The sequence below is a fragment of the Sciurus vulgaris genome (genome assembly GCF_902686455.1).
Source record: "Sciurus vulgaris genome assembly, chromosome: 18".
Taxonomy (NCBI): domain Eukaryota; kingdom Metazoa; phylum Chordata; class Mammalia; order Rodentia; family Sciuridae; genus Sciurus; species Sciurus vulgaris.
Window position 1 is genome coordinate 24,139,673 of NC_136479.1, and position 72,089 is coordinate 24,211,761.

Sequence of the window (72,089 nt, forward strand, 5' to 3'; positions counted from 1 at the left end):
AGAGAATTTGCAGCAAACAGAACAACAAACAGTCTGAAAATTGGGTGAGAATTTCTTTTTCTGACAGCATATTTTGCCTCTTTTCACATATCTGTGAACCATTAACTCTTCTCTTTGTATACTTATAGTTAGAGACACTGCCTAAGTTGCTTAGACCTTTCCTAATTTAGGGAGGTTGGCCTTGCCCTGCAGATGCACCTATATCAGACTGCCCCATTCCTGAAATGATAGGGAAGATCCAACACACTTCCTCCATTTATTTGGCCCATATATCTGCTGGTAAGAATTTTTTAAAGGAAATGGCCAGGAGGAGGAGGCAGAGTGGTACAAAAATTAATTGATTGTGGTCATATAGGCTTGGGGTTCAGGTTTGAATTAACTCCAAAATTTACTTATATAATATTACCTGAGCATAGACTCTTTCCCATATGTCCCTGTCTTTTCTCTTGCCACAGGACCCCATGAATCAATGAAAAATTTGTCTGTTCAGAGTTCAGCTACAAACCTCTTCATGCTTAAAAAGACAGAGGTAAATCTAGCTCTTATGACATTTCCCAAGATGGTGGGAGGTGACATGCAACTAATTTTTCTGGTTTTATTGTTTACAAATGTGAAATTTAAATTCTCTAGAAAGTGTTTGGTTTTGTGTTGGTATGGTTTACCTGCAAAACATTTCACAGAGTGAGACCAAAAAAGGATCCAGTTATGTGACCTACTGAGTCCTTTCAGATTTCCATGTCCCTCAATCAACATTTTCTCCTCTGATAAATCAAGTGAAGAGATCATAGTTGGAAAAGTAGTAATTTTAAGTGGAAGTTGATTACAATAAGTGTTTTCAGAACAAGGCTGGGGTAAGAGTCCAAAATACTTCCCCAATGACCTTGAAATTTTAAGATTAGTTCTTCCTGGAGATGAGGCAACTATCAGGAGCTGACACATTTTTCATTCTCATGAAAATGTTGATTTGGGGTTTAAACAGCAAGTCCTTGAAGAATGGAGGATGCTCACCAGGAGTTAATGACATGAAACTCAAAAGGTCAATTGCAGTAATATTTGGGAATTTGTAACCTTCAGGGGCACACTCCAAGTCTCTCAGCAAATGAAGTAAACTGTGACCCTGGGTGTCTTCCAAGTCAACCACAATATCAGTTGGGAAACAGAGTTGAGGACAAAAGAGAACTGCTCTTCTCAGTGCCTTTTCTCACTCTGTTTTGCTTTCCATTAGGAAGATTTCTTTTTTAAGGAATTGAGTGAATTAGTGCTGAGTATTATCTTAATTTCTACTTAATGTCACTCAGGATCCACAGTGGGAATTTAGAAACCTGCTTCCCTGTGTCCTTGCACATCCAGTCTCAATTCTAATGAAGCGTCCTTGTAGACTTGCTGTTTTTGATGGACTTTCTTAATTATGCCCTGTAGAAAATATCTTGCCTTGCAATCTAGATCTCTCTTGGCCTTCATCACACATTCTTAGTGAATCAGTCCTTCCTATCCTCAATAAGGACTCCAGCAGCAACACACCAGAACTTAAATGTCAAATATCACATGTTGCACATGTCACCTGTTTTGGCATTATCAGAAAAGAGGGCACCCAGCCAGGTTGGAGTGATTTTTCTCAGCTCAATCATCACCTAATCCACTGAACTTCCCTGGATGTTCCTCTTCCCTCAGCTACATGAGCCATCATTCCATGAGACTGTTTGCTCCCTCTTTCAGTTTCCTGAGTGAACAAAAATTTCAGGTGAGACCAGGCCTAAAGGAGCAGAACAGGAGCACAATGTCAATGGGGAAGGGGCTTTGCTGGGTGATCCTCATACCCTGGCACACACTTTTGTCCTGCCATGGGCCCCCAGTCCAGAGGAGGGCAATTGTCTGCAACAGGATATTGGTGTTCAAGATGCCAACTTGCCTGTTGCAGCCCAATGAGAGCAGTAGAATCTATTGGACCTGAAGTGTAGTACAGGCGGTCAGGCTTCAGTGGAGTCCCTTGCCCTGCAAAAAGATGGATCATCATTAGGCCCTAAGGGCTGATCTCCCAACATACCCTGGCTCATCTGGGAGAAAATCTTAGGATCACATTAAAACAGGCTTCTGGGTCTCACTCCCTTGGTCTTCCTCATATCTTCATAGCAGAGCCAGTGTTGTCTTGAATCATTTTTCTGTGAATCACAAGTAACTGTAGAGTGACCAGGATGTCACAGAATTTACTTATTGGTGCTCATGCTGCCCAAGGTTTGGACAACTACTGCGGGGAGTAAAACCAAGTTCACTCTCTAACTGGAGCCCCCATGCCCTTTAATCCCAAGAAGCAGGGTGCCAAATAGTTCCACTTTGAATATCATACCTGTCTTTTGTTTTGCTCTCATATTATAGGAGCCCACTTGACCCAGATAGGCATTTCTTTGAGAATGATCAAAATATGCATAGCATGATTTTGAATGGAAGTAAATGATTGAAAGTTTAATGGAAGTGATATTCCATAAGCTAGTCTCAGGGAAATGACTCCTGAGGGTTTTGCAGCAAAGAGAACAGTAGGAAGTTTGAAAATTGGGTGAGGTTTTATTTATTTTTTCTGCCAGCACATATGGTACCTCTGTTTATTGGTGACAAGTTCTGCTTCCTCAAATGTTGAAGTATGATGCCAGAGAAGAACACCAAGGCTAGGCTAGTAAGCATGTTTTATTTAAAAGGAGCAGAACCAACTTGTCCTGGTAGGGAGCAAGGGGGACATGGTTAATGATTACAATTCAAGAAGTGAGAGTACCCTGCATCTGTTATAGAATAATGTCTTTTGTTTTCCTGTTCTCTTCCTCCCTATCTCTCTCTTTCTTCCCTAATTGAGTAGGCCCTGGAGATTCCATGAGACAGCAAAAAGGTCAGAAGCAGGTGGGCAAAGGGACTGGGCCAAATGGAGTCCAGGGACATTAATCAGCAACATTTGCATGCAATCTTTTGAAAAAGAATGGTAAGGGCAAGTAAATTTGGTAATTTTGCCTGGGTTTATCTATCCCATGAGCAATCACATCTTTCCTTGTATATTTGTATTATCAGGCAATGTCTGGTTAAGTTACTTAGGCTTTCCTTAATTTAATGAGCCTGGTTTTTGCAATGGAGATCATCCTCCCTCAGCTTCCCCTGTCCATTGAGATGATAGGCAAGATCCAGAAACTCCAATGGTGGTTAATTTTGCCCATGTATCTACTGGTTTAGAATATTTTAGAGGAAAAGTCCAGGAGGAGGATGCAGAGTGGGACACAAATGAATTGATTGTGGTAATATAGAGTTGGGGTTCAGGATGGAATTCACCCAAATATCTTTTTATATTACAAAGAACCTGAGCATATAATTTTTCCAAGAGACTGCCTCTCTTCCTGCCTCAGGGCACCATGGATAACTGAGAAATTGTTTGCTCAGAGTTAGCTAATACACCACGTTCATGCTTAAAAAGACAGGGAAATTCTTTCTCTGATGGCTCCCCTGGGACTATGGGTCATGAAATACTCTTGGGGAAAAAGAAAGGTCAAGAAGAAGCAAGCAGCACATAGAGGAAGAGAACTTTATTTTTAAGCTTGTGTGCCCCAGACAAAACAAAAGCTCCAATTTGTGAGCTATGATCACATTTTCTCACAATGTTTATAGGTTTATTGGACCTCATCTTAGATCCATCTATCATTGGAAATTTTTTCTATTAGAAAATAATTCCTAATCTATGTGACTGAAGGCCTGTGCAGGGTCTCTATCATAATGCATGCTCAAACAAAAGATAAGAAGAAATAGCTCTTTTCACACACATCTATACATATGAGGTTGGAGTAGTCAGACACTGAGGGCACTTATTGACATGCAAAAGGTAGGGAACCATACTTAATTTGGCTTCTGGAGAAAGGCTGAGAGAGGTGAGAGGAAATTACCCCTTCCCCAGGCATTAGACTCTTAGCATAATGTCTTGTAATTTTCTTTTCACAACCAGGTTCTGGTTTCTCCAGAACATTTTCCCCACTTTGGGGTCATGTTTGAACTCTCTTAAGGGCATCTCCTCTGCTCATGTCCACCAAGTTAATACACCGGCAACTCCAGAGGACTATTTGTAATTTCATGGCTTCTAAGCAGCAGAAGACAAATCAGGTCAGTATATTAAGGATGCAGGGACCAAACAGAAGTGCCAGGAGATTTCATGCCAATAAAGACAGTTCAGAAAATAAGAGTAATCCATTTATCCCAGGCAGTTGTCTGTTCCTCAAGTTTCTGTCCTGTGTAGATAAGTCATCATCTGGAGTGACTGAAGCATGGCTGTTGTCCTTGAGGGCTCTCGGGTGCTGCTTATTTATTTTGGATGGTGGACTTGCCAGGTGCCATTGGATCAAGAATGCACTTCCAACCATCAGAGGCTACTTTTAACCTGCTGTGATGAATCTAAGGGGCCACCTTTCTATCTTTACTGTAGTAGGGCTGGATAAAAAGGCAATGAAAGGATGCCTCAAAGACGCCTTAGGAGTGAACTCGGACAACTGGGAGCATCGTAAGGAGGCCGCTCAGCACAGCGCTGGGACTCGGAGCAACCACTGGGGCTCCGGCGGCTGCCCAGGGGAGGAGCGGCGAGGAGAGCTGTGCGGACTCAGGACACCGGGCCTGCCCTGAGGAGGAGGAGGAGGAAGCGCAGCCGCTTGGATTCGGAGTGACTGCACCAGAGCTACAGGCGGTTGCCAGAGGAGAAGTGGCGCCGGCAAGCTGTTTGGACTAGACCACTTCTGAACACTGGGCCTGCCCAGAGGAGGAGGAGGAGGAGGGGAGGAGGAGGAGGAGGAGGAGCGCGGCGGGTCGTTTGGACTCGCAGTGACTGCATTAGAGCTCCAGGCGGCTGCTCAGAGGAGAAGGCGAGTGGTGAGTTGTTTGGACTTAAAACGACTGCTCCTGAACACAGGGAGGCTGCCTGGAGGAGGAGTGTGGTGGGTCGCTTGGTCTCGAGTGGCCGCACCAGAGGTCCAGGCGGCTGCCCAGAGGAGGCGTGCAGAGGGTCACGTGGATTCAGAGCCACTCAGAGCAACGGCTCCTGAACACCCGGGGGGTTACCTGGGAGGAGGAGGAGGAAACAGGGAGGGTCACTTCGACTCGGAGTGATTGCCCAGGGCTACAGGTGGTTGGTGGGAGGAGGAGGCACACAGTGAGTTTCTTGGACTCCTAGTGACTGCACCGGAATACTGGGCGGGCTGTCTGGAGGAAGAGGCGTGTGGTGGGTCTCTGGGACTCAGAGCGATTGTATGGGGCCCCAGGTGGCTGCTCAGAGGAGGGGCCGCATAGCCAGGCAATTAGGTGCAGAGCAGGGTCCCAGGATCTAGGAGGCTTCTTGGTGGACGAGCCGCACAGAGACACGCTTAGGGCGGAGCAAAGTTTCCAGGCCTGCGGGCAGATTCTCTGAGGAGGGGCAGCCTAAGGAGATTCATCTGCGAAGGGTGAGGCTCCCAGGCCCAGGAGGTAGGGCCGGGCCCCTGGGAACTTTGCAGAGGAAGGCAGCCCAGCCCAGGCGGTAGATGTAAATTGAGGGAACCTCTAGGAGGGAACTGACCAGCGAGACCTCCCCACTGGGTGAGTCTTCCCTGCCGGGTGAGGTTTCCCCACAAGGACGGTAAAACCAGAGACACAGGCCCCAAACAGGCCTTGCCTCAGCCCACAGCCTAGTTCCCCTTTAGATGACCATTGGTCAACAAGTGGAGGCACCTCTGCCCACTAGCAGGGAATATACCCAACCTGAAGGCCACCACTCCTAGAGAGGCAGCTTCTCTGTGGCGCACCACATTATCAACTTCCTCCAAGACTTCAGCCTACTGAAGGCTAAGAGGGGATTATATATATAGAAATCTTCAAGGACATTGTAAGTCAATAGAGGAATCTGCAATATCTCAGCGGTCCACTGATACCTGAATAATATGAGAAAACAAGGAAAGAAATGCCGCAAAAGACGCCTTAGGAATTGGACTCGACTTTATTATTATTTAAAAAAAATAATTAGCATCTCCTAGTTTAGAGTGGTGGCATGATGCCATTTTAGTTTTAGATGTCTTTATATACCTCTTTTAGTGAGAGGAGGATGCCCACAGACAATCTTATAAGGGAAGAATCTTGTCTGCTTAATAGTGCTTGACCTGTTAAGCAACACCTGATCCAGTGTAGTTGGGATTCCTGATACAGTTAGTTGTAAATTCCTGGTGATCTCTAACCCCTTTGTTATCAATTGTGCCACCTTAGCTATGGGTGTTAGCCCTTGAGCAACTGTGCTTTATAACTCTGCTGCCATGTGTTTAAGACCAACTTGGTCAAAATCGACCTTGTCCTTATCCACTGCTAAGAATCAGCTGAAATTTGTCAGGAGATAACTCTTGGGAACTTGTGACAAGCCTCTTAGCTTCTCTAGTGCCATCTGCTAGGATAGGTCTAGGTATTGCTGATCACATATGTCTTCCTGTGGAAGCACTGGAAATCATTTCCCTTTCCAGTGACCCTCCCCTTGCAGAATGTGCACTGGTTGACTTCCATAGAGTCTCATTGATCTCTCTCATTGAGGGGTCATGTGGCCCAGAGTTGTACAACCTTAGAGAAGTCCCTGTGGTTCCCTGAGTTCAAGCTGACAACAGATCAAGAGCCATATATTGTCTATTTTCCTTGGTTCTTTTTATCTTTAGTATCTGTTTTTGCTTTAATCATCCATCAGATCAATTTTACCAGTCTTAAAGTAGGGGTACTAGAATTTACCTTTAAAGTTTAAATTTATAGTTAGTTACATCTTCCATTTCATTGGGGTCAGTATTATGCTGAAGTAAGTCTTACAGTTATAAATATTAAAAGGATATATAAAATGAAATTTACAAGAGTAAAATACGTTAGTTTATATTATGAATATCAACCCAAAACACATAATTTTGTATTCCTAAACTGTTAATATCTATATATAATTTTTTATTTAAGATTAAATTAAGTCTTATAAGAGAAAGCGACCCAGAATCCAAGCATGGCAAACCCATTCTGCATTAAATGGAGCATGGCTAATGTCCAGGACAAAATGAAATGTGCAGAAGAGTCCACACAGTTCAATACTGGTGGTAGAAACACACCCAAATCTCCCCTTCTGACTTCAATTCAGATGCTGATGGTACAGGAGAGATGTGTCTGACCAGGAATTCAAAAGGGTGGGGGAGGGAGAGATTGAGTTTGAGACAGAACCCAAGGCCAGGAACATAGGTTCTATTGGTGATAAAGTGGACTAAGAATTGTATCCTCCACTGCAGGAATGAGATCAAGGGGGAGAGCCTTAAAGTGCAGTCTTCCAGTGTGGCCTGGAAATTCTGCACCTTGGGGGTCACTGGTTTAAACTGCCAGAACAATTGGTATCCAACCGAGAATATGGCAATATACCTGAGCCTAAACCCTACCTCCATGAGTTACTCCTGATAGATTACCTCTCTCACTTCAGCAACTACACTCTGAGGATTGAGGAAATATCTTACTCAAGATAAAACCACCTAACTCTGCTGAGGAGGTAAATTGAGAATCTTTTGAACTTCAGTGAAAACAAGTGGTTGACTTGTCATCAAGATTATTTTTCTTGGTTTAATAGTGACTTTAATGGTTCATATATGTATATATACATATATATGTATATATATATATATATATTCATATTTGTTTTTCTCACTTCTAGAACCTTAAAGTCAGTTATTTTTCATGGATCCACATTTAGAGGTTTAGACATGCCTTTATGTAGAATTAGGGTTAGTTAAAGGGGTAATATGATAAGTATTAATTTTACATTGGGTGAGGGTTAGAGTTGATGATTCCATATGTACATTGGGAAACATGAATCTTCCTAAGAATGTACATTAAAAATGTATATGGAAACACATATAAGTATATATGTACCAAAACATACAATGGTATATTTGCATTCATGAATACACATTTTTAAATTTTTAATGTTAAATCATGGATATATCATATAACTGAATTTTTATGAACATTCAGGCAATTAAATATATAAGTGAAATCATATGAATACTCATATTATTATGCATCCTATTATGTAAAAGTAACTTTCAGAATAGGGTACTATAGGGTTAGTGTTAAATTTTAAGTTGGGTTAGGATTAGTGTTAGGGATATGTATATCAGGAATCATAATTATTCACAAGAAGGGACATGTTCTGTAAAAACACAGAACAAATGTTTCCAGGAATATGCAATTTTTTAATGTGACTCCTTGAATACACATTTTTTAAAAATTTGGATATGCCTGGATTTATCATATAAATGAATATATTGTTATATACCTGCAAAAATATGATTGGTTATTGAGTATTTGATTCAAAAGATTTATAAATGACTTATAAACTTTTTAGTTAGCATACAGACTGTTATGAGAAATGAGGTTCAGATGGGGGTAATTTATTTTAGTATGAAATTTAGTATTAAAGTTTGAGTTGTTTGGAATATATGTGTATATCAGTAAACATAAATATTCACAAGACTATATGTATAAAAATACACATGAAAAGATATATAAAACTATATGTTCTAAAAAGAGTAAGTTATAATGTGAGTCAAATGAATATACTTTTGGAAATTAAGGGCAAATGGGATATATCATATAAAGTTATAAACAATTGTACATGCAAATATAGCATCACAATTGCATAAAATTTCAAAATACACAAAATTCTCATTAGTATGCTTTTATGTGAGATAATGTTTAGGTATAAGAATGAGGACAATGTTAGTATTAAATTTGGGTTTGTTTTAGGGTTAGTGTTATAGAATGAATGAGTACATCAAGAAACATGAATATAAGAACATACATGTGAAAATATGAATGAAAATGTATATAAAATACATGTTCTGAAGTAGGAGAGAGTAGAATGTGAATCATGTGTACACCATTTTTAAAATTGAAATGCATGTATATCAAATAAATGAATATATAATAATATGTATGCAAATATTCCATTGATAATTTAAAATACAAATCAAAGTACACATAAATACCCATACTACTCTGAAAGAATGGACATTTTTTAAGCTGTCTGTTTTATCTCAACTCCCTAAGGTTTCCCTCCCAGTAATGGGAACAAAGCTCTTAAAGCTGTTCCAGGAAACAGCCCCAAACAGAGAGTAAAAGAGTAATTGGAGCAAGATAGTATTCAGGCAGTTAAGACACCAGAATCTACACCCTGTTGTAAAACATTGTGAAACATGTTGTATGTTATCAGCAAACCCAGACCCCCTTTGAAATTTCCCGGCAGCTTTGTTCCCCTTTTCCCTTTCATGTGCGACCCCTCCCGATGTGTGGTCCTCTGCCTTTATAAACCTACAAGATTTTCTGCTAGGGACTCGACTCCTCGAGTTGGGTCCCAGTGGGCTGGAAATAAACACCTCTTGCGGTTTGCATCAAGTGACGCCTCCTGCGGTTGATTGGGGTTGCCGTGGATCCATGGGACAGAGTTGGGTTTCCTTTTTGGGGGCCTTACAACTCTACATGATTTTATGTAAATTATTACCAGTTATTGGGTTAGTTTAGAAATACTTTTAGTTAAGGTTAGAGTTAAGGTTAGGGTTAGTGTGTGAATATGTGTATTGGGAAAAATGAATATTCATAGCATTGTATGCATGAAAATATATGAACATATATGTATTCTAAAAAATGAAGAGTATAAAGTGACTAATATAAGCACATAGTTTTTAACTTGGGATGTATGGATATAGCATGAGTTAGTATCTAATAATGTATATGTAAATACATCATTGATAATGTAATATACAGATCAAAATACAGATAAATACACGTATCACTATATAGGGTTGTAAGTAAAATTAGGATTAGGTGTCAGGGTAAGATTAGGGATAGTATTAAATTCTGGGTTGTTTTAATGTTAGGGTAAGGGACTGAAAATCTATATCAGGAAACACAGCTATTCAAAAGATGTACATGGCAAAACAGGTATGAAAACATATATAAACATATAGGTTCTGGAACAGAGAAGGGTATATTGTGAGTCATACTGTTGAGAACAGGGTGACATCTGTGCAGCTAACTGTCTTAGTCACCAGGATGCAGGCAGTTGCGACTGCAGCCAATACAGCGCAAACAGGACTGCTGGGCCCCTGTGCTTATCGAGGTTGTTAAGAAATATTTGTCTGAGAAATGTGCAGCTGCCTAGAAACCTTATCTATCAAGGACAGGGGGGCCTAACTCCGACTCATCCCCTGCATAGTTCACCCCTTCCCTCCCTCCCTTCTTCCTCTTGGATCGTTCAGTTCTGGTGGGACCCAATGAGAATCAAATAGATTGGCAGGACCAACCAGAGGAGGACTAATGTTTAGCTGTTCAAATGTTAACCAATTAAAAAGAACACTGTACAACTGTTTGCCTTTCAGTATAAAAGCCTGCTGAACAAAGGCTCAGGGCCTCTTAGCATCACTGGTTACCAAGTGCATGGAGGACCAGGCTCGAGCTTGCTAATAAATGACTCTGTTGCTTGCATTGATCGTGGTCTCTGGTGGTCTTTGCGGGGTCTCGAGCCGCTGGGCACAACAATATAAACACACTTTTATTTTTATTTGTGGAAGCATGGATATATCATATGAATGAATATATAATAATTTATATGCAAATGTACCATAGAAATTGAATATGTGTCAAAATGCAGATAAATAACATATGACTATATATGTTTTTTGTAAAAATTAGGTTTTGGTATAGGAATAATGTTTGGGTTAGCATTAAAGTTTCAGTTGGGTTAAAATTAGGATTAGGGAATGAGCATGTTTATGTATCAAGGAACTTGAAATATCACATGAAAGTATGAGTGAAAATATAAATATGAATGTAAACATATATGTTATCAAAAAGGAATGAGCATAAGATGAGCGATGCATTTACACATTTTTCTTTAGGGAATGGATGCTTGAATATATCAATATGTATGAATATAAAATCATACGTGGGCAAATATACTATTTATAATTGAATATATGTCCAAAGACTAAATATTTATATTACTATACAAACTCTTATGTATAATCAGGTTCAATTATAGGCATAACAGGCATAACTCATACTAATGTTGAGTTGGGGTAGGATTAGATTTAAGGAATGAATATTTATATTGGGAAACATGAATATTCATAAGAATCAATATTAATACACATCTTTTCAACTTGAGGCTGCATGGATATAACTGAATATGTAATAATATATGCTAATATACCTTTGATATTTTAATATATATGTTAAAATGCACATAAATATGCATATTAGTATAAGCACTTTTATGTAAAATTAGATTTCAATATTGGGGAAGGTTAGGGTTAGAATTCAAATTCAATTCTGTGTTGGATTAGGATTAGCATTAGGAAATAATATGTCTATCAGTAAATGTAAATTTTCATAACATGTATGTGCAAAAATATGTTTGAAAACATATATAAATGTATGTTTTCTTTTTTTTATTAATTAATTATTTATTTTCCTTTCTGTCTTTTTTTAATTTATTTTTATTGTAAACAAATGGGATACATGTTGTTTCTGTTGATACATGGAGTAACAGCATACCATTTGCATATTCATAAATTTACATAGAGTAATGATGTTGATTCATTCCATTATTTTTTTCCTTCCCCTCCACCCCTCCCACCTCTCTTTTCCCTCTATACAGTCCCTCCTTCCTCCATAAATGTATGTTTTCTGACATAGGAAATTGTTACAATGTTAGTTATATGAACATATGTGGGGGTTAATCAGCCTTGTCCTGCATGGATGAGAAAAGGGTTAACTGTCAGAGAATGATGTTGGCTGTTTATCAATTAATTACCCATAATGTTGTCTACTTAATAAACACACAAGAGCCAATACCTTTTTAAATGAGAGGGGGTGTGATGGGTCTGACCATACCAGCCCTGGCCTCTAACAACAACTTTGCTGATCTAAAGGGCTCTGGAAACACTGACATTCCAATATCCCAGGTGCAGCTTTTAACTTCCCAGACTCTGATGGCCTCCGTTACTCAAACTGACCAGATTCCCTATTCTATGTTAACTGCCTATTCTCAGTCCTGGCTTCAACTAGAGCAGAACATTTCAAATGCAAATTACAGAGGTCCAGTGCTAACTTATCCTCCTTTGACTTTGAATGCTTTCCAGTCTCTGAATAGAGATTTTGCCCCTAGCCTTCAGTATCTTTTTGTCCATGGGGAACTGCTTAACTATCAAAAACTTTTTTAATATGTTCCCCAGAAGACAGGAGGTACTGGAGGATATTTCTGACTCTTAGATTTAAAGGTCTTAATAGAATTTCTAAGTCCCATGATTAAATCTCCCAAAGTCCATAAATCAACCTCTTGATCCAAATAAAAACAAGTTTTCTATTACAGTTCAAATTCTCTTTACATTTCCAACCATGCTTCTAGGCATATTTTGAAATTCCCATAACCTGCCATGGTGCTTCTAATCCTTGTTGCTATTTCTCTTCTCATCTTGGTGACTCTGCCTGAGCAGGGAGCAGTGCAGCTTCTATTTCCTGTCACTCCAACATTTGACATGGCTCTGTTGGAGTAGAGGATCTGACACTTAACATGGTCTGTTGGAATAGAGGATTCAATACTTGACATGGGTTCTGTTGATGTCCTCCCTCTTGGTGGCCATAGGCGTGGCATGTTTCCAAGTGTAGTTGCTTTTTAATTTTAATAATCAATATATCATCAGAAACTTACTGGAAAACATTGGGAAGGTTTTACTGTATTGGGACACAAATAGTGCACAATGAAAATTTAGCAGTAATACATAGATAAAATATATGAAAATAAACAATTGTGGCTGTGCTTGAGTTTAAAGGAGCCTGTGATTGCTTTAGTATGATAATAGATGGATAAAGAGACATTCCTCTGAGCTTGGGTGGGTGTTTAGCTTTTGTTGCTTTTCTACTTTCAATAGTTGATTCTAGAGATACTTTACATAATAAAAACATTTAGGTTAGTCATAAATATAATTGTGCTTTTCCTATGTTTAGTCTAATTCTTTGAGAATCAGAGAGATACTTTACATAATGAAACACTTATGTTAGTCATAACTATAATTTGTGCTTTTCCTATGTTTAGTCTAACTCTTTGAGAATCAGAATAAGATTGTAGTCTGCTATTATATGAAATTAGAATAGACTAAATTTAACTATAAGTTGATTTCTTTGCCCTTTAATAATAGTAAAACTTTTCACTGTTAAACACTGGAGTTCATGGTGGGGGTGGTTTCTCAGAAAATCTAGTGATGTGTTTGTTCTGAAGGTTAAAGGCTGGCAGATCATGGTGCCCTTAGTTTATCTGGGAGACAAGTTTGTTTTAGTTTAGCTGGGAGTTGAGGTTGTTTTAATCTAGCTGGGAAATAAGGTTGTTTGGGTCTGGACTGTCATAGAGAATGTGTGCTTTGAGAAGAAGTATTGATTGTACTTTTGAAGGGTTTTCTTGTTTTAAACTAACAAAAATGATATAATCATAACTAAAGAAAAAATCTATAAAATACTGGCAAAAAAATAAAGACAGATTCAGCCTCAGAACACTTGGTGTCTCTGTGGGCTGTTTCTCCACTGCACCAATGCCTCCCATCCACCTACAACTCCGACCACTGTTAGGGCTGGACCCTAGCAGAGTAGCTATGTTCTTTAGTAGACTTTCCCATCCTCCAGTCCAGGGCAGAAACCATGCTATTTCTGGAGGGCTGGAAACTGTGGGGGGAACACACATACTTAAACCAGGAAAATTGCTAAGTAATTTCTCCTTCTTAAGTGACAGATTTTCTCTGAATTCCTGATTAGGATCTTTTTTCCCCAGGATTCTAAAACTTTTGCACCTTTATCAGTCAAGTTAGTTCTCAGTTTCATACAGTTCACACAGAGGCAGGTAGAAATGACTGATTGAGTCTGTAGTCTTTAAAGTGATTAGGTCTCCATTTACATTTCAAGAACAGTAGGAGTTGTGTTCTTTCCACTGAATTTTCACTCTGGCTAAGTATTGATTATACCTGAATAAATTTTACTTCCCTCTCTGTGGAGAGCAATTCCTCAGGACTAATGTTATGTAATTAAATTAAATTCTCTTTTCTTTCCTACTACTAAACTTATTCACATGTGCACACTTCCTGTTAGGGGAAAAATGCAGCTCAGCTTGGGATCCGCGGTGGCGATTCTAGCCGCCGCTGCACGCTCCCAAGATGTAAGGCAGCCTCCGCTGCATGATCCCACTGAACTGCCGCTCACTCAGTTGGCTCAGCTGTGGCTTGCCAACAGCTCCCAGAAAAATGCACCGCAGACATGAGGTCTCACGCAAGAGACTTTATTATGCAGATGACTAACATGTCTGCTCAGGGTGAAAAGAAAGGATAAAAGAGAGAGATGGTGTGTGGCTTCTCCCAGATATTGGAATCTTGCAGGCTGGAAGGAACCAGTAGCGGAGGAGAATACTTGCAAGCTGACTGATGAACCAATAGCTATCTAGCATGTAAGACGTACCGTGGGAAGCAGGAAAATAGCAGTAGCATAAGCCGGAAATTCCTGTAATGTAAGAGGTGGGCAGAGTGCAGATTGACAGGTGTTGGGAGGCAGGCAAAATGGCTGTACCTGATGGGAGGGGGGCAGCTTTATACATTACACTTCCCACTGGAAAGGGGGGTAACAACTTAACTATGATTTTTCTTCTAAAATTCTCTCAAACATTCCCTGTTCAGGTGCCAAATGTGGGGGTCACTCAGCCATTTCCCCCGTGGATGAGAGGGAAACTGCAGGAGGATGATGTTGGTTGTGTAGTGATCAATTACCCATAACCTTATCTACTCAATAAACACACAAGAACCAATACTCTTTTTAAATAAGAGGGGGTGTGAAGGATCTAGCTGTACCAGCTTTGGCCTCTAATATCATGGAATAGCCCTACTCTCTTTTATATTTAGACACACAGGTCAAGGGGGCCAAGACCAGGAGGAGCTTCTTCTGTGATGGACAGGATAGGGTAGAATTAAAGAAGACAATCCCTTAGGAGAAATAGGAAACCGTCTGATTCTGCTAGGTAAGGATGTCTTCCCACAAACATACTTTTTCAAAATTTTAGATGCATAGAGATATAATATAAATTAATCTATAAGTGTATATGCAAATATACAATTTAATAATTGAATATGTAAATCAAAGTAACAAATACATAACTATACAAATTTTTACATCAAATTAGATTGAGGTATAGAGGTAAGGTTGTAGTTATAAATTTTGAGTTGTTTAAGAAACAAACATGTCTATGCTTACATATGAATATTAATAAGAATGTACAGCAAAAATATATATGAAAACATATAAACAAAATTTTGAAATAGAGAAGGGCCTAGTGTGAATTTTGTAAATGCACTTTTTAAATTTAGGGATAGACTCTTAAAATATATACATGAATTATAATATGTATACAAGTATTTTTAACTGAATATATCAATCAAAATACACATCAATATTCACATTATCACATGTGCTTTTATGTTAAATTAGGTTGTTACCCACACAATATTAGAATTAGTATTAATTTTTTTATTCATTTCCATATATGGATAAGGATTGGATATATATGTATATGATGAAACATGAATATTCATAAGCATCTACATGTGAAAATATATATGAAAAAATATATATGATTTGAAATAGGGAATGGTTTAATATGAGATATATAAATACCTATTTTTAAAAATTTGTATATACATGGATAAATATGTATGTGCATATACAATTATATGTATGTAAATATACCATTGATATTTGAAGATACAAGTCAAAATACATAGAACTATTCTTATTACTATATGTGCATTGTTCTACCAGTTTGTGTATTGTTCATGAATTGAGGTTAATGTGTAAGTTAAAGAGCTGAGAGGTTTGCAGAAGAGCAGGGTCACCAAACAGTTTGAACTTGGATTTACTCACTCTATTCTCAATGAGAATGTGTTAGTTTGCATTTGGATGAATAAGTACGAAATGTAAGTGCTTTACAGCAACAGCTGAAACAGTTTCAGTTCAAACTGAATCATTGAAATTGGGAGAATGTTCCCAGCAGAAAAATGCAGGGGAAGAGTTTTCTTAAAATGTTTTGAAAGAATGGACATTTTTTTAAGCTGTCTGTTTTATCTCAACTCCCTAAGGTTTCCCTCCCAGTAATGGGAACAAAGCCCTTAAAGCTGTTCTCTGTTCCCAAACAGAGAGTAAAAGAGTAAATTGAGCCTGATAGCCAGATAGTGCTCAAACAGTAGGATTACCAGAAACTATTGACCAGAATCTACAGCCTGTTGTAAAACATTGTGAAACATTTTGTCAGCAAACCCAGACCTCCTTTGAAATTTCCTGGCAGCTTTGTTCCCCCTTTTCCCCCTTTCATGTGTGACCCCTCCCGATGTGTGGTTTCTGCCTTTATAAACCTACAAGATTTTCTGCTAGGGACTCGACTCCTCGAGTTGGGTCCCAGCGCGCTGGAATAAACACCTCTTGCGGTTTGCATCAAGTGACGCCTCCTGCGGTTGATTGGGGTTGCCGTGGATCCATGGGACAGAGTTGGGGTTTCCTTTTTGGGGGCCTTACAGTTTCACAAATGGATTTCAAAGAGACTTTGTGAATTTGATCATCCTTACAGTCCCACCTGCCTTCCAGATATTAGTGCTCAAATCTACAAGAGCTCTCTCATTACACAATTTTGTGTAATAGGACTGAAATAATGTTTGAATGTGCTGAATGAAAAGAGCTTACAAGTGCTGAGTAGGGGCAGATCCAACAAGCAGTTTCAATATAGAGGAACTCACTATACTCAATGAGCAGCTTGTGTTTTGCATTTGGATCAATTAGTACAAGATTTATTGCTTATAAACAATTTAAGAAATGGTTTCAAGACAAAAGTCATTGTCCCATTGTTAATTGGCAGTGCATTCCAAAGGGCAATTGCAGTTGAAGAGTGCTTGCTGAACTAAGGGATTTCAATGATTCCTTGGGATAACAGTTCCCTGAATGGCCCCATGTTGATCCCAGTGGCTTGTGCTTATAGTTGTAAGAGTTCTCTTGTTCTACCATTTTGTGTATTGGTCATTAGCAGTGGCTTAAATGTGTAGTCTAAAAAGAGCTTCAAATGCATGCAGAGGACAGGGTCAACAAACAGCTTCAACATGAAGACACTTACTCTATTTCAATGAGAATATGTTGATTTGCATTTGGTTGAATAAGCAGGAAGCATAAAGGCTTTCCAGCAGCAGAAGAAACAGTTTCAACTCATACTGTATATTTCAAAACCAGGAGCACATTCCCAGCAGACAACTGCACTTGAAGAGTTTTCTGAAAATGTTTTACAAAAGGGATTCAATGAGACTTTGTGAATTTGATCATCCTCACAATCCCACTTGACTCCCAGACTTCAGTGCTACTATCTGCAAGATCTCTCTTGATAGACCAGTTTGTGTAATAGGACTGAATTGATGTTTGAAAGTGCTGGTTGAAAACAGCTGACAAGTTCTGAGGACGAGAAGATCCAGCAAGTACCTTCAATGTAGATGCACTCAATCTGTTCTCAATGAGTACCTTGTGTTTTACATTTGGATCATTTAGATCATACCTTAATTGCTTACCAACAAGTAAAGAAATGGTTTCCTTTCAAAGTTGTTGTAATATTGTTAAAGGCAGTATATTCCAAAATGGATTACATTTTATTAAAACAACAGGCCACTGGGACTCACTCCCTTGGCCTTCACTTCCACCTTCAATGAGCCTATGGACTGTCTTGAATCTTTGACAGAAGCCTCTTTTGTTGCCATGGAAAGCATGACACCATCATGCTGTCATTCTACCTCTCTGTGACATCAGGAGGTATCTGCAGGGTTGCCAGGATGCCACAGCAAGCACTCATCAATGGCCATGTTACCTAATGTCCAGAAACAACCCCAGGGGACAGACACCACATGTCCACTGCTATGAGATCCTGAAACTCCCTGCCTTTCAATCCTTGGTTGCCAGACACCAGGTGGTTCCACTTTGTTTATTGTATCTGTAAGGTTTTTGCGATCATTTTACAAGAGTACTGATAACCATGTTAGGCATTTATTTGAGGAAGATCAAAACCAGGATAGTTGGATTTTAAATGGAAGTGAAGGATTTAAAGTTGAATGGAAGTCACTTTCTGAAAGCTATTCCCAGTGCAATGATTTCTGAGAGAATTTGCAGCAAACAGAACAACAAAGAGTTTTAAAATTTGGTGAGTACTTTTCCTTCTGCCTGCATATATTGTGCCTGTTTTCACATATCCCATGAGCCTTTAACTCTTTGCTCTGTATATTTATACTTAGAGACACCATCTGCCTAAGTTGCTTAGACCTTTCCTAATTTAGGGAGGCTGGATTTGCACTGCAGATAGACCTGCCTCAGACAGACCCCTGTCCCTGAAATGATAGGGAAGATCCAGCACTTCTACTTCTCCAGTTGTTTGGCCCAAGTAACTCCTGGTAAAATTTTTTTTAAGGAAATGTTCAGGAGGAAGAGGCAGAGTGGTGAAAAAAATTAGTTGATTTTGGTCATAAAAGCTGAGGGTTCGGGTTTGAATTAACCACAAAATTTCTTATATAATAATGACTTGAGCATAGAATATTTCCCAAATGTCCCTGTCTCTTCTCTTGCCCCAGGACCCCTGAATCCCCCCAAAATTTGTCTGCTCAGTGTTCCACTACCAACCTTTTCATGCTTAAAACCAGGGGTAAATTTTTCTCTTATAACATCCACCATGACAGTGGGAGTTGACATGTAAATAGTTTTTCTGACTTGATTGTTTACAAATGTGAAATTAAAATTTGCTAGAAAGTGTTTGGATTTATTTTGGCATGGTTTTCCTGTAAACACTTAATCAAGGGAGACTGGAAAGAATCCAGTAACTGACATACAGAGTCTCTTCAGATTATCCATGTCCCTCAATTTCAACATTTTCTCCTCTGGTAAATCAATTGAATATATCATGGTTGGAAAAGCAGTAATATTAAGTGGAAGTTCATTCCAAAGAGTTTTCAGAACAAGCCTGGGGTATGAGTCCACTGGGGTAAGAGTCCTCTGGACTAAGACTAGGTCTTCCTTGAGATGAGGCAACACTCAGGAACTGATAGGTTTTTCATTCTCATGAAAAAGTTGATGTGAGGATTAAATCATCAAGTTTTTGAAGAAGAAAGATGATCACCAGGAGTTAATGACATGAAATTCAAAAGGTCAACTACAGTAGTATTTGGGAATTTGCAGCCTTTAGGGGCACACTGCCAGTCTCTGGTCAAATGAAGTGGACTGAGACACTTGGGCATGTTCCAAGTAAACCTAAATGTCAGCTGAGAAACACGAAGTTGATGACAAAAGAGCTTCTCTTCTCACTGTCTTTTCTCACTCTGTTCTGCATTGCATTGGGAAGATATAATTTTCTTAAAGGAATTTAGTGAATTGGTGCTGAGGACTTATCTTACTTTCTACTGATGTCAACAGGATCCACAGCAGGAATTTACAATGCAGTTTCTCTAAATCATAGCAGATCCAGTCTCAACTCTAATGAAGCATTTTTATAGACATTTGCTTATTTTGATGCACATTCTTAAGCCATGCTGTGTAGAATTTGGTGTAGGAGTGGTTTTCTCACATTGACCATGGTTCTGTGGAAAATTTTTACTGTGCTTTTTAGATAAGGCATCACACAAGAACACCTATTTGAAAGAATGCACATTTAAGGACATTAGGTATGCCACGACTTTGTAGTAGATATAACCAATTAAAAGAAAAAAAAATTCATTTTATAAATGCTTTAGGACCTGTATTTCAGGACCAATTACTCTAATCACATGGTTAGTTATTTAAAATTTTCTGTTTTTGAAATCCAGTATTCGACCATATTGGTTCTTCAATTTTGTTTTTTAGCAGCAATTATTTTGTTTAAAACTCTGATGATGTGGTGCATTATTTCAGCAGCCATCATTCATTCCTGCATTTCCAAATCAATACTTGTGTAAATTTAGGTTTTGGGTGAACAAGCCATGATGACAGGAAAGCTTTTCCTCAAAGGTCATGTGCCAGATATGCAAAATAAGCACATGTGTTATCTGATGTCCATTGTGAGCAACAGGAAAGAGCCATAAATTTTCAAGTCCCTTCAAGATAAGTTATTGTCAGTAGGTATCTTTGTTTACAAATGATCTGTCAATTCCTTCTTGCTGTTTTATATAGTATTTTGAAACTGAAGGATGCCCTGGTATATTTGAGGAGGTAATTAACAATGACAATTTTTTATTATTTTCTCACTGAAGTTAGCTTTTCATTTCCACCACCCTTCTGATTTGAGTTCCCACAGAAAGTCCTTATCTCTTGATTTTTTAATATTCAAATGTGAAACTTTGTACTATTCCTGTCTTTCAGCATGATGTACCTGGCAATATGATACTATGGTCTGCAATACTGCTCATCACCTATTTATCATGCACTTTTTTGATACATTGCATTCACGTTTTTTGAAATATCTTAGTGCCAGGTTCTGTGATGATTGAATGTAGTCTGCTGATGCTGTCCAGTGGAGTCAATTTGGTGCGGGAGACAAACGAGCAGCAAGACTCTTGAATTTGAAGCAGTTTATTGATGATTCAGGAACCCGGAACACCAGGGCCCGAGGAGAGCTGGCTTATATTCCCTCCAGGAGGCCAAGGGTAGGGCCAAAGCTAGTTATGCCAAGATCAGGTGAGGAGCTAGCTGTCCAATCATGGTAAAGATCAAACAGGCATGAGCAAGAGCACTTGGGAATACATGTGCACACATTGTGTGCATGGACTTATTTGAATACGGTCAATGATAAAACACCTGGGTGTGTCTATGGTAACCAAATTCCTCACCACCGATGTGATCAAAACAACTTCTGGCTAGTTGCCAGGTGTCATCTTGGCAGAGTCTGCATGGCATAGCCCCCAACATCTCCCCCTTCTTTATATGAAATGAAAATGAAGCTGGCAGGGATTGTGTCTGTCTTAGGTCCCGGGAATCAACATCCTGTCCTTACCCATCATCAAAGGATACCAAAGCAGAGTTGGCCCTTCTGTCTTAGGTTGGTACAGTGTTTTCCTATGGTTACCCATCTTTGATCCAGCATACTAAGCCATATGTTGGGAGATTCCTTCTTCAAGGGTGGCCATTGCCTGTTTTATGATCACATTATGAGCCTGTTGACTGGTTTTGAGGTGTTTGTAAATGTAGAATAGAATTAACACAAGCACACCCAAGCTTATTAGTGTGAGACTTAAGAGTCCCCCCCAAAAGGTGGCAAATTGTGTTAGTTTATTTAATGTTCCTTTGATAAGTTCTCCCGGTTTGACTTCCACCTTAGTGGTGTTTAGGGTGAAGATTTGTTGTCGAAGACTTGTTACTAGCTCGTTGAATCTATCTGTCCATTGTTGTGTGATCTGTGAAGATAACTGTCTAGAGAGGTTCTCATTAGAAGTCACAAAAAGGAAAGGGAGAGCTAGGCACACAGGAGTATATGAAAAAAACAATTGTTTCACTCTCTCTACCTATTTCAGTATTAACTCCATTAACCTTTTGATCAGTGCACTTTCCTTTACTTATAGACCCTCCTTTTACAAAAGCCAGGTGGCTTATATCCATACGTACCTTAGGCCCGCATAAGGACCAGATGAATAAGGGGTTGAAATTACCTTTATATTCCAAATTTTCTATAAAATCTTCTGTGCTTTGAGATGTGATATATATTTGATTAGGTAAATACCAAGGTCCAAAAGCCAGATTACTGGAGACCTTTTTTATCAGGTCCTAGGTGCTGACAAGCTTCCCATAAAGGAGGCCAAGTAATAGGCTTTTTGAAGGACTGGCGATGGCCATACCAATGGATATGAAAATCAGTCTTATTACCAATAGCTTTGGGCATGTAACCTGTGACATTTGTATTGGAGTTGTTTTCTTTATTTAAGGTAATACCTGCCAAAGTATGATTAATCAATTGTACACAAGGTGTGCCACTGCCAAAGGTGAGGCATAATGTATTCTTTAGTAATAAATTTAGGGTAAATTTGGAGTCCAATGGTGGTGTGTACCTAAGGGTAGCTTGCCCAGTGGATTCAGTAGTGGAAAAGAACTGAGGAAAGACTGTACCATTTTGAGAGACTGGAACTAGTTAAGGCAGTACCTTGACTATTGTCCAGAACTGTTCACCTTGGATGAAATTCATTATCATCATTAGTAGCAGCAGGATCTTCAGAGGGCTTGGCTGCATCTTGATGAACCATTTTAACTGCTTGGACTAGCCTTTCTGGAATCCAAATTGGCGTTTTTTTCTTCCTGTGGAAATACACACACATGCCTTCTTCCCCAAATCAAAATTGGGGAAGGTCCTTTCCGTTCTTCTGTTACAACATCTTTCCATAAAACTTGTGGCTTTATGTCAGTGTCAACTGCAGCATGTTGATCCACTGCTGATTTCCTGATTTATCCAAATTTAAAAAATTTAAGGTAAAAAGGGCTACGGATAATCTGTTCTTAGGTGTATATGACTCCCCTATTCCCCCTTTTTGATTTATTAATAAGGTCTTAATGGTTAGATGAGCTCTTTCTATAATTCCTTGTCCCTGGGGGTTATAAGGAAAACCTGTGACATGATATATACTAAATATAGAACAAAACTGTTTAAAGGCTAAGGATGTATAGCCTGGACCATTGTCTGTTTTTATTGTTTTTGGAACACCCAGAATAGAAAGGGTATGTAGGGAGTGATTTATAATATCTTTTTTTTTTCATCTGACTGTAAGGAGGCCATAATAAATCCTGAATAAGTATCTGTGGACACATGCATGTATCTAATCTTTCCAAATTCTGGGATATGAGTAACATCCATTTGCCATATATGGTTGGCTTGTAACCCTCTAGGGTTAACACCATTTTGAGGTACTGGGAGATAAGTGACACAATGTTGACAATTTTTGACAATACTTCTAGCTTGTTCTTTAGTCAATTTAAAATGTTTTTGAAGAGTGTTAGCATTAACATGGAAGTTTTATGAAAATTTTCTGCTTCTAAGAATGTGGAAAAAATATGTTCGTCTCTAGTAGCTAAGTCTACTAAAGCGTTACTGACACTGAGAGGTCCTGGTAACCTGGTATGAGCCCTAATATGTCCAACAAAAAATGGTTCCTTGTGGTCCCAAATTAACTTTTGAATTGTAGATAATGAGGAATAAATGGTAGATGCTGAGGATATTTTTGGTACAATTTCTATGATATTAAGAGCATTGATAATATATTTGCTGTCAGAAAACAGATTAAATGGCTGATTTGGGAACATTTGGAAAATTTGACAAATGGCTAGAAGCTCTATCTTTTGGGCAGATTGTGGAGAATAAAGAAAAGTAAATGTCTGTGTTGGTGTGACTATAGGAGCTGTTCCATTACTGGACCCATCAGAAAAGAAAGTTGTAACATTTGGTATGGGATCTTTTCTGGTGACTTTAGAAATTTTTTTTTTAGGAAATATGAATGGGTGTCTAATGAACATTTGGATCATCAGGTCCCTGGGGTAGTGGTTATTAAAATTTGGATTATAATTACATATAATGGTAGCCCATACTTCTGATTCTTGTGCAAGCTCAATTATAGTTTCTGGTTTATAAGGAGTGATAATTTTTTTTGGAATAATGCCAAAAATTCCTATAGCATTAGTTATTGCCTTTTCTATTAACTTTCTCACTAATTCTGGATAACTCGCTAGAGTTATCTTTTGGCTATAGTGAAGATGGACCCAGTAAATAAGTCCTTGTTGCCAGAACACTCCTGTAGGACTTCCTATGGTGGCTCTGATTATCAGTAATATAGGCTTAGTTATATCTACCCAGTCTAAATGTGCCTTAGTAATGGCATCTTCTACCTTACATAATGCTTTTCTAGCATCTGTGGTAATTTCCCAGGAGTGAAGCGGGATCATTACTTCCCTTGAGAATATCAAATAATGGTCCAAGTTCTTCAGTTGTTAATTTTAAATATGGTCTTATCCAGCTTATATCTCCCAAAAGTTTCTGGAAATCATTTAATGTTTTGTGTGTGTGCATGTGTGTAAGATTTAATAAAAAACAAACAAAAATAGGAATGGTTGCTTTCAACATTTTCCAGGTTGTGAAAAGTTTTGCCAGAATTATCTGAGGCGTGGTTCTAAGCTGCATTAGTGGAACAAATACAAAATGCTGTCCTCCTCCCAGGCCAAAAGGCAGTGCATGCAGGCTGCACACCCCACACCAGGGCCACCTCCTCCAGCAACCAGACAGGTGAGGCATCTGTGCTGTGGTCTAGCCCACCTGACCATCCAGGTGGCTCTTCTCTGACCAATAGGATTCTGTCCACCTGGTGGTGCCCAGCCAGCATGCAGCGAGCTGGAATGGCAGCTAGGTCCCCACCCCTGCACTCTGAGACAGGGCTAGCTTATCAACAGGCCGCTGAGCCTTAACACTGACAGTGAGTGCGATGGGACCATGGGAGGGCGTTCTACTCAGATGCTGTGGAGACAGCCCTCCCTACCCCACTGCTTGAGCTTCACTAATTTAAAAATACCATGGAAAAAAAGCTGTGATAGAGACAAGAAGTCAGAGTCAACATGGCAGGGAATGGTGTAAACAACCCACACACCAGTCTCTCATGCATCCATACCCAAGTAATGATGACAGTAAAACAAACAAAAGTACAGACAAGAAGCTGCTTGGGTTGTGCTGCTGCCAGTTGGGAAGGGTGTGTGTCAAGTTGCATGGGACGCAGTTAGTCTTTCTTCAAGTCTCTGGATTCAAAGAGCTTCAGCCCCTCCTGCACCATCAGGCCTTCCTTCAGACTCTACACGACAGGGGACCTGGAAGCGGGCACAAGTCAGTTATCCCATGAGACCTGCTCAATTATGGACTTGGACCTGATGCTTCTAAGCTGCCTAGTGACACAGGATCTGTCTTTCTTCAGGAAGTCAGGATTGCTTTTAGATTTCATTATGTCATATCCCACCATAGCAGGACTCTCAGAGAACTTTTCTCCCAGTGCTTCCATAGCTGCTTTCAGCTGCTCTTTCAACTTGCTGATGTCGCAGTCTGCCTTGGCCTTTGCAATGCTGAGCTCTGTGTAGATGTCTTTGTATTTATCACTAGCATACTTCTTGTCCCGCAGTGCTGTCTGGAGCTCATCCTTGAGAGAGCTGATCTCCTGTTTCAGGTACTGTATTTCTGATTCCTTGACCAGCAATAATACCTCTAACTCATAGGCATCCTTGTCCTGTGTGAGGGGCGACCCCGAGGCTTCTCCACCACCATCCCCCATCAGTAGTGTCTGTAACCATGTGATTTCTGTAGCCAGGTGGTTATTCAGTTCCTGGTTGTGGGCATTGAGTTCCTGCCACTCAGCCTCCAGTGCCTGGGCCAGGTGGGCATTCTCCAGGCACTTCTGTGAGTACAGCTCCAAGAGGACCTCTAGCTCCCGCTGCACCGACTGCAGCTCCTCCAGGTACTGTCGCCTCAGGGCTTCAATGTCTGAGTTGATGCTACTGGTTTGAGACCACTGGCTCTTCTCCAACTCTCACTCCATCTCCTCCTGGTGGGCATTCTTCATGGCTAAAATGGCTGAGATAGTGGCAGCAGTCTCCTCAGCCAGGAAGTGGTCCTTCTCCCACAGCTTCTCCAGGTCCCGCTGGTGCTACCTCTGTAGATCTTCTATCTTCTTCTGGTGTGTTTCTTCCATTGCAGCAAAGCCCATCTCACATGTGACCTGAAGCACGTAGCCCTCCCAGGCGCTCTGCTCGCAGACTAGGGCCACTCTCGGCTGATCCTGTAGTAGCCGGTTCTGCTCCAGAAGGACTGAGGCCTCCTTCTGGCTCTGCTCCAGCTCCTTCTCTAGCAGAGGTGTAAGTTCATGTGTGGAGAGTCGGTCACTTCCATTCTCTGAGGAGGACAGGTGCAGGGGGGCGATGGGCACCTGCTTTTCCTCCCGGAGAGGGGTAGTCTCCACTTGATGCCACCGCTGCTCAATCTCCACATGGACATTCTGTGCCTTGAGGTCAGTGGCCACTGGCAACCCTGGACTCCGATCAACCTCCATGCGCAGGGCCATGTCCTCAGCACCTGGTCCATCCACAGTGCCCAGCATCCCTTGAGGCGCTCTTCTCGCCCCCATGCACCTTTCCACTCCAGCTCCCCTGGCTCTACCTCAAGGTGCCCTGGTTCATGGGCATCAGCAGGCCCCACAGTGCTGGCCCTTTCCTGAGCCAGGGCCTACTGGATGGGGCAGAACTCAGCCCAATCAAAGGTCTTGGAGTGGCCCTCCCACCTTCGTTCACGTGTGTGGCTCCTCTTCTGCTCAGGATCTGGTTCCCCTGGCTCTGTCTCATGCTTCTTACTTGGCCTTGCACAGGTCTCAAAAGATGCACTGCTCTTGTTCTTTTCCTCAGGCAATGAGCTGGTCACATCTGGGGCAGTGGTTGGATGAACGTGCTTCATGATGGTCTGTATCCAGCTCCGCCGGATTCTAGAAGTCATGGCAGACAGGGTGAACTCGCCCTCCTTTGTGTGTATCTGGAAGCCATAATTTCTCTGGACTGGATATTCTGTGACATCATAACATGTGGACAAGTCAATTTCTCCATCCAAGTCAGCTGCCTCCTCAGCTACGGAATCCCTGTAGTACCTCAGGCTCTGATCCGCCAGGACAAACCAGTGTTTCTTCCACTGGCTGTCCTCGTACTGCTTGGTCAGCCAGCCTTCCTTGAAATTCAGCAGGTCAGGCGTCATGGAGGACTCCGTGGACCTCCTGTCCAGTGACTTGGCTCTTCAGTGTGGAGACAGGGGGGAGGCTGAGGTGTCCGATAGAGGTGCTGTGGGGACTTCGCTGGTGAAGTCCCACTTCCTGGGGAATGCCCTCTTCTCGCTGTGGCCCTGGCGAGTGTCGCTTGATGGAGAGGGCACTGCTGAGGCATTTGTCTCCATGTGCTCTGCCTTCTCAATGTTTAAGGCCTCAAATTTCTCAATTACCTGGGACCTCCTGTTGGGGGTGCTGGGGCTGGGGGGTGAGAGTGGTGGGGGCAGCTGCTGCTCCTCAGCCTTCAGGTCCTGTCGAGGTCATAAGCCCCCTTGCTCTTCTCAACCAGCGACAATGGAAGGGGACACTCCCCAACAAGGTCAGACCAGGATAGGTAAGACCGACTGACTGCCCGCTCCCAGCCCTCCATGCGGAGGACAATCAGATGTGTCAGGGAGACCAGTCACAGCAGGAACTCATTTTTTGAGGAAATCACATAGCTTTTATGTAGGGGGGAACCAATCAGCTTAAAGGTCAGCAAGGCATGGGGTGTTCACACAGGCAAGAGTCCCATAAGACTATATGGCAAGCAGGAAGCTGTTCCCTGTTTTGACATTGTAGGAACAGTGGTGCATGTCATCAGAGTTGCTGTTATATTTTCAAACTCAATTATTACATAATGCACTGAACTGCCCTGGATACACCCATTCCCTCAATTGTGAACAACCATCACTCCATGTGGCTGAACTTTTCCTAGACCTGCTTCCTGAGTGAGCTGGGGAAGGAAGGCAATTCTGCTCAAGTTGATACTATGCTGGGTGATATTTGTGACCTTGCAGTTTCCCTCCCTCCTGCCCCATTGCACTAGATCTGGTGGGGGTAACTGCCTACAGCAGTATAGAGGTGACCAGGCTGCCAACATGCCCAATGTGCCAAAATAAAAACAGGGCCACCTAGCAGTTCTGCAGCATATTGCAGCATGACATGTTTCAGTGTGTTCCCATGCACTGGAAGGAGCTGGATCACCAATAGGCCAGCTGAGATATGCCTCCAACATATAGTGCCTCCACTTCTAGGTGAAAATATAGGATCACTTTTCTTGAAAACAACAGGACCCTGTTGCTTGCTTCCTTGGTCTTTCCTCCTACCATCACATTTTAGATGGTGCTTGACTTTAAACTTGATCTTCCCTGACCAGTCACATCTCTGTTTTTCATATTCAAGTCCTACAACTTCTTTAGTTATTTGTTCAAATATTTTGTGTTTGAAATTCAGAATCCATCTATATTGGGTCTTCATTTTTGTATTTTCAGAGATTATCTTGTTTTGTGTAAATCTCTGTTAATGTGCAGCATTATTTATTTTGAGAGCCATCATTTGGTGCTGAATTTTCAGATTAGTACTTGTGTAAATTTAGTTGCTTGGTGCAGGAGCTGTGGTGTGAGGAAAGCAATTCCTCATAAGTCATGTGCCAGAAAAGCAAAATCAGCACGCAGGTAATCTGCTTTCCATTGCAAGCAATAGGAAAGATCTATGAATTTGCAAGGGCATTCAAGTCCTTTGCAAGTTGAGATATTGTCAGTAATTATCTTTGAATACCAAATGATCTCCATAGTTCTTCTTGCTATTTTGGTGTAGTATTTTGAAGCTGAAGTATGTCATATAATTTTGTAAAACAATAAAGATGAATTTTTTTTTGTTTTTAGTGTGTGTTCACTGAAATTAGGTTTTGATTAACATCACCCTTCTGTATTAGTGCTTCACAGAAAATCATCAGCTCTTCCCTTTCTTAATATTCAGCTTTTACTATTTTACTATTCCACTCTTTCAGACTGATGCTTATGTCAAGATAATATACTTCAATGAATCATTGTGCTCATCACTTCACTATCAGCACTTGTTTGATCAGTCACATTCACTTTTTTAGGGCATCTTTTCCCTGTGTCTGTAACCCTGGCCTGCAATCTACATCTTCTGTGGAATGTTAAAAGGACCCTTGGAATTTTCTAAGAGGCCCTTTGTCAGACAGGAAGTGATCAGTCAAGGAGATAAACCCTTATGTCAAGACAGATTAGCTAGATATGTTTTCATCTAAATGTGAGCTAAAGAGCCCCTGGGAATCTCAGTGCAAGAAAATGTCTGGGTACACATTACAGGGGAGCTGCAAAGAAGGTGGGAAATGGAGGTCAACTGTGCACAGAATATTTCTTCTCCCTTTCTAGCTCACTCCAGGCCTCCATCACACATGCTCAGTGAGTCCCTCACTCCTTCCTCTCTATGGAACACCAACATCTACACAGAAGTCAAACTTCACAGGTTCCTGCTGTCACCTGCTGTGACATTGTAGAAAAGGTGGGGCACACTGCCAGAGTTGCTGTGAAGGTTTTAATCTCCATCTTTGTTTAATCCACAGAGCTTAACTTGATGGTCCCCTGCCCTGAGCTATGAACAGCCATTACTCCGTGTAGGTGATTGTCTCCTAGGCCAGTTTTCTGAGTGAGGAAAATCCAGGAGGAGTGGGACAGGAGGGCAATGCTTCTCATACTGGTGCTATGCTGGGAGTTCTTGGTGATGTCAATGCACTCCTCTATCTCTCCCTGTTCCACTAGACTAGATACAGGTCAATTGTCTGCAGCAATCTAGGGGTGACCAGGCAGCCAGCATGGCCAATGCACCCAAATAGGACATCACCATGGAGCAGACCTGGAGAGTATTGCAGGTTGCAAGTCTTTAGTGGGGTCCCTTGCACTGGAAGGAACTGGATTGTCCATAGGCCCTCTAGTTCACAGGCCAACAAACACTGCCTCCACTTTTCCTGGGTGAAGATTTTAGAATCTCTTCTTGAAAACAACATAGCCTTGTTCCTCACTCCCTTGGTCTTCCCTCCCAACATCACAGCTTAAATGGCTCTGGTCTGGAAACTCGATCTGAAAACACAAAAGCCAGAAATCTCTCTGGTTGCCAAGGGACTGAAACATCAAGTCATCATTCTGCCTCTCCATGATATCAAGAAGTGTCTGCATGAGCAGCCAGGATGTCACAGCAGGCCCTCATCAGTACCCATTTTGCTCAATGCTCAGAAACATCCCCTAGGGAGAGAAACTGAGTGAACTCTCCTTTGGGAGCCTGAACCTCCATGCCCTTCAATCCCAAGTTGCTGGATGCCAGCTGGATTCACTTTGTATATCATCACTGTCCCAATTTTATTTTATTTTATTTTTTTGCTCTCCTTTCACAGTACCGCTGTTAACCAAGTTAGCCATTTCTTTGATAAAGATCAAAACCAGGGTAGTAGGATTTTGCAGAAAAGTGAATGATTGATTGAAAGTTCAATGGAAGTGACTTTATGGAAGTTAATCTCAGTGCAATGACCCCTGAGAGGACTTGAAGCCAACAAAACCACAAGAAATTTGAAAATTGGGTGAGGCTTTTTTTGCCCAATACATATCGTGTATGGTGGCACATATTCGTGAACCATTATCACTTCCCTTTGTATATTCATCATTAGAGACAGTCCCACATTGATCCCAGTGGCTGGTGCTTATGATTTCAAGAGCTTTCTGGTTCTACCAGTTTGTGTATTGGTCAAGAGCATTGGTTTAGATGTGCAGTCTAAAAAGAGCTTATAGTGCATGCAGAGGCACAGGGCCATCAGGCAACTTCAACTTGGAGGCACTCACTCTGTTCTCAAGGAGAGTATGTTGGTTTGCATTTGGATCAGCAAGCATTCCACTCAGACAACTGCAGTTGATGAGTTTTCAGAAAATGTTTCAGAAAAGTGTTTCAATGAGACATTGTGAATTTGATCATCCTTACAGTCCCACTTGGTTCCCAGACATTAGTGCTCATATCTACAAGAGTCCTCTTGATAGACAAGTTTGTGTAATAGAAATGAACTGATGTTTGAGTATACTGACTGAAAACAGCTAACAAGTGCTAAGGAAGGGCAGATCCAGCAAATAGCTTCAAGGTTCTCTGTTCTCAATGAGTACCTTTGTTTTGCATTTGGATAAATTAGTTCAAAGCTTAACAACCCTTGGGGAGAGAAACTAAATGGACTCTGCTTCAGGAGCATTGACCTCTATGCCCTTCAATCCAAATTTGTTGGATGCCAGCTAGTTCTACTTTGCAAACTATGGACTTTCCATTTTTTGCTATCATTTCACAGGAGCAGTGTTAACTAAGGTAACCATTTCTTTGAGAAGGATCAAAACCAGGGTAGCAGGATTTTGAAGGGAAATGAATAATTGAAAGTTTAATGGAAATGATTTTCTGAAAATTAATCTCACTGTAATGAGTCCTGAGCAGACTTTGTAGCCAACAGAACCACAGGAAGGTTAAAAATTGGGTTAGGTTTTTTTCCCCCCACCAATACTTATTCTATTGGTTTTTACATATCACATGAGCTATTACCTCTTCCATTTGTTTATTTATAGTTTGAGACCATGTCTGCCTAAGTGGCTTAGTCCTTCCCTAATTCAGGGAGGCTGGTTTACACTGCAAATGCACGTGCCTCATTCACTCCTGTTGGTGAGATGATAGGGAAGATACAACACCTGCACTCATTCATTTGTTTGGCCCAGGTATCTGTTGATTAGAATTTTTAAAGTAAATGTTCAGGAGGACGAGGCAGAGTAAGACAAGAATTAATTGATTGTGGTTGTAAAGGCTTGGGGTTCAGGTTTGAATTATCCCCTAAATTTTCTGATATAATAACATTCTGAGCATATAAATTTCCCATATGTCCCCATCTCTTCTCTTGCCACAGGCCCCTGTGAATCACTGAGATAATTGTCTACTCAGAGATCAACTAAGGGGTAAATCTGTCTTAAGACATCCCCCAAGGCTGTGGGAGTTGACATGCAACTAATGTTTCTGACTTGTTTTCAAATGTGAAATTAAAATTTAGTAGAAAGTTTTCTGGGTTGGGATACATTTTTTGCAAACCTTTTCACAGAGGGAGACCAGAAAAGGATCCAGTCACCTGATACACTATACCTCTTCAAATAATCCATATGTTTCAATCTCAACATTTTGTCTTCTATAAAACTGAGTGAATAGAACACGGTTGGAAAAGTAGCAATTTTAAGTGGAAGTTCAGTCCAATATGGGTTTTCAGCAGGTTGGTAGGGCAAGCGTCAGCAATGCTTCCCCAGTGATATTGAATATTTTAGAGTAGGTCTGACTGGAGATGAGATGACTCTCAAGAACTAATAGATTATATCCCTCTTATGAAAATGCTGATATGTATAAATCAGCAAGTTGGTGAAGAAGAAAGAATGCTGGCAAGTTGTTAATGGTGTGAAATTCCAAAGATCAACTGCATTAGTATTTCAGAGGTAGTAGCCTTTTGGGGCACACTCCAAGACCCTCAGAAAATGAAGTGGATTGGTTCACCTGGGCATTTTCCAAGTGAATCTCTATGTCGGCTGTGAAACCTAGAGGTGATGACCAAAGAGGTCTGCTCTTGGCACTACATTTTCTATCTTTGTTCTGCTTTACATTGGGAAGATATTATTTTCTTTAAGGAATTGAATGCATTGGTGCTGAATACATATTTTCCTTTCCACAGATGTCAATCAGGTGCCACACAATGTAAAAGAAATCTGGCTTCCCTGGGTTATTGAGGGGTCCAACTCCACTTCAATGAAGACTTTTTATAAACTTTTGTGGATTTGGATGGATGTTCTTAAGATTTACTGTGAGGGTAGAACGTGATATTCTCAACTTTACCATGGTTGTGTGGAAAGTTGTGCTGTTTTCAAAACAGCAGACCCCTGTTCCTTGCTCCCTTGGTCTTCCCTCCTAACATCACATATGAGATTTTGCTGGTCTGGGAACTCAGTATGAAGCCACAAAAACCAGAAGCATCTTAGAGGTCATGGAAAGTGTGAGGTCATCATGCTATCATTCTGCCTTTCTGTGACATCAGGAGGTATCTGCAAGAAGAGCCAGGATGTCACAGCAGGCACTCATCTGTGCCCAAATTGCCCAATGCCCAGAAACTTCCCCTGGGGTGAGAAACCAAGTGAATTCTCCTTTGGGTGCCTCGGCATCCTCACCCTTCAATCCCAGGTTTCTGAATGCCAGCTGGTTTCATTTTGCATATCATCAGTTTCTTGTTCTTCCCTCTCATTTTACAGGAGCACTGGTAACCAAGTTAGCTATTTCCTTGAGAAAGACCAAAACCAATGTTGCAGGATTTTGAAGGGAATTAAATGATTGAATGTTCAATGGAAATGTCTTTCTGGAAGCTTATATCAGTGCAACAACCTCTGAGAGGACTTGAAGCCAATAAAAACCACAGGAAGTCTGAAAATTGGGTGAGGCTTTTTTCCCCCCAATACATATTGTGCCTTGGTGTCACATATTCTGTGAGCCATTACCACTTCACTTTGTATATTTATAGTTAGAGATAGCCCCCTTGTTGATCCCAGTTGCTGGTCTCAAGAGCTTCCTTGTTCTGCCAGCATGTGTACTGGTCATGAGGAGTGGTTTAAATGTGTAGTCTAAAAAGAGCTTAGAAGGCATGCAGAGGTGCTGGGCAGCAAACAACTTCAACTTGGAGGCACTCTATTTTCAATGAGAATATGTTTACATGTGGATGAACAAGCACAAAGCATAAGTGCTTTTCTACATCAGTAGAAACAGTTTTAGTTTGAATTGTATCTTTCAAAACCAAGATCTCATTCCAGGCAGACAACTGCAGTTGAAGAGCTTTCTGAAAATTTTTCACAAAAGGGGTTTGATGAGAACTTGTGAATTTAATCATCCTTACAGTCACACTTGTCTTCCACATATTCGTGCTTTTATCTATAAGAGCTCTCTTCATGGACATCTTTGTGTTAAAGGACTGAACTATTGTTTAAATATGCTGGCTGAAATCAGTATTCAAGTGTCGAGGAGGAGCAGATGCAGCAAATAGCTTCAGAATGCAGCTCATTCCTTTTTCAATGAGTACCATGTGTTTTGCATTTGGATCAATTAGCTCCAAGCTTAATTGCTTTCCAGAAAGTAAAGAAATGGTTTTCTTTCAAAACCATCACAGCATTGTTAAATGCCAGTGTATTCCAAAAGAGCAATTGCAGTTGAAGAGTGATTGCTGAAAAAGTTTCAGTAATGGATTTCAATGACTCTTTGGGGAAAGTATACTATGCATGTTTCTAGCAACAGAAGAAACCATTTTAATTCAAAGTGTAGCATTTGAAACCATTCCCAGCAGATATCTGCTGTTAAAGACATTCTTAAAAATGATTCACAATGGATTTCAAGGAGATCTTGTGAATTTGATCATTCTTACAGTCACAGTTTTCTCCCTGAGAATGGGGCTTCTCTCCACAAGAGCCTTCCTGTTAGCCCAGTTTGTGTATTAGCATGGAACTGAGGTTTGAAAGTGCTGTCTCACAATAGCATAGACATGCTGAGGAGAAGCAGTTCCAGCAAGTAGCTTCAATATACACATACTCAGTGTTTTCTCCATGAGTATATGTTAGTTTGTATTTAGATGAATTATCACAAAGCAGAAGTGCTTACCATCAAGGGAAGAAAATGTTTTCTAATCACTGCTTTTGTACCAAGGATAACTGGCAGTACATTCTAAGAGGTCAACTGCAGTTGAAGCATGATTGTTGAAAATGTTTCACTAATGGATGCTAATACCTCTATGGGGAACGGATCTTCTTCATGGAACCACTTTGATTCCAGGTGTTGGTGCTTCTGCTTTCAAGAGCTCTCTTGTTCTACCAGTTTATGTATTATTCATGAGCTGTGTTTAATGGGTACGCTAAAAAGAGCTTAGAAGATCTGCATGGGACGCATCACTAAAGCACCTTAGGTAGATGCACCCTTAGTTCACAGGATGCAGGATGCACCAGTAAGAAGCAGCAGACCTTAAGTAAGGCGTAGCAAGTCTCTCTTCCTCTAAGCTCTAAGCAAAGCCTGTCCTTCTCTCAAAGTCTCTCTCTCTTAAGCAAAGACTCTCTTTCTCTCCGATAAGCAAAGTCTCTCTCTCTCTCTCTCCTCTCAAAGCAAGTAAGCCTCATTTCCTCTATCCTCTATAAACAAACAAGCAAGAAAGCAGTGCACTAAAGAGAAAGATAGAAGTAGCTCAGTTTCCAGTCCACCTCCGATAAATACCCACGCAATTGTTGCTGCAGGCGGTAACAAATTGCCGCGGGCAGTGACAACTTCCCATCAAAATCCTGCTACCCTCGTTTTGATCTTTCTCAAAGAAATGGCTAACTTGATTAATAGTGCTTCTGTGAAATGAGAGCAAAAACCAGGACAGCTATGATATTCAAAGTGGAACAGGTTGGCAACCAGCACCTTGGGATTGAGGGATGTGGAGGACCAGGCTTCTGAAGGAGTGTGGACTTGGTTTCTCTACCCAGGGTATGTTTCTGGGCATTGGGAAACATGGGCACTGATGAGTGCCTGCTCTGACATCCAGGATGCTCTTGCAGATACTTCCTGATTTCAAGGAGAGAGAGAATGATGGTGTGATGATGTCACAGTTCCCATTAAAACCATAGAAGCTATTGGTTTTGGCAGCTTCAGACTGAGTTTCCAGACAAACACCATTTCACTTATGATGTTAGGAGGGATGACCAAGTGAGGGAGGAACAGTGCTCTCTTGTTTACAAGAATAGTGATTCTTCATTTCTAAATTCTTCATCCAGGAGAAGTGGAGGCAGGGTATGTTAGGGGTATGACCTAGCAGGCCTATGCACAATCCAGCTCCTTCTAGTGCAAGGGAGCTCACTGAAGCTGAGAGCCCACAATACTCTCCAGGTCCTTGAGGTGAAGCTATTCTCATTTGGGCTCATGGGACATGCTGGATGCCTGGTCATCCCTATCATGCTGCAGGCCATAGGTTCCCACTGAGTCTAGGGGAACAGGGAGGGATTGAGGGTTACAGAGAACTCACCAGGCTCAGCAAACTAAGCACCAGCCTCAGCGGCATTGCCTTCCTGCATGGCTCCCCAAGGCCTGTTCTCACCTGCAATTTTGCTCACTCAGGAACCTGGTTCTCCCAGCCATACTGAATGATGTCTGTTCACAGCTGAAGGCAGGGAAGCATCAAAAGCAGTTTGGTGTTTTAGGTAATGCTTGAGTTTCAAAACATCAGAGCAACCCTGCTGGGGTGTTCCAACTTTTATAAAAGGACAAAATGTTGACACCTTTAACCTGTGAAGTTTGATTTCTATGTGGAGGTTCTTGGCTGCTCTGATCCTTATAGAGAAGAGAAGGGGGTATTGTAACTGAGCATGTGTGATGAAAGCCTAGAGCAAGCTAGCAAGGGAGCAGTGATTCTGTACACACTCCACCTGCCAGGCCCCACTTCCTTTGCTGCTACCCTGCAATTCATCTGCACTTAGAAATACTATTTTACTGTCTTTCCAAGGAGCTCTTTAACTCACCATTAGATGAGCCAATATCTGGCCAAACTGTCTTGGCATAACAGTTCATCTCCTTGAGGAGACTGCTGCATTTCTTTGAAAAGCCCTCTGTGACAATGCCAAGGATCTTTAAACAGCCCATGGAGGATGCAGATACAGGCCAGTGTCAAAGACTCTCACACAAAAATGTACAAAAAAGTGAATGCAGTGGATCAAACTAGTGCCCAAAAATGATGTGAGGAGCACAATTTTCCCATGAAGAATATCATTTGACATATGCATCAGGCTGAAAGTAAGGAATGGTACAAAGGGTCAAAGCTGAATACAAAAAAGATAAGTGCTCAGGACATTCTCTTGGATACTTAATACAAAGTGTTGGAAATGAAATCTAATAAAGTGAGCAAACACATAAAATTTGTCATTCTAAAAGTTTTCCCAAAAAAGAACCAGGATATTCTTCAGCTTCAAAATACTATACCAAAACAGCAAGAAAACTTTGGAGATCTTTCAGCATAATGCACACATAATTACTGACAATGTCTCAACTTGCAAAGGAAATAAATACCCTTAAAAATTTATGGATCTTTCCTTTTGCTTGCAGTGGAAATCAGATTACCTGTATACTGATTTTGCTTGCCTGGCACATGACTTATGAGAAAATGCTTTCCTTACAACACAGCACCTGCATTTAAGCACTTAAATTTGCACATGTAGAAATTTGTAAATGCAAAACTGAATGTTAGCTCTCCAAATGCATAGTGCACCACACCATGACAGATTTAAAAAAAGTAAAAATCTCTGCTAAAAAAAATGAAAGCTCAGTAGATGCCAATCCTGAATTTCAAAAACAGAAAATTTTAAGGAATAACTTAAGATGTGATGGGATTTATTGACAATGAAAACCAGATCCTAAAGCAAGTATAAAACACTGTATAATTTTTATCATTTAATTGCTTATGTCCAACACAATAAATACACATACCTAATCTCTGATTTCATTTTTTAAATGAGAACTCATTCAAATAGGTGTTCTTGTGTGATGTCTTACTCTAGAAAGCACAATCACAACTTTCCACATATCCATGATAAAGGTGAGAAAATAAAATCTACATTCAATTCTACAGAGCATGTCTTTAGAACATTCATCCAAATCTACAAAAGTCTATAAAAAGGCTTTATTGAAGGGAAGTTGGACCCCCAATGATCCAGGGAAGACAATTTTCTAATTCACAGTGTGCACATGATTGACATCCATGGAAAGCAAAATATGTATTTAGCACTAATCACTCAATTCCTTAAAGAAAAGAATATATTCCCAATGAAAGGCAGAACAGAGATAGAAAATGCAGTGCCAACAGCAGTTCCCTTTTGTCACCTCTAGGTTTCACAGCTGACATTGAGTTTTAATTGGAACATGCCCTGTTCTAACAATTCACTTTATTATCTGAGGTCTTGTGAGTGTGCCCCAGAAGGCTACTACTTGTTAAATGTAGTTGACCTTTGGAATTCCATGCCATTAACACTTCACCAGCATCCTTTCTTCTTCTACAGCTTGCTGCTTTATAACCACATGAGCATTTTCATGAGAGGGATATAAGCTCTCACTTCCAGAGAGTTATCTCATCTCCAACTACACTAAAAATTTCAAGATCACTGGGGAAGCACTGCTGATTTTTACCATAGCCTTCTGCTGAAAACACTCATCAGAATGAACTTCCACTTAAAATTGCTATTTTTCAAACTGTGTTCTTTCACATTATTTAATAGAGGAGAAAATGTTGAGATTGAAAGATGGATTATCTGAAGAGTTTCAGTATGCCAGGTGATGGGCTCTTTTCTGGTCTTTCTCTGTGAAATTCCTTGCAGGAAATCCATTCCAACCCAAAACCAAAACCTTTCAGTGGAATTTTAATTTCACATATCAAAAAAAAAAAAAAAAAAAAAAAGCCAGAAACATTAGTTGCATGTCAACTCCCACAGTCTTGGGGATATCATAAAAGATAGATTTACCCCTGTCTTTTAAAGCATGAAAAGGCTTGTAGCTGAAATCTGAGTAGACAATTATCTCAGTGATTTCCTGGGGCCTGTAGCAAGAGAAGAGACAAGGATATTTGGGAAAGTTTTTATGCTCAGGGTGTTATTATAACAGAAATGTGTGGGGTTGATGCAAACCTGAACCCCAAACTTTTATGACCACTCTCAACTAAGTTTTGTACCACTCTACAATCTCCTTCAGGACATTTTATTTAAAAAATTCTAACCACAAGATATCTGGGCCAAATAAATGGAAGAGTAGATGTGCTGGAAATTCCCTATCATAGCTGTAACTTTGGAGAAGCTGAGGCAGGTGCATCTCCAGTGCAATGCCAGTCTCCTTAAATTAAAAAAATGCCCGGGACCAGACAGGTTCTCAGCTGAGTTCTACAAAACCTTTAAAGAAGAGCTCATTCCAATACTTCTCAAAGTATTTCATGAAATAGAAGAGGAGGGAACCCTTCTAAACTCATTCTATGAAACCAATATCACCCCGATACCTAAATCAGACAGAGACACAAGGAGGAAAGAAAATTTTAGACCAATATCCTTAATGAACATTGATACAAAATTTCTCAACAAAATCTTAGCAAATCACGTACAAAAATATATGAAAAAATAGTGCACCACGATCAAGTGGGTTTTATCACTTGATCAAGGTCAGTTCAACATTTGGAAATCAATAAATGTAATTCACCATATCAACAGACTTAAAGTCAAGAATCACATGATTATTTCAATAGATGCAGAAAAAGCATTTGATAAAATACTGCATCCCTTCATGCTCAAAACACTAGAAAAAATAGGGATAGTGGGAACATTCCTTAACATTGTAAAGGCCATCTATGCTAAGCCCATGACCAATATCATTCTAAATGGTGAAAAACTGAAAGCATTCCCCCTAAAAACTGGAACAAGGCAGGGATGCCCTCTTTCACCACTTCTATTCAACATTGTCCTCGAAAATCTAGCCAGAGCAATTAGACAGAACAAGGAAAATAAAGGGATATGAATAGGAAAAGAAGAACTCAAACTATCCCTATTTGCTGATGACATGATTATATATTTAGAGGAACCAGGAAATTCCACCAGGAAACTTTTAGAACTCATAAGTGAATTCAGTAAAGTAGCAGGATATAAGATCAATGCTCATAAATCCAATGGATTTTTATACATAAGTGATGAATCTTCAAAAAGAGAAGTTAGGAAAACTTCCACATTCACAATAGCTTAAAAAAAAAATACTTGGGAATCAATCTAACAAAGAGGTGAAAGACCTCTACAATGAGAACTACAGAATGCTAAAGAAGGAAATTAAAGAAAACCTTAGAAGATGGAAAGATCTCCCATGTTCTTGGACAGGCAGAATTAATATTGTCAAAATGGCCATACTACCAAAAGTGCTATACAGATTCAATTTAATTCCAATTAAAATCCCAACGATGTACCTTACAGAAATAGAGCAAGCAATCATGAAATTCATCTGGAATAATAAGAAATCCAGAATAGCTAAAGCAATCCTTACCAGGAAGAGTGAACCAGGGGATATTGCAATACCAGACCTTCAACTATACTACAAAGCAATAGTAACACAAATGGCATGGTATTGGCACCAAAATAGACAGGTAGATCAATGGTACAGAATAGAGGACATGGACACAAACCCAAATAAATGCAATTTCCTCATACTAGACAAAGGTGCCAAAAATATGCAATGGAGAAAAGATAGCCTCTTCAACAAATGGTGCTGGGAAAACTTGAAATCCATATGCAACAGAATGAAACTAATCCCCTATCTCTCACCCTGCACAAAACTCAACTCAAAATGGATCAAGGACCTTGAAATCAGACCAGAGACCCTGCATCTTATAGAAGAAAAGGTAGGTTTAAATCTTCACCTTCTTGGCTTAGGATCAGATTTCCTTATCAGGACTCCTATAGCACAAGAAATAAAAGCAAGAATTAACAACTGGGATAGATTCAAACTAAATAGCTTTCTCTCAGCAAAGGAAACTATCAGCAATGTGAAGAGAGAGCCTCCAGAGTGAGAGAATATCTTTGTCACCCATACTTCAGATAGAGCACTAATTTCCAGAATATATATAAAGAATTCAAAAACTCCACATGAGGAATACAAATAACCCAATCAACAAATGGCTAAGGAAATGAACAGACACTTCAGAAGATCTACAAGCAATCAACAAACATATGAAAAAATGTTCACCATCTTTAGTAATAAGAGAAATGCAAATCAAAACTACACTAAGATTTCATCTCACCCCAATTAGAATGGTGATTATCAAGAATACAAGCAACAATAGGTGTTGGCAAGGATTTGGGGAAAAAGGTGCACTCATACATTGCTGGTGGGGCTGCAAATTAGTGCAGCCATTCTGGAAAGCAGTGTGGAGATTCCTTAGAAAACTTGAAATGGAACCACCATTTGACCCAGCTATCCCCCTCCTTGGCCTATACCCAAAGGGTTTAATATCAGCATCCTACAGAGATACAGCCACAACAATGTTCACAACTGCTGAATTCACAATAGCCAGATTATGGAACCAACCTAGATGCCCTTCAATGGAGGAATGAATAAAGAAACTATCACGTATATGTATATAATGATCTATTACTCAGCCAAAAAGTAATAAAATTATGACCTTTGCAGGCAAATGGATGAAATTGGAGAAGATCATGCTAAGTGAGATAAGTCAATCTCAAAATACTAAAGGACTAATGATCTCGCTGATAAGCGGATGATGACATAATGGGTTGTGGGAGGTGTCAAGAATGGAGGAAGGAGGGATTGTATACAGGGATAAAAGGGGTGGGAGGGGTGGGAGGTGTTGTGGGAAGATAATAACAGGATGAATCAAAAACTATTATCCTAGATAAATGTATGATTACAAAAACAGTATGCCTCTACTTCATGTTCAAACAGAGAAACAAGTTGTATCCTATTTGTTTACAATAAAAATGAATTTAAAAAAATTTTTTTAAATGCCTGAGCAACTTAGCCAGATGAAGTCTCTAAGTATAAATACACGAAGGGAAGATGTGATTTCTCAGATCTATTAACACCTATTAACATCAATCACAGTACAATTCTGAACCCATATCTAGGACCTGCTCATAAAAATTGCAGTGTTCCACTTAAGTGTGAGTGAACACTTGAAACATTTTCTCTTGGTGACATTCAGAAATGCTAATGCACTTCTGTGCACTGCTTTTCCTCAGGCTTTTTGAATCATAACATGAAGATTCTAAGCAACTACTTGTACTTAGGTACCCTACTTAGAGGAAGAAATTTGTATTGAAGAAAGTCAATTCCATGGGGCTGGGGATATAGCTCAGTTGGTAGAGTGCTTGTCTAGCATGTACAAGGTCCAGGGTTTGATCCCCTAGCACCACCCAACGGAAAAAAAAAAAGAAGAAAGTCAATTCCCCAAAGTTTAATTGAATTTGACCTGGCAAATTTTATCAGAATACTTCCTACCAATGCTGGATTCCACTTACGAGAAACCACAACTTACCAATTTCACAGAAGCCTTGGGTATGAGCGTTTAGAGATCTAAGACTCCCCGGATAAACTGAAGGACATGTTGCTCAATATCTAGGGCAAGAAAAAAATCAAATCTCCCCATGCTGGATGTGTATGAGAGAAAATAACCATTTTAAAATCTTTGTGCAGAACCTAGCCCCTAGGGGACTGATTCCTGGAAAACCCAAATTTGTCCTAGAATTTAGTCCTGACAAACCCATTTGGCATTTCATGGAGCATGTCTAATGACCAAGAGAAAATCAAACATGCAGCAGAGTTCACACAGGTCAGTGCCGGTGGTACAAACCCACCTGGATCTCCCCTTCTCACTCCAATTCAGATGATTGCAGGATGGAATAGGAGAGATGCATCTGACCAGGAATTCAAAAGAGTGGGGATGGGAGAGATTGAGTTTGGAGACAGAACCCAAGATCACAAAACCACAAAACATGGGGTTCACAGGTGGCTTAGTGGACTAAGAATTGTCTCCTCCACTGTGGGAATAAAATTTAGGGGAGAGCCCTCAAGTGCAGTCTTCCAGTGTGGGCTGCCAAATTTGGGCCCTGGTGGGTGCCCTGTGGTAAAACTGCTAGAACAATTGGCGTCCAGCCAAGAATGTGGAACCTACCGAATCCTATATCTCATCTCCATGAATTACTTCTAATAGCTTACCTCTCTCAGTCCAGCAACCATTCCCTGAGGTTTGAGCAAGCATCTTACTCCAGATGAAACCACTTACACTGCTGAGAAGGGAAGCTGAGAATCTTTGGAATTCCAAAGAAAATAATTGGTTAATTTGTCATCAAGCTTATTTTTCTTGGTTTAATTGTTACTTTAATGGTTTATATATATAGTCATATTTGTTTTTACTCATTTCTATGATTTCAAAGCCTGTTATTATTCATGGATCTGTATTTAGAGTATTAGAAATGTCTTTATGTAAAATTAATTTTAGTTAAAGTGGTAATATTATGGTTAGTATTAAATTTTATGTTGGGTTAGGGTTCGAGCTATGGATTGCATATGGACATTGGGAAACATGAATATTCAAAGGAATGTATATTAAAAATGTATGGAAACATATAAATATGTATGTACTAAAACATGCAATGAAATATTGTGCATTAAGGAATCCACTTTTTTTACATTGTTAATGCATGAATATATCATATAACTGAATATTTAGATACATGCAGGCAAATTGAATATATAAGTAAAGTCACATAAACATTTATATTATTATAAATCCTATTATGTAAAATTATGTTCAAATATGTGGTAATGTTAGGGTTAGTATTAAATTTTGAGTTGGGTTAGAATTAGGGTTAGGGAATTAATATGTATATCAGTAATCATAAATATTCACTAGTAGGTACATATGAAAATGTGTATAAAAACAAAAATATTTATTCTGAAATAGAAAATCATATCATGTGACTCCTTTGAATACACATTTTTTAAAATTTGGATATGCATAAACTTATGTAAATTAATGTTATAACATAAGTGCAAATATACCAATGATTATTGAATATATAGTTCAAAATACAAATAAATAATTTTAGTATACAGATTGATGTGAAATGATGTTAAGATATAGGAATAATATAATTTAGTTATAAATATAGTATTAAGTTCTGAGTTATTTTGGGAATATACGTATATCAGAAAACAAATACTCATAAGAATATATGCATAAAAATACATGTGAAAAGATCTATAAAAATATGTGTTCTAAAGAAGAGTAAGTTATAATGTGAATTCAATGAATATACTTTTTAAAATAATGGGCAGGGGCTGGAGATATAGCTTAATTGGTAGAGTGCTTGCCTTGCAAGCACAAGACTCTGGGTTCAATCCCCAGCACTGCAAAGAATAATAATAATAATAATGATAATAATAATAATAATAGGTATATGGAATATATCATATAAATTTATAAATAATAATATATATGCAAATATATTATTTATGATTGCATAAAATTTTTAAACTACACAAAATCATGTTAATATGCTTTTGTGAAAAATGATGTTTAGGTATGGGGTAAGGATACCATTAGTATTAAATTTTGTGTTGGTTTAATTTAAGGGAAATAGAATAAATAAGGACATCAAGAAACAAGAATATAAGATTATACATGTGAAAATATGAATGAAAATAATTATAAAATAAATGTTATGAAATAGAAAAGTATATAATGTGAGTCATGTGTACACTCTTCTTAAAACTTGAATGGATGGATGTATTGAATGAATGAATATATAATAATATATATGCAAATATACATCAAAATACAAATAAACTTGCACACCACTCTACATTATTTTATGTAAATTATTGTTAGCTATGGGGTAAGTTTAGAGTTACTTTTAGTTGGGGTTAGAATTAGGGTTAGGTTAGTGTATGAATAAATGTATTGTGAAACATGAATATTGATAAGTATGTGTACATGAAAATATATGAACATGAATATATTCTGAACAAGGAAAGGGTATAAAGTGATTATTAACTTGGGATGCATGGATATAGCATATAAGTGAATATGTGATAATATATATGCAAATACGCTATCAATAATTCTACATAAAAATAAAATACAATTGATACACATTTCACTACATATGCTTATATGTAAAATTAGGTTTAGTTATCAGGGTAAGTGTAGGGTTAGAATTAAATTCTGGTTTGTTTTATGCTTAGGGTGAAGGACTGAATATGTGTATCAGGAAACACAGCTATTCAGAAGAATGTACCTGAGAAAATAGGCATGAACTCCTATATAAATGTATAGGTTCTTGAACAGGGAATGGTATATTGTGAGATATATGAGCACATTTTTATATTCATTGTGGATGCATGTATATATCATATAAATGAAGATATACTCACATATATGCAATTGTACCATGGATTATTGAATATATGTTAAAATGCAGATAAATAACTATATAAATATATATGCATTTTGTAAAATTAGGTTTTGGTATAGGGATAATTTGCATTAAATTTTCAGTTGGATTAAAATTAGGTTTAGGGAATGAATATGTATACCAGGACACAGGAATTGTAATTAGAAAGTATGTGTAAAAATATAAACAAAACACCTAAACATATATGTTATGGAAAAGGAAAGGGAATAAGTTAACCCATGCATTTACACATTTTTCATTAGGGGATGCATGGATTTATCATGTATATGAATATAAAAATATATATATGAAAATATATTAATAATAATTGAATACATGTCAAAATATACATAAATATTCATATTTCTATGCAAGCTTTTATATAAAATTAGGTTTGGTTATAAGAGTTATAGAGTCAGTATTAAGTGTGGAGTTGGGGTAAGATTAGAGTTAGGGAACAAATATGTATACTGGAAAACATGAATATTCATTAGAATTATAATAATATACATATTTTTGGTTGATGCTGCATGATATTACTGAATAATAATATATGCTAATAAATCTTTGATCTTTTAATATATGCAGAGACATGTTTAAGTAGCCCTAAGATGGCGGCTGGTGTTGAGCCAAGAGGTGGTTCATAATTAGTGTTAACACAGCGTGATCTACTTTTGCCTGATTAGTTAATGTTTCCTCCATGCTAGTGGTCAACAGATGCTCCTCATTCTTAATTGGTACCATGGCGCATGCTCCAACTGTGCTACTTAATCCTAAGCTGATTGGCTGTCTTAGGGTATATAAGACATTCTCTTCGACTGGGAGGAAATCGCAGAACACAGGACTAAGCAGACAACTCTAGGTCGCAGATCACAGGTTGCAGAATGAGGGACTAAGAAGACACCTCTAGATCGCAGGTCGCAGGTTGCAGGATGCAGGCCACATGCCACACCCCGCACCTCCAAGAAGTGACCCACCTTTAAGAAGCAGTAGACCTTTGATAAGCGTAACCTCTCTGAAAGAGTAGCACCTCTAAAAGTAAGCAAAGTCTCTCTTCCTCTAAGCAAAGCCTCTCTTCCTCTATAAACTAGAGAATAAGCAAGTAAGCAAGGAAGTAGCCCAGATAAAGATAATAGAAGTAGTTCATTCCCAGTCCACCTCTGATAAATTCCCGCTGGATTGTTGTTGTGGGCGGCCAACAAATATATGTCAAATTTACATAAATATGCATATTAGTATAAGCCCTTTTATGTAAAATTAGATTTAGATAATAAGGAAGGTTAGGGTAAGAAATCAGTTTTGTTTAGGGTTAGGGTTAGAATTCAATTTTGTGTTAGGTTAGGGTTAAAGTTATGGGATTAATATGTATATCAGTAAATGTGAGTTTTCATAAAATTGTATGTGTGAAGATATGTCTGAAAATATATATGAATATATGTTTTCTGATACAGGACATTTTATAATATGAGTCATATGAGCATACTTTTTCAAAATTGCAGATACATTGATATACCACATAAGTTAATCTATAATAACACACATGAAAATATACCATTTAATTTGAGTACATAAATCCAAGTAACATAAATTTTCATATCATTATGCAAAGTTTAACATAAAATTAGGTTTAGGTATGGAGTAAGGTTACAGATAGTTATAAATTTTGAGTTGTTTATGGAACAAGCATGTATATAATTAAATATGAATATTAATAATGTGCAGTGAAAATATGTATAAAATATATAATCAATATTTTGAAATAGATAAGTGTTTAATGTGAATTTTATAAATGGACTTTATAAGTTTAGGGGTACACTCTGAAAATATTTACATGAATGTATAATATATATGCAAATATTTATTAAATCAAACTACACATCAATATTCACTTTGTCACATGTGCTTTTATGTAAAATTAATTTTAGTCATCCAGATGATGTTAGGATTAGTGTTAAATTTCTGATTTGTTTCCACATATGGTTAGTGTTTGAATATATATATGATGAAGCATGAATATTCATAATCATCTACATGTGAAAATATGTATGAATATGTATACATGTTTTGAAATATGGAATGACTTATTGTGAGACACATAAATACCTTTTATTTTAAATGTGATGTGGGGGTGCATTGATAAATATATATGTGAATGTATAATTATATCTATGCAAATATACCATTAACAATCAAGGTTTAAATCAAAATATTCATAACTACTCTTATTTCTATATATGCATTGTTCTACCAATTTGTGTAATTTTTATGAACTGTAGTTAATGCATATGCTAAAAATAGCTTAGAAGGTCTGCAGAGGATCATGATCATCGAACAACTTCAGCTTGGAGGTACACACTCTGTTCTCAATGAGGATTTGTTTGTATTTGAATGAATAAGCAGGAAGCCTAAATGCTTTCCAGCCAGAGAAGAATCAGTTTCAATTCAAAGTGTATCATTGAAAACCGGAGCACATTACCAGGAGAAAACAGCAGTGGAAGAGTTTCCTTAAAAAGTTTCACAGATGGATTTCAATGAGAATTTGTGGAGTTGATCATTCTTACAGTACCACTAGGATCCCAGACATCAGTGTTCCTATCTCTTGTTAGACTACTTTGTTTAATAGGACTGAGATGATGTTTGAATGTGCTGACTGAAAACAGCTTACAAGTGCTGAGGAGGAGCAGATCCAGCAAGTAGCTTCAATGAAGAGGCACTCAATGAGTACCTTGTGTTTTGCATTTGGTACCAGGCATACCATTCCACTTCATATTCCAAGGGACTGGGAGTGTGCCCCAAAATGTGACTACTTGCCAAATACTACTGCAGTTGACCTTTAGAATTCAATGCCATTAACACCTCACCAGCATCTTTTTTTTTTTTTTCAAAAACTAGCTTATTTATACACCACATCAGCATATTCATGAAAGGTATATAATCTACCATCAGTTCCTGAGATTTATCTTGTCTCCAGCCATACCTACTCTAAAAATTTCAAGATCACTGGGGAAACACTGCTCACTCCTACAATAGCCTTATATTGAATACACTCAATGGAATGAACTTTAAATTCCTACTTTTCCAAATGTGTTACATTCACTTGATTGAAGAGAGGAGAAAATGTTTAGATTGATGGACATGGATTACCTGAAGAGGTTAAGTATGTCAAGTGAGTGGATAAATTTCTGGTATTCCTCTGTGAAATGCTTTGCAAGAAGTCCATTCCAACTCAAAACCAAAATATTTCTATCAAATTTCAATTTCACATTTGGAAACAATTAAGCCATAAACATTAGTTTTATGTCAACTCCCACAATCTTGGGGTATGTCATGGAGATAGGTTCACCCCTATCTTTTCTTTTTTTTTTTTTTAACAATGAATTCCACCATTTTTAATAATTTTAATGCACCAATGAAAACATTTAAAACTGGTTTCAATAATATAGTAAAGAAAATATCACAAAAAGAAAACTATTAAGCTTTTATTTTCCCTAACACTGGATACTAGAACCTATTAAAGTAATACCTTTAAGAAAATGACTTTTAACCTTAAATTCTATAGTCAACCTACTCAATGCGAACACATAACTACTTGAAAAGTCTAAAACAAATTACTTACTTATGTTTCAACTCAAGGGAGACTACTGGAAATGCTAATTCCACACTCTGAATGAAGACTTTATTCTGGGTAAAAATAATTCCTACTTCTCAAAGAGCTTTGACTTAATGCTTTCTTTTACTATCCATCTACTTAACTTCTCATTTAGAATTGATATATATTGTAAAATGTTCACAGACAAACAGAATTCAGTGATATTATGTTTCCAAAATTGTTCAGGAAAGTGCCCTGATCAACAGTCTTGAGAAATACTTTCCTTTGTATGGATGTCAAATAGATTCACATATTCTCATAGTAGATATAAATGCAATCAATATTTTTAAATGTATTTGAATAGTCAGTAAAATGATTAAAGTATCTTCACTGTGATTCCTGGACCACCATGAATTCTTCAGATAAAACGATAGCTTATTCTGAGACTTATAAAAGCACTGATATTGCAGTCTACTTTATAATAGTGTATTCATTAAAGTAAACCAGAATACTTGCCTATGAAACTATACATGAATGAAAACAAACTCTCATGAGCCACTGATATATTTTTTTTCCAATTTGTCATTTTAATTTTTCTTCTCGCATCTTTAAATTCTTCAATGCCTTCTTTATGCAGATAAGTTTTTGTTAGCTAACTATCTCAGAGAGAAAATAGCTTATAGGAATAGTCCTCCTGTCTCCCACACTATGAATATAGCATTGTGATAGAAGGAACCCAGAATGGAGGTTATGATTCACGGTGACTTACAGCATCAGACACTGGATATTTGTAAGTAATGGAGGAGGAAAAAGTTTAGAAATGTATTCTGCCAGAGGGTTGTCTGTGGAAAATGCATTCAAGTCTCACATATCATATAAAAATTGATACATTTTATATATTTGATAATATCCATAATTTACCTATTGCCAAGTGACTGTTTTGAATATGATTTATCAATTTTGTTTATTTTTTCGAAGAACCAACTATTTATTTTGTCAATTTTTTGTATTGTTTCTTTTGTTTCAATTTCATTGATTTCAGCTCTGAGTTTAACTATTTCCTGTCTTCTACTACTTTTGGTGCTATTCTGTTCTTCTTTTTCTAGGGCTTTGAGCTGTAGTGTTAGGTTGTTTATTTGTAGAGTTTTACTTCTTTTATTAAATGCGCTCCATGAAATAAATTTCCCTCTAAGTACTGCTTTCATAGTGTCCCAGAGATTTTGATATGATGTTTCTTTGTTCTCATTTACCTCTAAGAATTTTTAAATTTCCTTCCTAATATCTTCTGTTATCCATTCATCATATAATAGCATATTGTTTAATCTCCAGATGTTGGAATAGTTTCTGTGTTTTACTCTTTCATTTATTTCTAACTTCAATCCATTATGATCTGATAGAATACATGGTAGTGTCTCTATCTTCTTGTATTTGCTAACATTAGCTTTGTGTCATAATATATGGTCTATTTTAGCGAAGGATCCATGTGCTGCTGAGAAGAAAGTGTATTCGCTCTTGGTTGGATGGTATATTCTATAAATGTCCGTTAAGTCTAAATTATTGATTGTGTTATTGAGATCTATGGTTTCTTTGTTCAATTTTTGTCTGGAAGATCTGTCCAGTGGTGAGAGAGGTGTGTTAAAATCACCTAGTATTATTGTGTTATGGTCTATTTGGTTTCTGAAATTGAGAAGGATTTGTTTGACATACATGGATGAGCCACTGTTTGGGGTATAGATGTTTATGATTGTTATATCTTGCTGATTTATGCTTCCCTTAAGCAGTACGAAATGACCTTCTTTATCCCTTCTGACTAACTTTGGCTTGAAGTCCACATTATCGGAAATGAGGATGGATACTCCAGCTTTTTTGCTGAGTCCGTGTGCATGGTATGTTTTTCCCCATCCTTTCACCTTTAGTCTATGGGTATCTTTTTCTATGAGGTGAGTCTCTTGCAGGCAACATATTGTTGGATCTTTCTTTTTAATCCAATCTGCCAGTCTATGTCTTTTGATTGATGAATTCAGGCCATTAACATTCAGGGTTATTATAGAGATATGATTTGGTTTCCCGGTCATTTGGTTCATTTTTTAAATTTTATTTATTTATTTGTTTGACACAACTTGTTTCCTCCTTTATTTGACAATTCCTTTAGGATAATTCCTCCCTTTGCTGATTTGCTTCTTTGTTTTTCATCTCTTCCTCATGGCATATTTTCCCACACCCAAGGTGGGCTCAGCCCCCACATTGGGGCACCCTCACCCTCCACTGAGTCCAAAAACCTGATGATAGGTACATACTCTTCTCACCAAATCACCTGGATCTCTTAAAATGTCCTACTGTTCACCATGGTGGACATAATTATTTCAGGTTAGTGTGGTATCTCAGATGAGCAAGCTGTTCCTCCACACCAGAAATGTCTAGGCAAAGTCCTTCCCTCACCTTTCTCTGATAGCAAAAAAAAAAAAAAAAAAAAAAAAAAAAAAAAAAATGCCTTTGTTCTGCAGGACAACATCTAAGATGAGTGCCAATTAAATAAACTAGTCTGGGACACTGGCAGTAAGCAGGATTTTGGTCTGGGTGTGGAAACAAAGTATGTATCTGTTAACAGGAATTTGTTTGCCTTAAAAATGACAATAGGGGAGTGTTATCAGTATAAAGTAACACTGGATGTTGTCTTAGGTCTCTTGCATATGATCTAGCCATCTGAGATTGAACATACAAAATTCACACACCATGCTAAGTAGTTTGCCATCCTTGGCTGAAAACTAAGAGACTGCCTCTAATTCCTTAAATAAATGACCCAGGAGAGCTCTTTTAAACTATCTTGTAAGGAATCTCAGAATAATTTCAATAAAGCAGGACTGGAATATTATTTAGTAAGCAGAAACTTATCCAGGTATTCAAATCATGTATTGGATTATCCTGGGGAATATTTACCTGAATTTCTGATATATTATTTCACATGGAAAGGATTCATGACAAAACAAATCTAGTCTTTGCACACTCATTCCTTTTCCATCATAGAAATCACTAATCTAATAAGTGCGTTGGGAACAGAAAACAAGAATTGCACAGCCTAGGCCTTCTCCCTTCAAACTGTTGGTTGTGATCTTGCCTTATCCAGCACATGTTCTGGTCTGCCCTCAGGGATAGTTTTTACAATAGGTCCACAGCTCAGCTCCTCTGTCATTCATTGTCTGTCTCCCCAGTTTTTCTGGGGTCTTGTTTCCAAAATCTTGAGTATTTAAGAGGCTCCCCAAGTACACCCTGCTCTTAGGCTGGATTTGAAACCAAGTAAGAGATATGACAAAATTATATTGAGAACAATATATTGACTTTATTCCTTACATATGAAAAATTCCATTAATCAAATATAAATGTATGAGAATATTCACAACATAAACACATGAGGATAATCTACATATGCGAACATGACTTAGATTATCTGAGAAGTGGGCTTCCTAGCAACAAACCATAGCACTGGATAGACTCATTCACCCAGTTGTGCTGCATTGGCATAGCCACAAACACCAAGAACTGCAATGTGTATATACCTGCTATTTCCAGAAGAAGTCCTGTCTATGCGTGCTCAAGGAAAGTGCCTTCCTAGCCAAAGGGTATCTCAGTAGCAGGACAAAGTGTTTCAGGACACCTTCTTTGAGGATTACTTCTTGATATGACAAAAATACCTCTCATTCTTATTGCACACAGACCAAACAAATTTCTAAGAATATGGATTTCTGTATGGCTTTTGGAGCAGCACTGTCTTATTCCTTTAACAAGCACAATTATAGTTGAAGGATCATCTTATAAAAGGAAATTGGAATTAATTTATAAATTCTAAGAATAGAGTGAAAACCATAAAGTTTCCCGTAGAAACCCCTTCAAAAAGGAATTGATGAAATGTTTCAAAATCAAAACTCACATAAACTCACAGGTAAACTGTAGTTGAAATTATAACAAATCTCCCTCCTCCAGTTTTCAAGAATAAGAGAATCCCCTTTTCATTCAGTGATAACAGACCACAAGGGGGAAAGATCACAAAGCCACAAATTTTGGATTTTGATTTCTGCTTAACAAACAACCCCGAACAATAACCATTGATTATCTCACATGGATATGTGTTGACTTGATCCAGCTGGGCTTTTTCTGATCCACGTGGTTGCTGTCATCTGGTGCTGCAGTCATCTGGAGGCTTCAACCATCTGGGACATCCAGAGAGCTCTGTCACAGGTATGACAACTGGTACTGGCATCTCCTGGGAACAGGTAGGGCAACTGATTAAAGCACTGTGGCTCTCCTTCACAAAGCCCTACAGATATAGGGGCATCAGATTACATTTAACCCAGTTGATTTTGCACACCAAATAAACAACATATAATTTTTATTCACATGAAATATCATCTTGTTTATCTGAAATTCAAATTCAGCTGTATATCTTATATGCATTTTTAGATGTTAAATATAGAAATTTTGTGTGAAGACACTCTGCATCTCTAAGTTTAAGAACATCTGAGACAGCACTTCCAATGGGGCAGTTCTGGGAAGAATAAGGACACACTGACAACAAAGAAAAAATCTGATAACATCTGGTGCCAGTAATATAAGAGGGAAACAGACACTGGCATACAGATTTGGTACCAAAAGGGATTATAAATTTTCTGAGGCCCATATTAATATGGATTAATAACTTGAATTATCTTAAAACAGAAGCTCTGCTTCCACCAAAAGGGAAGATTCAACTGCAGTGTTAGAAAAGGCTTTCAAGGTGATTCGGACATGAAATCTAATTAAAGTATTGACTGGACAGGTCAGGAGCCACATAAGCTCCCTGAGAAAAAATAGCCAAATTTATGAAGCAGATTGTTTAGTGTGTCTAGCTCCAGGCTTATCATGTTAGTACCTGATATTATTCTCATGACAACCCTTTGAATGAGGTATTTTCTACCCTGTCTTCATGGATGAGTTTGACTAGAAAATATTTGCTTATAACCACAGAACAAGATGGCTAAGAGGTTGTTCACCAGGACCACTGCCAGAGCTGGGAAGAGAACCTCCCTCCTCAGCACCTTGAGTTGCTGGTGGCAGATCTGTAGCAAATATGCCAGGACACATCCTGATGTAAGAGTTAATCTGTTTTCCCTGTGTTCATTCTGCAGCAGGGAGCTCAGTTTTGTGCCTCTTACCCTTTCCTCAGAGGAGCTTCATGTCAGAGCTGGAAGCAGAGTTATCTGAAGCCAGTGATTCTTTTATCCTTTATGAAAATGTAACTTGTGGAAGGATGGAACTGCTTGTAGCTTATAGGAAGGTGAGGACCTCTGAAGACCAAGAAAGCTAGGAACAGGAATTTCTCTATGACAGGGAAAATGGAGGTGGTATAAAGGTCTTTCCAAATTTAGAGACCTGATCACTTCTCCATATCTATACTTGGGTTATCTCTGTAGATGGCCCATTGAGGCTGGGTCTCCACTCATGACAGATTTTTCTAGCTTCGACCATGAGATAGATGAAGGAAGAAGGGAGTTCCAGATTTCCCCTAATCACAATATACCTTGCATTCTCAGCAGATGTGGCATCATGAACAAGTGTCTTAAAACAGGTACTTTGGGGCAAAATTGTCATGGATATTTCAATGGTTTGAGATCCTCCAAACGACTATAGTACATACACAGATATACACTACATCTATAATTTTAAAATTTTCACATTTCACTGTTAAGTGGGGATTAGCAGAGAAAAAAAGATCTAAAAACGTTCCTTGGTGGGAAGGTAATAATGAAATAAGGATTGACAAAAACTATAAGTGGCCAATTCTGTTGGTTACTCATCAACCCCTTTTGTTGGTAGTGGGAGTAGGAGTGGTGATGTTGATAATAAAATGATAGAAATAAAATCCTGCCTCTTGGGGCCAGGAAGTTTGGATATGGGGATTATGTGAATTGAATTGGTTTTTTAAAGACAGTAGACAGAAAATAATCAGAAAAGCAGGTATTTCATTTGGAGAAAACAGGAAATTATTGTTTTGATCTCAAACATGTATTCTGTATAACCAAAGAAACTGCACCATAAAGCAGGAAGTATAAGGGGAACTAATAAAGTGAAGTTTCTACTTATATATTAAAATTAAATAGAAGGTGCCTGTATGCCAACGCTGTGTTGGAGTGTTGACCCTATATTTTCTTCAAGCACTTGCAAAGTATCTGCTCTAATTTTTAGGTCTTTGGTCCACTTTGAATTAATTTTTCTTCAGGGAGAGAGATAGGGATCTAGTTTCATTCTTCTACATATGGATATCCTGTTCCTCCAGCACCAATTGTTTAAAATGCCATCTTTCCTCCCACTTTTTTTTTTTTCTTTTTGGCATCTTTGTCAAGGATCAGATGACTGTATGTGTATTTGTCTCTGTGTCTTCTATTCAATCCCATTAGTATTTATTACTGTTTTTATGCCAGTACCATACTGTTTTGTTACTATAGATATACAGTGTAATTTGAATGAGTTATTTTGATGCCACCCACATCACTATTATTGCTATCATTTTGGCTATTTTGGGTCTTTTATTTTTCCATATAAATTTTAGGTCTGTTTTTTCTCCTAAAGCTAAAGAAGTAAAATCAAGAATCAATCGGTGGAATGACCTCAAACTGAAAAGCTTCACAATAAAGAAAACAAGAGCATAAAGAGAGAAGCTACAGAGTAGGAGAAAACACTTGCCAGCTATTCTTTTGACTGGGTATTAATATTCATAATATATAAAGAACTACAAAAACTTAAAACTCCCCCTGAAAAAAAAAAAAAAAAAACAAATAAGCAACCAATATATGGACAAATGATCTGAACAGATATTTGTCACAGAAGAAATAAAAATGGTCAACATTGTTAGCAATCAGGGAAATGCAATCAAATCTACACTAAGATTTCATCTCACTCCAGTTAGAATGACAATGATCAAGAATACAAATAAGAGGTTCCTGCACCTGTGCGCGGGGACAACGCCGGTCCCGGCCGGCCTTGAGAAAGTTAGACCAACTAGAGGAGCTGTAGGATGGCCGGGGCGGCAGTGTTTTGCCGGCCCGACGACCATGGCGGTGTTTCACGACGAGGTGGAGATCGAGGACTTCCAATATGAGGAGGACTCCGAAACGTGTTTCTACCCCTGCCCGTGTGGGGATAACTTTTCCATCACCAAGGAAGATTTGGAGAATGGGGAAGACCTGGCAACCTGTCCTAGCTGCTCTCTCATTATAAAAGTGATTTATGACAAAGATCAATTTATGTGTGGAGAAACAGTCCCAGCCCCTTCAACCAACAAAGAATTAGTAAAATGCTGAAGAAACCTTCAGGAATCCACATCCTGAACAGTTAAGAATGAGCCCAGATGGAAATATCAAATGCAGAGAAGCTGATTTTTTTCAAGGGGACAGCTGTTTTGTGGATTGCCATTCTGTTCATGTGGATCTTTTCACCAACTGCTGAATTCATCTTCAAATAGAGAAGTGAGCCCCAGACATGTCATACCCGGATTTCATGTTTAGAACATTGAATTGGAAGCATTCTTAATTATCCACCTGAATTTAAAGGAAGATAATTTTAAATCAGTGCTTTCTTTCCCTTAGTTATCATGTTTATACCTTAAACCTAATTCTGTATCTGATAACAGCATCATCTACCTCAGTCATTAGGATTTCTTAGTTAAAATGAGATTATATTTTTAATTTTCTAAGATGGTTAAAATTAGCCCTTTCTTTGAAATTTGAATCAGCTTTATTATTCTAACTTAAAGAAAATCCGTTGTTTCATCAGTACTGCACTTCGGATTCCCTCACCAAGCCAGTCTCTCCAGTCTTGCCATTATTAGAATGTTCATGTTCTGTTTAGCATGTCATTTGTGTTACACTTCATGCACAAAGTTCTAGTAAGAGAAAAGATGGGCTACAGTTTCTCCATCACACAAGTTAGTGAATAAGGAAGAAAAGTCTAAAGTGAAAGAGTCAAAGAAGTGGCGATTCCTTATGTTCCTTAAAAATCATGACAAGATTTAAAAAAAAAAAAAAGGAAGCAAAGTTGTTAATGAGAGGAGTTAAACGGGCCAAGTTAGCAAATGAATGCTTTAATTATTTTACCAGATCAAAGCAAATATTTTTGTATTTGGAATTTTGTTTATTTTCTGATAAAGTTAATGAAATTGTAGTTCATAGAGGGGTTAAGGCCAAGTCTCTGTGACTGGTGCCAGTGCTTTTAGCCTATCACAGTATTGTGTCACTACTAAAAAATAAAGCATTTACAATGGAGAATGAACTTGAAAATGGGAGGCCTGTTCTGAGTAAATACATCCATATGGACACATCTAATAAGCCTCTATAGCATGCAACCAAACCAAACATGCACTCCTACAGAGAAGTGTTGCCATGGAGAAGAGAAATATATGAAGATAGACTACTGGTCTTCCTTTGCTAGAGTGCTGAGAGTAGCAAGAAATTAGAATCATGAGAAAATTGGAAATTTTCCATTATAAACACAACTTTGCTGCATATATGAAAATGCACTGATAACTGGCAAGTTGTTTTGGGTGGCTCCTGTAATTAGAAAAACATACTAGAGTATCAGTGTTCTACACTGATTGATAAATGAACTATACACTCCTTGGAAGTTTAAATTAAAACAAGTGGACTTTTTTTTTTTTTAATCTTGCAGCAGCATGGCTATATGCAGGCATTAGGTTGAGACATAATAAATCAAAATTGTACGCTAGACGTAATTGGTACGTTATATGGTGTATTTGTGATACAGTGAGAAATCTCATTGACTCTTTGGAACACTGTCAGCCCAGAAATAATCCATACTCTTTGAAAAGCAAAGTGACTGCTCAGATGAACAGAGCAGGGTACAGGTTGATTCTGGTGGCAGCAACCTGCAAAGAGAAATGAACTGTCCCATGCTCATCATAGGTGGTGCTAACATACACTTTCTCTCCTGCCGATGAACAGACAACCTTGATGTAGGTCTACTGTGAGCATAGAACAGGAAGAAAGTTGCCCAAGTTCAAACATCCCAGGAGAAAAGACATATAAACAGCTTTGGCAGTCAGTGATTGTTGATATACTGCAATAATAGAATGATTTTGTTTTAAAGCAACTGTGTTAAGTTTGAGAAAGAACATACCAGGAATTAATCCTATAGTAAGCAGAAAGTAAAACCAAGGTTTTTCAGGTGTGACTGGAGTTCTGAGTGATGCTTGTGCCTTATTTAGCCCCACAGACATTTGTGGGGCACCTCTGTGAACTGATTTAACCCAGTCTCTGCTTAGCTCTGGAGTCTGAGGCCAACCAGGCCAGTGGATCCCTCACCTGTACAGGTATAGGAGATGGGGTCAGAAGGTTTTCAACTGTCAGTTCTCATTTCAGGTGTGGGAGCTTACTGGAATGGAATGGATAATTAAAACCTTTATAAACTTGAAACTGTCTGAATCATGAATTACAGGAAATGGGAACTCCAGTTTTCATCAGTGACTTGATGTTACCACACTTCTGAGTTTGAAAATTAAGTTGGCTGTTTAAAGGATTCTGTATATATTTTATACATTCAGAGCATTTTTCTTAGATAGCACCAAACATTTTTTTAACTGTACATATTAATTTATTACCAGGATAAATTGTATTGGCATGCTAAAGAAAATCTGATAATTTAAAAAAAAAAAAAAAAAAAGAATACAAATAAGAATCACTGGTAAAGTTGTGGAGAGGAAGGTGCACTCATGCATTCTTGGTAGGACTGTAAATCAGTATAACCACTTTGGAAAGCAGCATGGAGATTCCTCAAAAGACTAGGAAAAGAACCACAACCACCATATAACCCAGCTGTATCACTCCTAATACTTATCTGAAATTTCTAAAATCAACATTCTACAGTGATACATATATACCAACATGTACATCAGTGTCAGGGTCTTAAGCCCCCTCGCCCTTCTCGACCAGCAACAAAGGAAGGGGACACTCCCCAACAAGGTCAGACCGGGATAGGTAAGGCCGGGATAGGTAAGGCCGACTGACCGCCCACTCCCAGCCCTCCAGGCGGAGGACAATCAGGAACTCGTTTATTGAGGAAGTCACACGGCTTTTATGTAGGGTGGGGGCTAGGTGGGAACCAATCAGCTTAAAAGTCAGCAAGGCATAGGGTGTTCACGCAGGTGAGAGTCCCATAGGACTATATGGCAAGCACGAGCTGATCACGTTCGCGGAACTATTGTTAACCAATCCCTGACGGTGGTCCAATTCATGGTCATTAACTATTGAAACCGCCTTTGAGGCCTTGATCTTGCTCATTCGCCAGGGAGTAAGGAGTCAGCCTGAGTTAGTTAACGTGTCATTAGTCCCAACATATCAGTGCCATTCACAATAGCCAAGTAATGGAACCAGTCTAGATGTCCCTCAATAGATGAATGGAGAAAGAAATATAGCACACATACACATCTTTTTACTCAGCCATAAAAAAGAGAAATTATGAAATTATTTCATTTTCTGGTAAATGGATGAAGCTAGAAACTATTATGCTAAGTGACATGTCAGACTCAGAAAGTCAAGTGTCAAATATATTCTCTCATAATGCAGAAGCTATAGAGAAAGAAGAAATTATAAAGGGGTAATCTCATGGAAATAGAAGAGAGAAGAGTGGAGTACAGGAAGGAAATTGAGGAAGAAGGAGGGATGGGAAAGGGGAGGAACTACGGAATAAAATTGAGCAAATTGTGCTATGCACATGTATGAATATATCACAATAAATTCCACCTTTGTGTATAAGTATAATACAACAATTTAATACAACAATTTAAAATAATAAATAAATGGAAGACTAGTAGAATAGAGGAAGGAAAGTGGGAGAGGGAAGAGGAGAGAAAAAGCAAAAGTCCTGAGGACTGAAATGGAGCAAATTATGTTACATGCATTCACGAATATGTCAGTATGAACCCAGGTATTATGTATGACTAAAATGCATGAATAGGACATTTTTAAAAAAATCTTATGAAATGACATCAACAAAATCTCACCTCGCAAAGAATGTAAGAGAAGGACTGCAAAGGGACACAAGGGAATTTTTTGGCATGATAGAACTCTTATACATCTTGGTTATGGGGATGGTTACACAACTGTAAGCCCTTTTCAAGACTAATAGAACTACACACTAAAAGTGAATTTTATTTTAAATATTAATGAATGAAATTTAGAAAGCATGCATCTTGTTATGTGAATAATATAATGAGTAGATCAGTGCTATCCTGTGATTCAATTTAAATCTTAAAAATAATAAACAGCTGGGCACATTAATTCCTATGCATGCCTGTTATTCCAGTGACATGGGAGGCTGAGGCAGGAGGGTTGCAAGTTCAAGGTTGGCCTCAACAACTTAGTGAAGACCTAAGCGTGTTAGTAAGATGGTGTCAAAAAAAATTAAAAAGGACTAGGGATTTTGCTCAGTGGTTAAGTACCCTTGGGTTCAATTCCTGGTAGAAGAAGGAGAAGGAGAAGGAGAAGGAGAAGGAGAAGGAGAAGGAGGAGGCCAATATGTCTATGAATGCATGTGCATTTCCACAGGCATAGAAAAATTGTATGCCAAGTACATACCAAAAACTCACGTGTGGACCAGATGTTAGCAGTGGTTACCTCTAGCGAATGGAAAGGAGGAATATTGGTCAGGAAAAGAGTTTTGATTTGGTCTAACTGTGGGGCATTTAAGGACATATAAATTTATAAATTTAAAACCATTTCAAAAAAGCATGTGTGGAAGAAATTCTTAAAAGCAGTAGGGTACTGAGGAGAATAAAATTTATATTCAATATCCACTCAAAACACATTTGCCTAATTCTTTGGTCTATTAAAATTGATGTAGGGATGCTAATTAGCTCCATATAGTTTGTGATGGAAAAATGTAAAAAATAAAATCATATTTAGTGGGATACAACTTAAAAATTTAAATAAATGTGATCTATGTTCTTTCCAAATTACAGCTCATCAAGGGAAGACATTATGCTCTGGTGAATTATAATATAGTTTGAAGAACATCATAATGGCTGGGAACCATGGGTTGATGGGTATGATTGTAATAGGGATAGTGACATGGGGAAATTATGAAGTTTTTGTCACAAAGAGAACCAGAATTTTTAAATGGTTTAGCTTGTTTTAGAACCATACAAGAAAAGTGGGGCCATATGTCTCAGTGACTTTTGCCCTCCCTTAGTAGGACTGGTAACTTGACTGGAACTCCATGAAGGATGACCTATCCCCTCATCCTTCTTCACCTCAGGCAATACATTCACTTAGGTAGAATAATTTAGAGTCCCACCATCCAGCCCCACATCCTGTCTTGTATACTCATCACTGCTGTCACAGCCCAATATTAAGTTTCTATGGTGAAAATCTAAAGTTCTGTTACTTCAGGCTACTTTGCATGGATGTTCCACTCTGTTCAGCTCTAACTGTGGCATTTTTACCACGAGAGTCCAACATTTATTAGGCTGCCAAAAGCAAGCAAGATCACATCTCCATTGCCTTGCTAGAGGTCAGCAGGGAAAATGGACCCTAACCTGCTGGGCCCTGTGTGCTCTGAACCCTGCCTTTCTTACTACCCTAATCAAGAGCCATTCTTCTCACATTAACTCTACTACAGTGGCCTCCCTCCATCCCAAATGGGTCAAGCTACATCCCACCACAGAATCTTTGAACATATTGTCCCCACTGCCTGCAACTATAGCTTTCTCCTCTTGCTATTTAAATGTAATTTCTTAAAGGGGATTTCTAGGCCCTCCTCCCATCTAGCTCTCTAAATGTTGGTCTCTAGTATGTTGAACTCCACACCATAAAATCTACTTGAGCAAAAGTGCTTGACAAAAAGGGAGAAATCTAGTAAAGCAAATGGCAGAGTAGCATAGTAGATATTCAGTCCATGTACCATGCTCCCATTAACCTGGCTCCCTTGTGTAACCCACTTTAGTAGGTGAGGAAAGGAGAGAGGAAATGATTCATTCAAGATGCTGTCACCAGTGAGGGCTCAGGCACTAAGATTCAGTAAGAGGTTCTGAGTCTTGTTTCAGTGTCCCTTCCAAAAGACACACAGTCATCACGTGCCTCATTTTTCTGGAGCTCCCAGAAGATCCCAACTCTTAAGTTATGGACCCACCTGAATAAAACATACTAACCCAAAAAAGCAACAAAGAAGGTACAACCGTTCAATAGGAAATACTAATCATTTCTCTTTTATTCCTCCTCTATCGCACAACTCATTCTAAATTATTTTTTCTAAGTTTTGCTTTATTTTACTTGGCATATAATAATTGTACACATATATGTGATAGAATGCGATATTTCCATACATGTATACAGTGTGTCTTGATCAGAATGGTTGTCATAGTCACCACATCAAACTATTATCATTTCCATGTGAGAACATTCAAAATTCTGTCCTCTTGCTATTTAGAAATATGCAATATATTAACTATCATCACCCTATTATACAATAGAAAATCAGAACTTGATTTTCTGATTATTATATAATCAGAAAATCAGAAAATCCTATCCAACTCATTAGCCACTTTCCACAGCATTCTTTATCACAGAAATGACCTTGAGTCTGTCATATAATAGGTATTAGTGTGTTTATTTTCCTCCTTCTTTCAACTTTTCCAAAATTCTAAGACACAGTGATGATCTGGAGGTTAAAATAAATTTCTCTTTCTCTTACAAAGTAAGATAGAATAACAAGGAAACAAACATACTGCCTATGTGTTCTAGATACTCTATTTAGTATCGGGATTCCTTTTTTGCAGATTATAAGAATAAGGCACTGAGAGGCTTATTATGGGTTTCAAAGTCACACAGCTACTAAAAGAAAGAGTGGCTATCATAATTGCCACGTGTTTGACTCAAAGACCTGTGTACGAAATGAAGAACACAGCCTCCTGTTTAAGTGGAAACAGTAGAATGGGATCTCCTATACCCAAATGATTGAACTGTGATCTGGTACATCAACTTTGCAAAGGATTTTGGTTGTGCTTATCTGATAACACCTCAAATGGATCCACAGTTATATATCCAGAACAGATGTGCACAAGATCTGTGTAAGAACGGCATGGTACTGGTACCAAAATAGACAGGTAGATCAAAGGTACAGAATAGAGGACAGGGACACAAACCCAAATAAATACAACTTTCTAATACTAGACAAAGGCGCCAAAAATATGCAATGGAGAAAAGATAGCCTCTTCAACAAATGGTGCTGGGAGAATTGGAAATCCATATGCAACAGAATGAAACTAAACCCATATCTCTCACCATGCACAAAACTCAACTCAAAATGGATTAAGGACCTTGGAATCAGACCAGAGACTCTGCAGATTATAGAAGAAAAAGTAGGTCCCGATCTTCAACATGTCGGCCTAGGACCAGACTTCCTCAACAGGACTCCCCATAGCACAAGATATAAAAGCAAGAATCAATAACTGGGATAGATTCAAACTAAAAAGCTTTCTCTCAGCAAAGGAAACTATCAGTAATGTGAAGAAAGAGCCTACAGAGTGGGAGAATATCTTTGCCAATCATACTTCAGATAGAGCACTAATCTCCAGAATCTATAAAGAACTCAAAAAACTCTACACCAACAATACAAATAATCCAATCGACAAATGGGCTAAGGAAATGAACAGACACTTCACAGAAGAAGATGTACAAGCAATCAATAAACATATGAAAAAATGTTCAACATCTCTAGTAATAAGAGAAATACAAATCAAAACCACCCTAAGATTCCATCTCACCCCAATTAGAATGGCGATTATCAAGAATACGAGCAACAACAGGTGTTGGCGAGGATGTGGGGAGAAAGGTACACTCATACATTGCTGGTGGGGCTGCAAATTAGTGCAGCCACTCTGGAAAGCAGTGTGGAGATTCCTTAGAAAACTTGGAATGGACCCTCCATTTGACCCAGCTATCCCACTCCTTGGCCTATACCCAAAGGACCTAAAATCAGCATACTACAGAGATACAGCCACATCAATGTTCATAGCTGCTCAATTCACAATAGCCAGACTATGGAACCAACCTAGATGCCCTTCAATTGATGAGTGGATAAAGAAACTGTGGTATATATACACAATGGAATATTACTCAGCCATAAAGAATGACAAAATTATGGCATTTGCAGGCAAATGGATGAAATTGGAGAATATCATGCTAAGTGAGATAAGCCAATCTCAAAAAGCCAAGGGACGAATGATATCGCTAATAAGTGGAGGATGACACATAAGGGGGGGAGGGAAGGGTTAATGTTAGGGTTAGAGTTAGGGTTAGGGAGGGGGGCAAGTATGGAGGAAGAAAGTACTGTATAGAGGGTAAAGAGAGGTGGGAGGGGTGGGGGGAAGGGAAAAAATAACAGAATGAATCAAACAACATTACTGTATGTGGATTTATGATTACACAAATGGTATGCCTTTGCGCCATGTACAGAGAGGCAACATGTATCCCATTTGTTTACAAAAAAAATAAATAAATAAAATCCTATCTTTATTTTGTATAAAAAAAAAAAAAGATCTGTGTAAGAAAGATCTCTGCACCAACTTTTTAAAACATCACACATCTGGAAACAACTGAAATGTTCTCCAACAGATTATTCCAGATAAAAAATCAAACTCCAATCATACAGTAGAATATATCAGTCAAAATGAATGAACTAAAGCTACAGAAATTAAAATACAGATAAATCTCAGAAATAAAACGTGCAGTGAAAACTACAAGTTACAGTAACACCTCCTTAAATAGCTTTACATATACTGGTAGACTTTTCTATGAAGTGTTATTAACACAGATAATTGGAACCTACTCCAGATTTAACTAATCTTTTCACTTGATGTTCTCTTGGTATATATTATTGCTGAATGTTAAATATATTCATGGTGAGTCATATCCCTGAATTATTATGTTGTATCTCAAGATAATTTCTTCATAAAATGTTCATCTATTTTTTGTAAAAAGATATACTAGGCTGGGGTTGTGGCTCAGTGGTAGAGTGCTTGCCTGGCATGTGCAAGGTCCTGGGTTTGATACTCAGCACCACATAAAATAAATTAATAAAATAAAGCTATTGTGTCATCCACAACTAAAATAAATTTTAAAAAAAGACAAACCATTCACTGTTACCAAAAATATGCATAATAATTATTATTATACACATTTATCTTCAATTTTGTGGATTGGTTTTATTGCCTTTGTTGCTCAAGAAACAAATTTTCTGTCATTTCTATTATTCTTCTTATAAAATCATGAGAATTTTTAATTTAAAAATTACTATCAAGGAATTAACTATAGCCATTTTAAGACTCTGTCACCTACAAATAGTTTTTGTTTTACTCTAAAGCTTGCCTGAAGACTCCACTATCAGCAACAGGCAAGTTTGTGTCTTCAATGAATGAGGACTGTCTCAGAATCCTGTGGAAATGAATGTCACACAAAGGCTGATTGACAGATTTGACCAGTAAAGAAACAAAGAGCTTCTTTGGATTCAGAGAGTGCATTACTTTTATAGACATTAACACAATTATAGCAAATCACATACAAAAACATATTAAAAAGATAACATTGAAACACATTAAAAAGATAGTGCAACACAATCAAGTGGGTTTCATCCTACGGATGCAAGGTTGGTACAACATCCAGAAATCAATAAATGTAATTCACTATATAAACAGACTTAAAGAATCACATGATTATTTCAATAGATGCAGAAAAAGCATTTGATAAAATACAGCACCCCTTCATGCTCAAAACACTAGAAAAAATAGGGATAGTAGGAACATCCCTCAGCATTGAAAAGGCTACATGTTAAGCCTACAGCCAATATCTTTCTAAATGGAGAAAAATTGAAAGCATTCCCCCTAAAAAGTGGAACAAGGCAGGGATGCCCTCTTTCACAGCTTCTATTCAACATCATCATTTTATAGACATTAAAAGGATAAGTAGCCAGGATTGGAGATACAGCTCAGTGGTAGGGTGCTTGCCTAGCATATGCAAGGTACTGGGTTCAATCCCAAGTACTGTCATAAAAATACAAAATAAAAATAAAAGGATAAGTAGCTAAAGGTGATAAATAATATCCTTTGGCTCAAATGCCAAATACTCTTGTCCCTTGCATTGGGCAAAAAGTTAGGCCAAATAACTACAACATGGATGACAGAATATTCTGTTTCTCATGAGTCAAGTTTGTTCCACATCTAAATGGTTTTATTAGTTTGAAGCTGTGCCCAACAGGAGTGAGGCAGAAGGAGTCACACCTCATCAGACCCAGGAGGTAATTGGAAACTCTCATGAGTGAAGCAAGTAGAAAACAGTGTGGTGATAGGTGCAGAGAAGATTGCCATGCTCTCATGCTCTAGATGGACCAAGAGGCTTTCTTCCAAGATCTGAATGAGCAGTGGTTCAAGCCCTGCCTGCATGGCCTATGCTGATACATGTGAAGCTGTTAGAGTGCTGAAAAAGGAGATGTTTCCCCCAAAGGAACTAAGCTATGTATTTCAGGTCACAGACACTTGAAAGGATACATTCACGGGTACTGGCCTCTGAAGCCACTAGTGGACTACAGATTACAGACTTTTTTAGTTGAGAAGCGAATGCACTTGTGAAACTACTTACCCCAAATCCAGCAAAGCAAGAGTTAACTACATACAACTGAATAACTTGACTCGAAATTATTGTATGGTGGTTTGGGGAATATTGTTGATGCCTTTCTACCCTCTGTTAAATTCATAGAATTGAATTGGGTAATTTTATTAATCATGGAAATATAATTATCTGTACAGATTTCATAATAATCTGTCCTCTTTTTTACCAGAATTAATGGGCAAATTTGTTTTTGCAACTAAGGTCTTCTCTGCAATGTTCTATTTGAGAATGACACTCACTAAAACAGATATAGCCAGTCACAGAGAATTAAGGTTGATGGTACAGGGCCTAGTGAGGAAAACTGTCTTGGTACTTGGTTTACAGGGTCCCAGGATATAAGTGGGAAAGTATGGTCATTGCTGGCCAGCTAGGAACACTGAGATAGTTTGAAAACCTTAATTAGAAACAATTGGCTCAAATTACACATATTGCAGGTGAATTCTGGTGGGAAAGTTTATTGGCTTTCTTTCCTATCCCTGACATAAGCAAACAATAAGAGGCTTTCAAAAATCCAAAGTGAAAAATCCCATAGATAACATCATAAATCAATGGAGAAAGTCTGATTTTTATCTCTTTCAGATCAGAAAGAAGATATTTGCATTCAAATTTGTATTGGAATTTACATCAAGAGCAATTAGACAAAAGACAGAAATTAAAATCCATCCAAATTGGAAAGGAAGATGTAAAATTATCTCTGTTTTCAGGCAAAGGACCTAATCTAATGCTTAAAAAAAAAATCTAAGGATCTCATTAAAAGAAAGCTTGGAGTGTACCTCAGTAGCAGGACACAAGCTTAGCATGCATGAGGCCCCTGAGTTCTATCTCAGCATGCACACACACACATACACACACACTGAATATAAAACAAACAGCTATAAATCTTCTAGAGTAAAACTCAGGAGAAAATCCTTTTGCCTCTGCCCAAGATATCATTAATGAGACACCAGAAACACAACCTACTAGTGAACGAATCAACAAAGTAGGCATCCTCAAAATTGAAAATGTCTGCTCTTCCAATGATGCTGTTGAAAAAAATGAACAGAGAAGCCACAGACTTGCAGAAAATGTTTGAAATTTATAAATCTGAATAAAGCCTCATTTCTAGATGATAGAAAATTATCTCAAAATTCACTGAAATAGACACTGTAATAAATGTACAGGCAAATAAGTAGAAAGATATTATCTGAAAAAAGTATGCAAGTGTCAAATAAGCACATGAACAGTAACAATCATTAGAAATTAGCAAACTGTAAATAAAAAATAAAATGAGATAACACTACTCTGTTCTCTACACTCATGACCTCACGTAAACCTAATTTCCTCTTAAAGATCAAAATAATATCCAAATAATATCCCAGTAGGTCTTCAACCCATCAATTTAGGAGGTGGGAACAAATTCATTCTGTGGATAGAGCATCCTATTGTTAGATCGGAATTTGAGCAACTATATGGGGGACAGCGGAGCAACTGAGGTAAAGGGCAGCGTGCCACACTGGCGCCTAATCAAACAGGCAGGAAAACTCCACTGACCCTTACCTCCACCTATCAACTCAGCAGGACCCCTGCCCATTTGGGCTTATAAAGACCCTGGGCAGCTGAGGCCATGTGTGGTTTTCTCGGGCTCCCTACCCTGACTTGTACCCCAGGGGGCTGGGAATTTTGCAGGAGAGCCAAATTCCAATAAATCTTGCTTCCACTGCTTTCTGCCTGACTCTGCCATGCCCTCCCCCCCAGTTTACACCAATTTTAGGGCAAGTTTGATAACTCTGAATTGTTACATTCATTTGTATAATATTTATTATAATCTTAAATTTGAAGATAAACCTATTAAGTATTTTTTCTTCATATATGCGGAAAGATATTTTGGCACTTCATAAAAGAATGGTAATCTTGGTTTCCATACACAAGTCTTTCTCTAGTTGATTGCATGTACTGAATACTCAAGAAAGTCTTTCCCAAGTATTTAGAAATAATGCTTCTGCTGTTTCATAGATTCATGGCTAAGATGATTTTGAAAACTAAAACCAATATGTAAGCTTAATAAAACAAGCCAGATCAAACAAGTACAAGCCATCTGAGTATATTTAAATAGAAGTATAATAAATCAAATTAATATACTAACAAAACATAAACAAACACCCAGAGACAGAGTATGGTGAAGGGAGAATGTTCTAAAAATGTGATGTTCTGGGAAAATAACCATAATAGTACTTAAGAGCACCTGGTCATTTGAAAGATGTTACTAGGTGTCACAATAATAGAAAAATACACAAGCGATTATTATTTTAAAAATTACAAATTCTTATAAGTAACATTTTAAGGTAACAGACATTTTTGGCTTAAAAATAATCATTAGACTCTATCATTGTCCAAATGTAAAAACCAAATAAAAAATAAAATAAAATGTTCATTAGACACTGATTAAAACTGTAGCTACTCAGGAAAATTCATGTTACAAATTCATATTGCAAGATGGAATTTTCTTATAATTGACTACATATTTCCATGCCCAACAGATTTGATTATTATTAATAGGAAATTTTGTATTGCATGTACATGTTAAACAGCAAGTTTCTTGCACAACTATTTAATACTTCGTGACAAAAAAAAAAAAAAACAAACAAAAAAAACACCTAAGATGGGCCTCAAGGGCTAATACGAAGCATGGTAGCTGATGAAGGTAAATTTTACCTGCTAAATTTCTTCAAGTATCAGATCAAAATAGCTTCTCTACTTTCTGGCTATTTTGTGAACCGTGTGTGCTATGACACCACATACTCTTGTTCAGATCTCTGAACTCACTTAAACCAGGCCTTATGTCTTACCAGGAATGGAAGAGTTGGGGATCTATTGAGCACTGCTGCCCTTCAGATCTGGAGCAGAAGCTTCAGGAGCCTTCATGGCCCATATTCTCAGAAACTTTTTTCTTCAGAAACCTGTTTTGAGCTCAGTCACCAGAGGAAGAACTGTCCAGGGGGAGACAGAATCCATAAATTACTAGGTTTTGTTGTAATAACTATATCCATGGAACCATGCTAGGCACCGAAGTACATATTAGTGATCCTGTTGCCAAAAGCTCAGTCCTTGTCCCTGATGCCAATTCAATAACAAGGACATGGTTTTGAGAAAAATGAAAAAGAAGGCTTATTGCCTTGCTAGCAGAGGAGAAACACAGGGGACTCCTGTCCCAAAGGCTGTGATTCTGCCCATCAAGGAAAACAGAGGGCTTTTAAAGAAGCTATTCAAAGACTACATTACAGGTGTGCCCTGACAGGGTTCCCAGGGTGCCCAGAAGGTGTGTTAACATTCCCTTGTTAATTTGGGAGATATTCACTTGCTAGTTCCTCTGGCAGATATTTTCTTCCTGTGGAGCACAGATTACTCAGGGCAATTTTATTCCCTGCCCCCAAGTTAGGGAGGGGGAGTGTGAGAAGAGAAAAAGGAAAACTTGCCCATTTTAAAAATGATCCTCAGAGTTATATTCAAAAGGTGAAGTGGACCACTGTTACAATCCCACAATAAACACAAAGTAATGGGACTTACGCATGTGTTATCCCTGAAGGTTCCAAAATCTCATTAGTGCACATTCCTAGTCCCATTTTACAGAGGACAATTTGGCTTCACAGAAGGCTGTTCCCTCTCTTATCCTCCAATGCCCCCCACTTAATATAGAAAGTAGGTCCAGGACACCCTGGAGCAGGACATCACACTGCCTGGGTTCAGGGGGGTCCCAAGTCTACCTCTCTACATCATCAGGGGACTGAGTCCCAAAACAGAAAGGTGACTTGTGTATGGGATCCCTTTGATACCGCCGTTTACCGGTGACGAGTTCTGCTTCTTCTAATGTTGAAGATTGAACACTAGAGAAGCACGCCAAGGCAAGCGTATTAAGCAGGTTTTATTTAAAGGTAATAATACAGACTTCTCCCGGCAGGGAGAAGGGGGCCGTGGCTGATGTTCTAAAGTCCCAAGGAGTGAGCGCACCCTACATCTTTTATAGGTTAAATTCTCTTTTGTTCTCCAGTTCTCTCCCACCTTATCTCTCCTTCCTGCCTACATGACTAGGCCTGGTTTTGCATTAAGTGAAAAGCCATGGGCAGGGGGAGGGCCAAGGTGATTCAGGCAGGCAAGGGCCCAGGGGGCATTAATTAGCAACTCCTGGCTTGCAGTCCTTGATAAAGGCAGGTAAATTTGGTAATCAATGGGCTCCAGAGATCCTTGACATTCCATTCTTCCAGGGGCAGTTTCCAACTTCCAGAGGCAGATGATTTTATGGCCTCCATTTCCTCGATTTGACCTGATCCCCTATTTCTACACTAACTACCAGTTCCCAATTCTGGCTTCACCTTCATCCCCCCCCCCCCCCCCCCACATTCCAGGGTAGTTTAGCCCCAATCACAGAGCACTGGTGCCCTCCTCTGAGTCCAAATACCTGTAGGCAGGACCTACTCTGGAACCAGAACACATCAGCCTCCTTCAGAATGTTGTCACAGTTGCTATAATTGCATCAGAATTCTATGGCAACTGAGATGGGCAGGTTGGTCCTCTGCACCAGAAATCCTTTCCTCATCTTTCTAGAAAATCAGAACACTTTTACTCTTCAGTCCTCCACTTCAGAAAGTGTGCTAATTAGAAGAACAAGGCACAGACTCAGAAAATTGTGAGAACTCTACCTACTACTCTCACCTACTCAGATGAGTCCAAACACCTGGAGGTGGGACAGTGCTTTCCAACCACAGCAACTGGGTCTCCTTTAGAATGGCTTCACAGTCACTACAATGATGTCATGTTTCTATGACAAGTGCAACGTGCAGGTGTTACTCTGCTACAGAAATGCTGCTGTGTCTTTTATCCCTGTGTCTTTCTGTGAAAGCAAAACACCTTCCCCCCCCCCCCCCCCCCCGAGCAAGTGCACTAATTAGAGGAACTAGGCTCAGACTCAGGCAATGGGAAGAACTCTGCCCACTACTCAGATGAGTCCAAACACCTAGATGCTGGACCATTTTATCACCATGCCATAGAAATCTCTAGTAAAAAGTCATAGGCACCTTGTTGACATGAGGTTACTGTAGCAGTTGAGAGCTGGGGCTGTTCCATCAAATTAGAAATGTTTCTTCTTAGATCTTTGGCTTCTTCCTTTTTAGTGAGAACAAAATTCCTTCACTCTTCAGGCCACCACCTGAGAAAGCATACTAGTTAAAGGGACTAGGCTGGGGCTAAGGCAATCTAGGGAACTCTGCCCAGTTTTTTGGAAAAAAGAATGCCCTTGTCTTCAGGAATTGTGTTTGCTCTGAAGGTGACACTAGGAATGTAGTACTAGCATAGAGACCCAGGAATACCTTCTAAGGCTCTTACAGATGAGCTAGTGCATGCTAGGTGAGCATATAAAACATGCCATTCTAAGTAGTTACCCATCTCTTAGAAAATTAAGAGACTCTCCATAGTTACTCAACTCTGCAATCCACAACCAAAAAAACAAAAAATAGTCATCTGGGGAATGTGTATTATTACAGGAAGGCAGGAGTAGAATAATATTGTCATTTAGTAGGTAGGAACCTAGTGAACTCATCCATACATTGAGTCTGAGGAATTCTTAATAACTATCCCTAGTATTTTCTTCAATGTGGGAAGACATCCATGACAAAAACACATCTCCCTCTCTATATATCCATTCCTTCTTTATCACAGGAATGACTTAGTTTAGGAGGATAAACAGGGGTTGCACATCCAGATCCCTCCCTTCAAACTCTTTGAAGTAGCCTAACTTTTAGGAGCCCTTGTTCTGCTCTGCCCTCTCAGGTGGGACTTAAAATGAGCCCACAGCTCTTCTCTTGTCTCTTTCTTTTCTTTATTTCTTTTACTCTGTCATTATTTCTTTCACTCTTTTATTCTTTCTTTTTCTTCATTTTTCAGTGCTGGAGATTAAGCCCAGGGTCTTGTACACGCTATACAGATATTCTACCACAGAGCTATATTCCTCAACCCACTTTTTGTATATTTATTGCTCCAAATATTTCTGTTTTTGCTTGTGTCTTTATTTTTATTTATG

At 38.6% G+C, this 72,089-nt stretch overlaps 1 protein-coding gene and 1 pseudogene across 2 annotated transcripts; one reads left to right on the forward strand and one right to left on the reverse strand.

Annotated features, from left to right (window-relative positions):
- Positions 1–24,158: 24,158 nt before the first annotated feature.
- Positions 24,159–52,526, reverse strand: LOC306649504 (myosin phosphatase Rho-interacting protein-like; annotated as a pseudogene). Its single transcript has 2 exons — positions 52,452–52,526; positions 24,159–27,175 (listed from the first exon to the last, which is right to left on the reverse strand). The product of its transcript is annotated as a myosin phosphatase Rho-interacting protein-like (transcript).
- Positions 52,527–55,343: 2,817 nt separating this feature from the next.
- LOC306650094 (diphthamide biosynthesis protein 3-like) lies at positions 55,344–55,733 on the forward strand. Its single transcript, XM_079121841.1, has one exon. The coding sequence runs from the start codon at positions 55,421–55,423 to the stop codon at positions 55,667–55,669; it is 249 nt and encodes an 82-aa protein (XP_078977967.1). The 5' UTR covers positions 55,344–55,420; the 3' UTR covers positions 55,670–55,733.
- The last annotated feature ends 16,356 nt before the right edge of the window (positions 55,734–72,089 follow it).

What these genes read in the sequence shown, in the direction of transcription:
- LOC306650094 (XM_079121841.1), top strand. Translation starts at nt 55,421, where the DNA reads ATGGCGGTGTTTCACGACGAGGTGGAGATCGAGGACTTCCAATATGAG.